Source organism: Zingiber officinale, chromosome 10A (genome assembly GCF_018446385.1).
Source record: "Zingiber officinale cultivar Zhangliang chromosome 10A, Zo_v1.1, whole genome shotgun sequence".
Lineage (NCBI taxonomy): Eukaryota > Viridiplantae > Streptophyta > Magnoliopsida > Zingiberales > Zingiberaceae > Zingiber > Zingiber officinale.
In genome coordinates, this window is record NC_056004.1 from 4,352,259 (window position 1) to 4,424,347 (window position 72,089).

Sequence of the window (72,089 nt, forward strand, 5' to 3'; positions counted from 1 at the left end):
TAATGTTAATCAATATGGTATACAATATCATACGCTTGAACGTGACTCTCAAACTTACTTTATGATAGTCTTTGTCAACAGATCTACTAGGTTTCTTTTAGTGGAAATCTTTTCGATTTATATTTCTTTCCTACTAATAATTCTCCAAATAAATGATAGAGATGAAACACATATTTAGATCGTGATGGGACCTGGATTCCTTCGCTTGCGCGATAGCTCCATTGGTGTCGCAGTAAATTGGTAATGCTTCAACAATGGTCGGAACCACTCCAAGTTTAGGGATGAACTTCTTGATCTAAACCGCTTCTTTTTGCTGCTTTAGAAACTGAAATGCATTCTTCCTCCGTGGTAGAATCAACAATGATGTCTTGGTTGGAACTCTTCCAACTTATCGCGCCTCCATTTAATGTGAATATGTATCTAAACCGAGACTTGGAGTCATCCTTGTTTTTCTGAAAATTGACATTTAAATACCCGCATATTACCATATCACTATCTTCATATATTAAGAATATATTTTAGTTCTTCTTAAGTACTTTAGGATTGTCTTGACAGTCATCCAATAATTTATATCTAGATCTGATAGGTATCTACTTGTGACACTCAGAATATATGATACATCGAGTCTTATACATAACATAACATAAATGATAGATCTTATCGCTAACGTATAGAGTATCTTACTCATGGAAATCATCTCATCTTCTGTGGATGGGCACTTGAACTTTGAAAGGTGAATCTCATGCCTCATGGATATAAAACATTTTTTGGATTCATCCATACTAAATCACTTTAGCACTTTGTCTATATATATAGATTGTAAAAGAACAAACAACCGTTTCGATCTATCCCTATAGATCTTAATCCCGAGGATATAGGTCACTTCTCCCATGTCTTTCGTAGACAACGTTTTGGACAACCAAACTTTGACTGACTATATAATTATCACGTTGTTCCTTATGAACAATATGTCATCAAGATACAACACTAGAAACACGACTGCACTCCTACTAATCTTTTTGTACATACAAGTTTATCAGGATTTTGTACACAAGATTCATCAGGATTTTGTGAGAAATCAACTCTTTAATTACCTCATCAAAACAGATATTTCAACTCCTGGATATTTGCTTCAGTTCATAAATAAATCGTTGAAACTTGCATACTTTATTCCTTTCAAGAGATGTAAAACCCTCAAGTTATATCATATATATATTCTTAAACAGTTTTTTGTTAAAAAATATCATTTTCACATTCATCTATTATATATCATAATCATAATGAGATGTTATGGTCAGATGTATCCAAATGAATTTAAGCATAGCTACCGGTGAGAAAGTTTTATCATAGTCAACACGTTGCCTTTGGCGATAGTCTTTCACCACTAATCTAGCTTCCTAGGCAATTCCATTACCATCCATATCGATTTTCTTCTTAAAAACCCACTTGCACCCAATAGGCGTAACACCTTTGAGTGAGTCTACCAAATTCTAAACTTAGTTTTCGTACATGGAATTCATTTTTTATTTTATGATTGTTATCAACTTATCCTTTTCTGAACTTTTAGAACTTCTTCATAATCAGTAGGTTCTTCATCCTCGATAAACAATAAATCATTCAATTCACTTATAAGAAATTCATATCTCTTAGAAATCCTATGTGTCTTACTTGACTTATGAAGAGGTTGTATGTCTATCTATAGGTTCAACCGATGGCTCATCATTATGAATTATTGATTGTGGTTCAAGACTAGGCATATCATATGTGTCTATTGGAGTCTCTCGAACTTCCTCAAGTTTAATCATAGTCTCACTATTTTCCCGTAAAAGAAACTTTCTCTAGGAATACAACATATCTTGAAATAAACACTTTTTATTCTAAGGGATAATAAAATTGGTAGCCCCTTATTTCCTTAGGTAACCAATAAATAAATACTTACCAGACTTGACATCCAGCTTATCTGATACTGTCCTCTTCACGTAAGCAGGACAACTCATTTCCATGTAAGATAGTTGAGGTTTCTTACTAGCCTATATTTCATATAAAGTAGTAGAGGCTATCTTAGTCGGGACTCTATTTAGCAAGTAAACAATTATCTCTAGTGTACAGTCCCAAAAGAATTTGGAAAGACTTGCATGATTCATCATTGACCTAACCATGTCCAACAAGGTTCGATTTTATATTTCTGAAACACCATTATGTTGTGGTGTATAAGGTGGAGATAATTGAGATAATATTTCATTGCCCCTCAGATAATCTTGAAACTTTTGACTTAAGTATTCTCTAGTTCATTTCTAATTTTTTTTAAAAACTTTTCAAAGACCTCAGACTTGTATCTCATCAAATACACATACCTAAATCATGAGTAATCATCCATAAAGGAAGGTAATGAAGTAAATATAATCTCCTCATGCATGAGTTGACATTGGTTTACATACATTAGTATGTATAAGGTCAAGCAACTCTCCCACTTGTTCACACTTTTTAGTAAAAGGTAACTTTGCCATTTTTCTTTTTAAGCATGAATCACATGTATCAAATGAATCCAATTTAAATGATTACATAATTACAAGTTTTTGTAATTTAGACATGCGTTTCTTACTTATATAACCAACGAACAATGTCATGAGTAGGAGGTTAATTGATCATCCTTTTGAGCACATTTTGAAGGATCGAAAAAAATTTAGATATCTTCACAATGGTATGATATTGTTCACTTTGGGTATAAGCCCTCATGATTTTACTCTTGGGCTCTACCCAAAAGGCCTCATGCCAATGAAGATATCTTTTCTCTTATAAACCAATGATCTTTCCCATGTGTTTTTCAATGTGAGACTATGTTTGAAACCTTGCAACTCCAACAATCTCCCCTCAAACAAAGGATCACAGGCTTCCCACCTTCGATCCTCGACCCACTAGGTTTTCCTGCCCCTCAGTCCACCAGACCTACTAGGACTTCCTTGCCTAGCCGCAACTAGGACCTCCTGCCTGGTATCTGATCCTCTTGATCCGAACATAGGAGCCCCCACTTTCTTTGCTCGATGTCAATATTGTACCCACATGGCTCAATCAGACCATAGCCCTTGTGTACAGTCGACGGTTAAACCTTATGGCAATCCGGGCTCTGATATCAATTGAAGGATCGAAAAGAATTTAGATATCTCCACAATGGTATGATATTGTTTACTTTGGACCTAAGCCCTCATGGTTTTGCTCTTGGGATCTACCCAAAATGCCTCATCCCAATAAAGATATCTTTTCTCTTATAAACCCATAATTTTTTTCATGTGTTTTTCAATGTGGGACTATGTTTACAACCTTGCAACTCCAACACATTTGTTGAATACAACCTTGCTTTGATATTGAATACATCAGTAGATATATTTAATGCTTAGATCCTATTGCATAATGTTCCAATTCTATAAAGGACGTTATTCAAAGTTATGTAACAACAATTATTACTAAATATCAAATGAAAACCCTTTCTATTTAAATAAGAAATAATGTTCTTTATTAATGTAGGAGCGAAATAACAATTATTCAATTCTAAGACAAGTCCACTAGGAAGTTTTAACAAATATGTTCCAATGGTCATAACTGCAACCTTCGTTCCATTGCTAACTTACAAATTTGATTCTCTCATGACAAGTCTTCTACTATTCCTTAGCCTCTATATACCATTAATATATATGAGTCACACCCTGTATTCAATATCTAGGTGTTTGAGGAAATAGAATGACAATTAATAACGAAGATACATGAAGTAGATGGGGCATAAGATGTTGACTTCTTCTTCAGTGACTCAAGATAGATCTTGGAGTTTCTTCGCTAGTGACACATCTTGCCACAATAGTGATATGGACCCTTTTGTGCTAGTTCTTGCTTCTTATTCTTTTTCTTCCCATTGGCCTGATGCATTGACCTTCTAATGTAGGCCCAACTCATAATGAAGCTGAATATGACCCTTCAAACTTTAAAAGAACATAATTTTTGACTTGAGACTCGGAATTAGACTCTGTCAGTAGCCATGCATGCAGAATTCAAAAACCTATGCTTGTTATAAGCGAAATTGTAATCACTAAATTTTGGCCCAAAATTTCACCATTTAAATATTTTTTTAGAGCCTTTTTATTATTTTTAGGGTATTTAGTATTGGTGCGGGAAGCATTCGACGATCGAAACTATGTTTTGATTATGTCAAAGGGTTCAAAGTTAAGTTGTTTTGTTATCTAACATGTGTGAATGAGTTTGTAGGAAAGTCCTAAGTATACTTAGGCAAAAGTCCTAGCTGCGGTTAGGCAGGCAGAAAAGTCTTAGGGGGTGGTAACCCTAGGCAGAAAGTCATAGCGGGTCGAGGTCTTCGGACAAAAAGTCCTAAAGTCGAAAACTCTAGGTGGAAAGTCCTGGTGTCGCGAACCAGATGGAAAGTCTGGACGGGTCATGGAACGACCGTCCAGCGGAAAGACATGAAGACTCGGGCGCTGAGCAAAAGTCTAGTCGATCTGGAGGACTGGACTGGCAACAGGTATACTCTCCTGAGTGGAGTAGGTGAGGACGCGTTCCCCGCTGAGGGAACATTAGGCGTCTGTTCGACTTAGGGTTTCCGATCAGAAATCCGAAGTCAGAACCAGACAGTCCGGTAACTGTCAAACATCTTTGTTTATATTCATGTTATTATGTGCTAACTTTGTATTGCAGGGTATTTTTGGGACTAACATATCTTGCAAGGACAAAGGAGCAAGCTTTGTCTTGGATGAACAGTACCCGAGATGCCCTCCATGGAGCTTGAAGGCGCCTTGGGTGCAAAGGCTGAGGAGTGCGCATAGCGAAGCTGGAGGCGCCCTCATGGAGTGCTGAGGCGCCTCAAACGGCGTTGAAGGCGCCCTCTAAGAGGTTAGAGGGGCCCTCAAATGGATAGACGAAGACTATTTCAGATCTGATCCACTCTACGAATCCGGCGGTGATGGAGGCGCCCTTAAGGGGCTTGAAGGCGCCCTCAACAGCCTTTATAAGGAAGTCTCGACCAGCAGCTTGAATCAACATGAACTGAGCAATCTTTCTTTAGCGCACTGCTAACGAGACGATCCGGTTGAGCTACAACAAGACACTGACGACCAAGATCTTCAGTTTTTTGATTCCCTTGTGTTGGTATAGTCTTTCAGTACAATTAAATTGTAATAATCTCTTATACTATTTCGCGATTATAGTTGTTGCCAAAAGTAAACGCTCAACGAGCATGAGCCTTGGAGTAGGAGACGCCCAAGGGGGGGGGGGGGGGGGGATCCTCTGGTCCGCAAAGGCTGGACCAATTCATGGTCCGCAAAGGCTAGACCAATTCATGGTCCAGCCTTTACATTGGTGGGGGGAAATGGCCCCTACCTATTACCAGGTGGGGGCCATTGCCTCCCACCAATCCCCTTATCCCGGTCCAGGAGCGGACTAGGACAAGGGGACCAGAGGATCCGCTCCCCGCCCAAGGCTCCGAACCAAGTAAAAACACTTGGGTCTTTCTATGTTGTGTTTTATATTTCTGCTGCATTTACTCGATAGTTTTTCGAATACGAAAAGTGAAAGTCACGAGCGTTATTCACCCCCCCCCTCTAGCGCGTCTCGATCCAACAATTGGTATCAGAGTTAGGCCGCTCTGAATTGGTGAAACCATCAATCGAGCAGGGGGATTCCTTTTTGAAAAATAAAATTAGATATCGTTATGTTTTTAAAAAATTCAGTTTCATCTTTTCACCATTGGTCAGTATTAGCGAAATATTGCTTTTTCAAAAATTTGTAATAATATTTTATTTTTTTAAAATTAGTGAATTGTTAGTTTTCTCTTTATCCCGCACTGCTAATCCAAGACCAAGTCTTGGAACAAAGTTTCTTATTTTTGTGTGTGCGAGATTGTCTTTCTAAAATGACCCATCAAGAAGGCTACAGCACAGCTCGCCCACCTCTCTTCTCCGATGAAGACTTCGGCTACTGGAAGGGTCGAATGGAGTCATACCTACAAACCCAGTTCGAGATGTGGATGATCATCAAGACTGGGATCACTCTTCCACTCAACGGCTCGGGAAAACACGTACCATGCGAGAACTGGGGTGCATGTTAAATAAAGAAGGTCAAGGCCAATGCCAAAGCGACGTATACTCTTCAATGTGGTCTAACAAAGGAGGAGCTGAACCGAGTCGGCCCATTCTCAAGCGCGAAAGAGCCATGGGAGAAGCTGATTGAGCTACACAAAGGTACTTCTGATACGCAAGTAGGTAAGCGTGATTTAATAGATGAATTATTTGAGTTACATGAGCAGACTAATACTACTCCGGCCGAGAAAGATATTGTGTTGGCTGCAGGTACAAGCAAGACAAAGGAGGCCAGAAAGAGGAAGGTGTTGAAGGCAACATGGTCTAAGTCATCAAACGAATCCAAATCTGACGAAGAAGAACAAGCAAGCTTCCTCGCTCTACCAGTACAAGCAAACATTGTCGAAACCGAGTCCGAATCCGAGTCTGAAATTGAGAGTGAATCAGAAATCGAGTCCGAGCGAAGCCACAGATCCGTATCTGTTTCCGAAGGACCCAAACCTACTGTATGCTCTTTAATTTCTAGTATTAACATAGATAATCTAGAAAATTTAGTTCCTTATTTGTTAAACAAATTGGCTAAATCCAACGTTCGGATCAAGTCACTCCAAAAGGAGGTAACCGCCCTTAAGGAAGCGACTAACTCGAGTTCTTTGACTGATCCAGTTCAAATTGGAAGTTCAACTCAAGTCCAACTGTTAAGTATTTGAAAAAAAAAAAAAAATCAAATCTATCCATGCCATCCACGTGTACAAGCCTCTCCCATACCCCCTCCTTTTTCTTCTCTTCCCCACCGACGCCTCAAACCCTTCCTCCTCTCTTCTTCTTCGTTTTTCTTCTCTAGCGGCGACGAACGGCAGATTTCTCTCCCGTTCTTCTCAAGCAACTCTCGTTTTCTCCTCCCGCACCTCTTCTCCTCCACCAACAAGGGCAAAGCACTGTTTTCTCCTTTGCTTCCTCTTCTCTGCTTCTCGGCAGCACTGTTAGAGCTCCTCGGAGTTCGCCGGAGCTCGCCAAACCACCGGGAAAAGAGGGGAAACAAAACCCTAGTTGCTCTCTCCTTTTTCCCCACCAACAGCAGCAGTTTTGCTACCTTTTGTTTCCTCCAACAGCAGCCCTAGCTGCTGTCCTTTTATTGGCAGCGTCGTCGTTGTTCGCCGGAGCTTGCCGCAGCCTGCCGGAGTTGCCGACAAAGAACCTTAATTGCTGCCCTAATTTCCAGCAGCCACACAAAACTCTTAGAAGGTATATTTTAGGTTGCTTTTGGTTAAATTGATGTGTAGTTAGAAGGGTTATCTAGATTAGAACAGATGTTGTATTTAGGAATGCGAAGTGGTACGAGGTATCGAGATCAAAATAATTCACTGATTTTGAATCAGAGTTAATGTGTAGATTTTAGGTCATTATTATTATTAGATAGTATTTTGATTATTTAAGTTATGTTTGATATTGTGTTTGTAGATCCGAGCTCGAGTGGAGCACGGTGACCTACCGGAGATTTTTTTGTATATAAGGTGGATACATCTACTCTTGTCTATTTCCTTGTGCATGAATAAATATATAAATTGGAATATGTATATGTTGTATTATTGTTTTCAAAATGGGGATTAAACTGATATTAGAAATAGCGAAATGGGTTAAAATATTAAAATTATTGGAGGGTAAATAATTGATATTATTTCTTGTTCATATGTGAGTTCATATTGGGATTGATATGGGGAGGGTTGTTTTTAAAATTAAAGAAATATTCTAAATTTATCTTCTGTTGATACCTTGTCTCTTTTGACTTGCTTGACCTTACATATTTCATGCTTTTGATACTCTATCTGTTGATACTTGTAGCTTTTTATCTGTGGACCCTATAATGATAAATTAATAGATTTGACACGAAAATATTACCTTGATTGACCAATCAATATGAAAAGAGAATAATCATGATAAATGGATGAATATAATCATAACGGCGAATTAATAAAGATAGTAAATGAAGAATTAAAAAGTGAAGACCATGAGCCTAGCTTTATACCAGAGCTCTATATTAGAGTACTGGACTGCCCACATGTTATTGTGGTAGCGCGGCGGCCGCGGTCCAGAGTATCTGACCGTACACCCGAGGCGTGTTGGCGTGATGTAGCCATCGGTCAGTGTTTATTATGTCTTCCACCGGTGAGGGCTGATAGCCCGTACGTCAGATGACGTATGCGACAGTTTTATACTCTTAGGAGGCTTTTAGCCTATCCATATGATATTTCACTCTGATGATATTGGCTCCAGTGATTCACTTTTTAGTTGATTTATCAGATTCAGACTATTGATATACATGTTGATCTTACCATGATAACTTATAATTGAGTGATTAAATAATAAGATTGAAAAATTGATTTTATTAATGATGACAAGTGATGATAAGGTGAAGATCCTAAACTCTAATCTAAAAATTTTACCTGATTATAGATAATGAGAAGATGATTATACATATATATGTATAAATGTAGAACTTTAAGAATAATCCTAAAGTTGTAACAAAAGATGATGATTTATTCTACTTCCTTGACTTCTTCAATAAGATTAAATTCATGCACATCTTTCTTGAGTATCCACTTAGTCATTTGGCTAATTTGCTACATTCCTTGGTCTCCAGTTTTGCAGACACAGGGATCCTTTTGATATTACTGTTGATTTTGGACTTTCATAGAGTTGCTCAGAGATCTCGACGTGCTGATTTTCTGGTTTGTTTTACTTTTGTTTCGCTGTATTTACATTTTGCACTTTTGTTACAGATGTCGTTTATCTATATAGTAATTGTAGTCTATGGATAGATATATATAATTGATACATTTCGTAGTTATGTTGTTTCTATTTTATGTATGTTCCAGCCGTGTGGACTGATGAATATGTTGTTTATGTTTATATATTGTGATGTATGTATGTATGCTTCATATTGTCACCGGTACAGGGGAGATGCTGTCGGATTTTTGTCTGGCAGGGACTCCTCTGGGGCGTGACACCAACAACTTGAGGAAGAAAATTCCAATTTGAAAACTCAAGTTAAAGAACTTAAGGGCACGTTGGAACGATTCATGTTGGGTTCCAAGAATCTTAATCTGATTCTTGGAAAACAAAGAGTCGTTTACAATAGATCTGGACTTGGATTTAAGTGTAAACAAAAATTATATTTGTCAATTTTGAACAAATCAAACAGAAGCAAAGTCAAAGCATGGGTCCCCAAGTCGAACTTGGTTAATCAAGTTGGACTTGGACTATATTGGGTCCCCAAGGATCAGATACATTATCTTGATAGAATATATCGAGGCTATAATCCAGGGGGAGCCAATAGAAAAACCATCGTTATAAATAAATAGAATTGTTTGATGATTGCTTTATTTCTTTTACTTTTATTAAATGCTTAGATTAGGATAGATTAAGGACCCAGACATAATTTACACTTAATTGGTTAGTCCTAGGAGTTTCAAAAAGAAAATTAAATATGCAATTTCTTTGAAAGACTTTGTCTAGAAGTGGTGGATGATCCCATACTCAAGAAGGCGTAGTGCCTTGCCACAGCCTGGAAGTCAATCTTTGAAATGTATATTTAATTGACTAATTGGAAAACTTAAGTCTAACTCAAATGTAAATTAATCCTTAGACATAATCTAAATTAAAGTTAACTATCTCACAACAACATACAAGGTTCCCTGATTAACAACTTAGAATCGGGTGAGATGGACTAAGGATGAACTTAGTCGAATTTATTTAACCTAATTTAATTTAATCTAATTAATCAACCTTAATTTAATTTAATCAATTTAATAAATTTAACTTAATTAATTTTAATCTTAATTTCAAAATTATAACTAATTTTTAAATCATAATTAATTTCAAAATCTCATTTACTATTATAATTAATTTTAAAATCATAATTAAATTATTTCTTAAATTATTTTCAAAAAGTTGATTATTATTAAGGTTCAAATCATAATTAATTCCATAACTATTTTAAAAATCATAATTAATTTCATAATTATTTTAAAAATCATAATTAATCTTATAATTAATTTTAAAATCATAATTAATTTCAAAAACTTACTTAATTTTTATAATTAATTTTAAAATCATAATTAAATTTAAAATCTTACTTAATTCTATAAATATTTTCAAATTATTTTTTAAAATAATCATTACTTTCAAATCATTATAATTATCATAACTAATTTCAAAAAGTTAATTATCTTTAATTAATTTAAAATCTCAATCATAGTAAAAGTTCAAAAATATTAATTATTATAATTAATTTTTTTTAAATGATTAATTCTTAGACTTTTAAAATTAATTTTTAACCCATGCTTAAGATTATCATTTCAAATATTTTTTAATATATTTTCAAAATCTTCAAAAATTTAAATGTTTACTCATTTTTTTTAAAATTCAAACTCATTGAAAATTTAAACTTATATTTTAAATCTCAATATTTTTCTTAAATATTGATTAAATTAAAATAAAGTTAACTCCGTCTCACACTCACTCATAAGCTGAACATACTTGATAACCTAGAATGGGTGAGATGGAAAATTAGGAAAATATAAAATTATTATTATTTTTAATTACATGCTTTGACTCTAGAATCTTAAAAATTATTAAGGCATTAATCAAGGGGGAGTGAAGGGAGTCGAGCTAAGTTCTTTTTTTAAAAAAAAAAAATTCAAAATTCTAATTTATTTTTTAAAAAATGAAAAATAAATTATCTACAAAACACTATGTATTTGCTCAAGTATTTTTCAAATCACTTACTTAGCTAAGTATTTTTATAAGAAAATATTTTTTTAAGTTAAGTTTTTAACTTTAAATCTAAGATTCTATCAAAATATTTTTTAAGCTAAAGTTTTTATCAAAATCTATTTTAAGTTGAGTACTTTTAAGTAAGTCCTTCTTCAAAACCTTTACGTTTGAAGCTAAGTATTAAAATTCTCAAAGTCTTTTTAAAGCATGTCTTTTTAAGGCTAAATACTTGACAAAACAATTATCTTCAAAAATTTAGCTAAGACTTTGATAAAAGTGTTTTCAAAGCAAAAATTTAACTAAGTTTTTTTTTCAAACCTAAGTGTTTATTAAACTCCCTTTTAGCTAAGTTTTTAACTAAGTAATTTTTAAAACTAAACATTAAATTTAATTAAAATATTTTCTAAACTTAGCTATTTAGCAAGGTGTTTTATCAACACAACAATTTTAAAGCTTAAAATTGAGCTAAGTTTGTTTTTCGAAAAAGATATAAAACTTATGTTTATCTAAGTTTTTGTTGAAAAAATTAAATATTTTTCAAAGCATTTCTAAATTAGCTAAGTATTTTCAAAGCTAAATTTAGCAAGTGTTACTCTTCAGGGGAGCTTAGAATTTCATAGAATATTTTTCTATTTTTTTCTCTCTATTCTTTCTTTTTGATTTATGTCAAAGGGGGAGAGAAAAGTCAAAGTTAAGTAAAAGTTAAGCAAATTAAGATTTAACAAAATGAAAAGGCAAATTAAGAATTTAAACAAAATGAAAGGGGGAGCATAGCATAAGTTTCATTACATTCATGCTCATGTTTAAAATTCCTTTATTTATTGTTTGTTATATTTTTACTTAACTTTGAACTGTGTTGTTATAATAAAAAAGGGGGAGATTATTGGTGCGGGAAGCATCCGACGATCGAACCTGTGCTTTGATTATCTCAAATGGTTCAAAGTTAAGTTGTCTTGTTATCTAATATATGTGAATGAGTTTGCAGGAAAGTCCTAAGTGTACTTAGATAAAAGTCCTAACTGTGGTTAGACAGGCAGAAAAGTTCTAGGGGTGGTAACCCTAGGCGAAAATCCTTGGCGGGTCGAGATCTTCGGGCAAAAAGTCCTAAAGTCGGAAACTCTAGGTGGAAAGTCCTGATGTTGCGAACCAGGTGGAAAGTCTAGATGGGTCGTGGAGTGGACGTCCAGTGAAAAGACCTGAAGACTCGGGCGCTGAGCAAAAGTCCAGTCGGTCTGGAGGACCGAACTAGCAATAGGTATACTCTCCTGAGTGGAGTAGGTGAGGACGCGTTCCCCGCTGAGGGAACATTAGGCATCAGTTCGACCTAGGGTTTCCGGTCGAAAATCCGAAGTCAGAACCGGACAGTCCGGTGACTATCAAACATCTTTGTTTATATTCATGTTATTATGTGCTAACTTTATGTTGCAGGGTATTTTTGGGACAAAGGAGCAAGCTTCGCCTCGGATGAACAGTACCCGAGGCACCCTCCATGGAGCTTGGAGGCGCCTCGGGTGCAAAGGCTGAGGAGTGCACGCAGCGAAGCTGGAGGCGCTCTCATGGAGTGCTGAGGCACCTCGAACGGCGTTGAAGGCGCCCTCTAAGAGGTTGGAGGGGCCCTCAAATGGATAGACGAAGACTGTTTCAGAGTTGATCCATGCTGCGAATCCGGCGGTGATGGAGGCACCCTCAAGGGGCTTGAAGGCTCCCTCAACAGCCTTTATAAGGCAGTCTCGACCAGCATCTTGAATCAACATAAACTGAGCAATTTTTCTTCAGCGCACTGCTAACGAGACGATCCGGTTGAGCTACAACAAGACACCGATGACCAAGATCTTCAGTTTTTTGATTCCCTTGTGTCGGTATAGTTTTTCAGTACAATTAAATTGTAATAATCTCTTGTACTATTTCACGATTATAGTTGTTGCCTAAAGTAAATGCTCAACGAGTGTGGGCCTTGGAGTAGGAGTCGCCTAAGGCTCTGAACCAAGTAAAAAATACTTGGGTCTTTCTGTGTTGTGTTTTATATTTCCGCTGCATTTACTCGATAGTTTTTCGAATATGAAAAGTGAAAGTCATGAGCCCCCCCCCCCCCCCCCTTTAGCGCGTCTTGATCCAACATTTAGGATAATTTTGAAGGATTTGTCTTGATTCACGTCCTGATTTGAGTTCAGATCGTTCAATTATATACTTTCCTTTTTGGATAAAAGATCTATTTTATTTTTCTTTACAAGATTGAAATTAAGATTTATTAATTATAATTTCTTTCCTTTATTTGGGTCTTATGTTGTGGTATATATAAGAGTCTTGTTTAGATGTTGAGAAATTATCCTTTATTCATTATAAAATTTCTTATTGTGGTATAAAACTCAAAGAACGATGGATTTCTCTTCATTTTAGAAGAATTTTCTTCTTATTTTCTCCTCAATCTTCCTTTCTTGATAGCCCGTAGGATAATTGCTATCTTGTCCGGTGTCATTTTCTCTTAGAACCTTTCTTAGAAGAGTCAACTAACATCATAGTCTTCTATTCTTTCTTAACTGAAGGTTCAATAGTCTTGAGTATGTTGATCATTTTGGGATCGATGGATTCAAGAATGTCCATCCGATGTTTGATCATAAACTGTGAATAAGTATTGGACAAACTATGGATAATTATGTCAATACTTAATCCATGATCCATCATAACACCAAGTGATCCCAACCGCTCAATGTAGCCATTCATCTTCAGTATAAATTGCACCGTAGATGAACCTTCTTGTATCTTTGAGCAAAACAAAAGTTTAGAGACCTCAAACCTTTCGGATCTAGTTTTCCCATCAAAAAGTTTACGAAGATGATAGATAATAGTATAAGTATTCATATGCTCATGCTACTTCTATAACTTAGGAGTCATCAAGGCTAGCATGATGCAACTAGCAAACTTAAAATCAGTCATATGCGTTTGATAGGCCAAAAATTGGTCTAAAGTTGTATCATCTCCTAAACTCTTGGGAAGAGGATCATCAAGGGCATACACAAACTTTTCAACCTTGAAAACAATTCTAAGGTTTCTAAGTCAATCCAAAAGGTTCAACCCAGTATTTTGTTCGAGTCCAAAATTGAACACAAATTCAAAGATGTCATCATCAAGTGATTAACTTAAAAAAAATACAAAATCGAGAATAATATGAGAGAGATGATTTTATAATGTATTTGTAAACAATTTATAACATTTTAGAATCTCATTCATTTATTGAATTCAAGCGTTCTTACTTTGAATTTGTGAGATCATAGTTTTATATCCATCATAGATAAGAACAACCTTGAAATGAATCCAACAAGTCATTCTTCTTAGCTATAGTAGTAGGTATCACATATACCGATTATGTATCATTAATACATAACTATCATATTATGTTATCAACTAATTGAATATTCATATAAAAATTGGGTTGTTAACACATTAACAAATATATATCATATGTAAATCATTCAACTTTACCTCTATCCATATTAACATTGGATTGAGTCCAACAAGCTAATGCTTCAAGTTAAAATTGACCCGTTAATCGTAAAATTGTATCTCAATGGTTTGAATATATCTAATTTTAGGTTAAGCTTGAAGTGAGTCCAATAACTCAAACAAGAAATCAGACTATGGTTCTTACCATATTAACAGAAGGTGTAGCTTTAATATTTAACGTAAGGGATTTAAGTCTCATCATCATCATATAAATGTACTATCTGCAAGATATCACACATATGACATAAATAATAACATGTCACATCGTACGCATGACATATATAATGATGGCAAAAGGCGAATATGCATACATAGCATATATAATGATATAACACATCGCACAAATGATAGGTGAGGGCATAGAAGGGATTAGGGAGAAAAGAGGGGGCAGAGGCGTCATTTGGAGGGGGGAGGGGGGTTCGTGATTTTTGCCGCCGCCAGCCATCAAGGAGACTCTCTCTCCTTCTCCAGCTCTCCGCCGGCGCCGACGAAGCCGCCGGCGCTCCCTTCTTCTCCTCCTCTCCTCCCTCGCCGGCAGCCTCCGCGCGCACAGCGCCTCCCTCGCCGGCAGCCTCCGCGCGCACAGTGCCTCCCTCGCCGGCAGCCTCCGCGCGCACAGCAGCCCTCCTCCGGCACTTACCGACAGTCCTGGTGCCGACTTTGCCTAGTGTTCCGGTCTACGCGCCGTTGTCACATTCCGGCCTGCGAGCCGATGTCATACGCCGGTCGTGTCGCCGTTGTATTCCGATTGTGTGTCACCTTTCAGATCCATGCCACATTCGGCTCCGCGTTGTCACCTCCGGACCCAGCTCCTCTTCGGTCGGTTCAGAGGCATCCACCCTTCCGGGTCACGACGACTCGGTCAGTTTCACGACCAGCTCACTCATCCATCCGAGGGCGCCCCCCTGGGCCAGGGTACGTTTTCGTACTCGATATCTGTTTATTTTACTACTATTCTGTTATTATCTGGATGCTCATACATTTGTGAGATTCGCCTCGAGCACCGAGGTACCAGAGACCGGGGGAACGCGGTCGCTGGATACAGGTACAGTTGACCGGAGGAGGACTTCTGACGATCTGGTCAACGCAGCGGACAGCTCACCCCCGGGTCATGAGGATGCGGTCCACATTCCAGACACGTCACACCCCGGCAGGTTCGTTTTCTCAGCTTCCAGACAGGATGAAAATGGCGCCGTCTGTGGGAACGCGCCTGATCTGGAACGTGAAGATGAACGACGCCGGATAGTTCTGCCATCCTCATGATCACGGTCAGTTTTTCTGGTATTTATCCTGTCAGTTATATGATCTGTATTAGTCCCGAAGGCCCCCGAGCCGATCGGCCGGGAGGTTTATAGCCGAGCCAAGGGCTCGAAGACGAAGGCCCCCGAGCCGTTCGGCCGGGAGGTTTATATACGAGCCAGGGGCTCGCCCCCGAGCCGATCGGCGGAGGTTTATATCCGAGCCGGGGCTCGGCCCCGAGCCGATCGGTAGGAGGTATATATCGAGCCGGGGCTCGGTAAACCCCGAGCCGATCGGTAGGAGGTTTATATCCGAGCCAGGGGCTCAAGCCGAAGGCCCCTCGGCTAGGAGGTTTATATCCGAGCCAGGGGCTCGGCCCCGAGCCGATCGGTAGGAGGTTTATATGCGAGCCGGGGCTCGGAAGCCCCGGCCGATCGGTAGGAGGTTTATATCCGAGCCAGGGCTCGAAGGCCCCCGAGCCGATCGGCCGGGAGGTTTATATACGAGCCCGTGGCTGCCACGGGCTCGATGGCGAAGACCCCGAGCCGATCGGCCGGGTTTGAATTAGCCCTCAGGGCCGTCGAGCTCCGACGTTAAATATCGAGAGTCGAACCGGCGACTATAAAAACCCCGGCTTGAAGACCGTCGAGCTCCGACGTTAAATATCGAGAGTCGAACCGGCGACTATAAAAACCCCGGCTTGAAGACCGTCGAGCTCCGACGTTAAATATCGAGAGTCGAACCGGCGACTATAAAAACCCCGGCTTGAAGACCGTCGAGCTCCGACGTTAAATATCGAGAGTTGAACCGGCGACTATAAAAACCCCGGCTTGAAGACCGTCGAGCTCCGACGTTAAATATCGAGAGTCGAACCGGCGACTATAAAACCCCGGCTTGAAGACCGCTGCATGGACTTGTTATCAGATATTCTATCTCCCCCGTTCGGGGTTGAGCGGCCTTCGCTGGTCACGGACCAGATTCATGATCATCTATCTCCCCCGTTCGGGGTCGAGCAGTCGTCGCGGCCAGGTATCTATTCTTCCGATCGACATTATTTCGGTCGCACGCGCGGTATCGTCCGCCCGGCATTTATCCGACCGATCGACATCATTCCGGCCGCACGCGCGGTATCGTCCGCCCCGCATCTATCCATCCGATCGGCATCATTTCGGTCGCTCGCACGACAGCGTGTCTAGCATCTATCCATCCGATCGGCATCATTTCGGTCGCTCGCACGACAGCGTTAGTCTAGCATCTATCCAGCCGATCGATAGCACTTCGATCGTCCGGTCGGTATCTTCGTGGCTGCGCACTCGGCATTGGACCGATTACAGACTTGGTCCGCTCTGTATCGTTACCATCTCCTACGACACTATCATTATAGCGACCGCCCGAGCTACATTATATTATTGGTTTAGCAATTTGGCTTTGACATCAAGAGTGGTTCAACTCTTTGCGATAGACTTGTCCAGTCAGTCGGACTCACGCCTCCTTCGACTAGACTTGAAGGGGAGGCTTGTGATCCGGATGATAGGTGAGGGCATAGAAGGGATCAGGGAGAAAAGAGGGGGCAGAGGCGTCATTTGGAGGGGGGAGGGGGGTTCGTGATTTTTGCCGCCGCCAGCCATCAAGGAGACTCTCTCTCCTTCTCCAGCTCTCCGCCGGCGCCGACGAAGCCGCGGGCGCTCCCTTCTTCTCCTCCTCTCCTCCTCTCCTCCCTCGCCGGCAGCCTCCGCGCGCACAGCGCCTCCCTCGCCGGCAGTCCTGGTGCCGACTTTGCCTAGTGTTCCGGTCTACGCGCCGTTGTCACATTCCGGCCTGCGAGCCGATGTCGTACGCCGGTCGTGTCGCCGTTGTATTCCGATTGTGTGTCACCTTTCAGATCCATGCCACATTCGGCTCCGCGTTGTCACCTCCGGACCCAGCTCCTCTTCGGTCGGTTCAGAGGCATCCACCCTTCCGGGTCACGACGACTCGGTCAGTTTCACGACCAGCTCACTCATCCATCCGAGGGCGCCCCCCTGGGCCAGGGTACGTTTTCGTACTCGATATCTGTTTATTTTACTACTATTATGTTATTATCTGGATGCTCATACATTTGTGGGATTCGCCTCGAGCACCGAGGTACCAGAGACCGGGGGAACGCAGTCGCTGGATACAGGTACAGTTGACCGGAGGAGGACTTCTGACGATCTGGTCAACGCAGCGGACAGCTCACCCCCGGGTCATGAGGATGCGGTCCACATTCCAGACACGTCACACCCCGGCAGGTTCGTTTTCTCAGCTTCCAGACAGGATCAGCATACATAGCATATATAATGATATAACACATCGCACAAATGACATACATAAATCTAATATATCTAGATATATATACATATATGATATGACATGACCTAAATAATGTCATAATTGACATAATTTAATTTGTAAATAAAATATGATTAAGAATATGTTTTACTTAAATTAAGATTTCATTAATTAAATTAGGAAATAAATTTTTAAATTTTAATTATATATTTTATCTAGGAAATAATTTTCAATCAAGAAAATCTAATTAATTAAAAGACAATTACCTAATTTTAAATCTCCTAACTAATTATAAAATATATAATTATAATTTCTTTATTAATTCAGAATCTCTTAAATTTGAAAATTTTCTAAATTATTTTAGAAACGGTCTAAAATTAGAATTTCCTAATTAATTAAGAAACTTTTCATAAATAAAATTTATTAATAAATTTCGAATCTTTCCAAATTTAAATTTATTAAATTATTACAAAATATTTCTAAATTATTACATAAATTTTCTAAAATTAGATTTTCTTAACTAATTAGTAAAATATCAAAAAATAAAATTTCTTAATAAAATTAGAAAATTTCCAAAAATTATTATATGACCAACTATGACTCGTAAAAAATTTTATGATCATGTCGAAGCATGATTAGGCTCTAGTACCACTGTTGGGGAGTCTTATGCTGCTGTGTTCTAAAACATATTTCGTAAACACGAGCAATGAAAATAAAAATAATTATAAACTATTTTATTATAATACACACCACATGCATACGAGGATACATCTCATATAGACATGATTATAAAATAAAATTTTAAAAAATAGTCATTATTTTAGGTGTACTTGACAGACGACACACAGTGGAAAGGGCATCAACCAAAGCGATGTTCTCAAGCCTCACCTCTATTTGTATTCATGCCAAGGGATCACCAAGACGACTTCACAAAGCCACGAGTCTCAATTTCATCTTTGGTACTAGCCGACGTATGGAGTAAATCCAAGAGAGTTCTGACCCTACTTTGTGCCAAGTGGCATAAGCAACCCGACAATACAAAGCGAGAGGCAAAAGCAACCAATAGAGGTTGTTGTTTGGTGAAACTAGTTGATGTCCGACAACTTTTCACTATTGACCGTCTGCTAGAAGATCAATAGGAGAGGGTTGTGACAGTCGAAATCTCACTTGTGACCAACATTTATAAGGCATTGGTGGCGCCTCGGTTCATCTAAGGAGCCTTGATGCATGTTGATTCGATCCGACAATGACATCGTTTATCCTCTCTCAGGCACCTCTAGTGTCCCTGAGCGCCTCTTATGCGCTAACGTCTATCCTTGTAGCTTATTCAGTGCAAGACGTCTCTGTTCACCTGCCTCCAATACTTCCTCTTCGAGGTGCCTCCAACTAACTGAGGTGCCTAGTGTATTGTTCATTCTAGCTTTACTTTTCACTTCAAGCTCCTACAAAACATGTTAATCTAATAGCAAAACTACCTATAAATATAGTCAACACAAATGCATGAATAATTACATATTTGTGAATTCAATCATGTCTAACCAAGACCATGATTTAGTCTTAGTCTCAATTTAGATTTCTAGGTTTGATCTAAGTTGGACCAACACCTAATGTCCCACTGGGACTCATCCTCATTGAAATCCTCTTTCTAGTTTCTTACCTCCACTTACCATTTATAGACTTATCTCCTTAACGTCTAATCTTTTGATTCACCAGGACTTCTTGCCATATACCCATCTGGACTTCAACCACCCGTCTAGTCCTATTGATCCCAATTGGACTTCCTACCAGAAATCTGATCCTCTCTGACCTATCTAGGCTCCCTGCCAATTATCTGATCCTCCTAACCTAATTAAACTTTAGTCTGGTGTCTAATCCTCTAGACTTATCAAATCTTTTAGTATGCACACCTAGTTAACACATTAAATGATAACAGAATTTAACTTTGAACCTTTAATAATATCTAAATATAGGTTTGATTCTGGAGCCCCTTGCATTGACATATTCATACCCTTAAATATAAATTTGACCTACTATATGTTAGTGTCATCCCTAAAGAGTCAATCATGAGTTGATTGATTTAGTATCATATTTATCAATAAAAGGTAATGTTCTGTTTATTATATTTACTTCATGTTTATGCTAGATATAATAATGTCCTAGAATAGTAGGTTCTAATATACATCATATTAATTAGTTGAATTGATTATGTGAGGCTATCGATATATATAGAATATTACTCTTAATTATTTCTAATCAAGTATTAATATATAAGGGCAATATTAATACATTGAGATTAGTATTTAGGTCAATTGATGGCGTATTCTTATAAGTTATGGATATGAGATATCAAGTTGACATATGGGTATATATTAAAAAAAGATAAAACTGCTACCTTAATAGCCCCTAGAGTCAGCCCCATGAATATGGAGGAAGGTAAATGTAAGTACACAGGTAGGAGGAGCATGATGAGGTGAATACTAGGTCATGAGTTCCTAAGACTCAACCTTGGTCATTATACAAGAGATGTCATGCACTCACCATTTGTGCTACGCCCTGGGGCACATGAGTATATATTAAAGAATTTATACTAAATTGACCCACCATGAGAAGTTTCATAGATCATTATATGAATGTCATAAACATTCCCATAGTGACTATTAATATAAATAATTCGTAGACCTGAAGTCACTATGATTCCTTACATAAGGAGTTGTATACTTTAGCATTGATAAATGTCACCTTAACAAGATGGACTATAAATTCATTCACCGATATATAATGAGCTATGCAGAGGGATGTGACTGATGTAGATGAGATTTATCCCTTTCATATAATGGAAGAGATATCTATAATAGAAGATATATCTGTAGGCTCCTTGATTGAGTAGGACTACTAAAATACATGGTCATGCTCAAATAAATCAATATGAAATACTAAACTTATTTAGTTCAGTGAGTCTACTTAGAGATCAAGAAACACATAGCCTCATGAATCATTAATCTAGATATTGTTAGTGCAATCGACCTCCAGAGATTTAATGATTTTTCAACAATATGTTCAATAGAGATTGGTCAATGTTGACTTAGTCAAGTGTGGAGTCTAATCAGGTTAATATTGACCAAATGACTGGCAAGTGATGAATAGTCTACTGAGTGACTAGCAATTCCAAGTAGGTCAAAGTGACATGATATTTGGCAAGAGGAAAATCCTAGAGGGAGGTAACCCTAGATACCTATGGGGAGATAACTCTAGGTAAAGAGGAAAATCCTAGGATAGTTAACCCTAGGTCTTGGAGGAGTAAACTCCAAGTGAAAGTTTTGGAGAATGAAGTCAGGTGGTGAAAATCCTAAGGGAGAGGGGGGGGAGGGTAACCTTAGGTAACAATAAATCTTAGAGGAGTGAATTCCAAGGAGGGTTAATCAAAAAAATCAACGAATCTTGGTAAATCTAAGTTTAGTTTTACCATAGCATTTTACATTACTATTATTATTGTTGGTTAATTTAGTATTGCAGAAAAGACTTACTAGTTCAGGTAATCAGACACTAAGCAGAGAAAGTCCAAACAAGTATGGAGCACTAAATGTTTAGTAAGTAGGTTAAGGTAAGCAACTGGAGTGGAGCGACGAGGAGGTCATCCCGAGAAGGGATAAACTCTAGATCACTGATCCAACTGAAGAAACTAGGAGGTTTCCAAGGTAGCAAAAGGTGACTATTGTCACGCTCCGAGGATATACTTGTCCTCCAAAGTAGATGGTGCCCTCTAGTGACAATATAGGAATTAATCGATATCAAATCACTTAAAGACAATACAACAAGCTAAAAATGATAGTAACGCCAAGTCACAAATAGCAATGCATGTATGTATGCATGAACATGTGATCATATTAAACTAACCAAAACAGTTATACCATTTTAATAAAACTTCATCGATTCGATAAAGTAAAAAAAACATAAATAGTGGTAGCAAAACAGAAGAATAAAACAACTTGAACAATTGAAACAGAAATCCAACTCGAGTGGGACCGACAACCAGGACCTCTGAGTGACACAACACCTCCTATATCTATAACCTGAAAGTCAAAGGAAAAGCAAGGGGGTAATGAGTACAACAACTCAGTGGGTAGAAGAAAATAGTACATAAATAATATACTATCAGGAGATCAAAATATACAATCTCAGGTAAAATGCTTACTAACCAACGTAAGTGCCCCAATATAATCACCAGATAACCAAACGTATAATCAATAATATAACACTTCACTAACCTGCTCAACCAAGTATAACCAACAAATCAAGAGTGCATACAGTACATCCAAACATGCACGAACAAATACATTATCAACATATAGCAAGTATATAATGAGCACTGACTGCAAGAGAACGCTCTAATACGGATGATCCCCTGGGCAGTCAGGGTAAACAAATAGTCTCTATTTGTAGGTGAACTCGCTACCACGAATGATCTCATTGGCAGACAGGATAAGTAAGTAGTCACTATCTGCGGGCTAACTCACTACCACGAATAGTCTCGTGAGCAGATAGGATATATACGTAGCTGTCTAACTACGAACTTCACTCGAACTCACACCCACGAATGGTTTCGTGGGTAGCCATATATATCATGATTTCTGACGACTTTCTCAACCATGAATGGTCGACAGGATATACTAGCGGCTGCTAATGACTCTCTAAACCACGAATGGGAGATAATAGTCAACAAAATATACTAACCAAGGGTCTAGTAGGATACTCGAAATACTATACCGTGGTATTAGCTTATTAATGTATAGGCATGAACCTATATAACAAGTAAGGGTCTACTTAGATACTCGGTATCTTATACTAAGACATAATCCTACTAATATATAGGCAAAAAATAGACAATCAGGTCTTCAACATACTAGTCAACCAATCTCATCAAGAGAATACTAGTCATCTAGTATTAATATCTCAACTAATTTCATGGTATCATCACACATATAATAAACAATGGGTCAAGATCAAGTAATCCTAGAGGTTGATTCGAAAGGAAAGGCTTAGAGGAATACGCTAACCTTCTGCTAGGGAGTGATTCCCATCAAGTATAGGTTAGCACCATCTCACTAATATAAATGCTCTCACTAGTATACAACTATACTACATATAACATTAATGTACTGCAGGCACGAGCCTAAGTATATAACCATATTATAATACAAATTCATGAACATAAGCTATTGGCCTAAATAATAACACAGGTCTATTAGGATACTTAATATCCTACACCACGGTATGAAATAACAAACTAAAGTTTAGGAAGATGCTCGATATCCTACACTACGATATGATAATCCCCAGAATAAACACAAACTCAAATCATCTACCAAGGAATCTAGCAGAATATCCAACGTCCTACATTATGGTATGGTAATATCATGCATATCTATAAACTCGATCATGAATATCAAACATGACTGCATAGCTATCAATAATAGATCAACATATAAGGACAAACAATAAGGTATCAAATTCAGGAGTGATATATGACAGACTTAAGGTAAGCGAGTAACTGCGACCTCATCAAAACATGCAGTAAATAATCATACACTATAATCAAAGCTATCAAGAAGATAAGCAGGATTTACCTACCTCAAATATAGAGTGTCATATCCATCTTCACATCCAAAGGTCACATCGAGCTTAAATCCTACAAACTAAATCTAAGATCTATTAATTAGTAAATCATCCTACTAATTAATTAATCAACCTATCCATTAATCATTATATCTTTTATTACTTAATCAATACATTAGTTAGTAAATCCATCTCACTGTAATCAACCAATTTACTAATTTATTAATCACTAACTAATTAATCAGTTAATTATCAACAAATAACTCAATGTTGACTACTAATCGTTACCCAAGTTTGTTGGGACCTTGATGTCTGCTAGAGGGGGGGTAAATATCGTCTCACCCAAATCGATCGTTTCCTATAATGTTAGTGCACAGCGGAAATACAAAAAATAAATCTAACAAATAGAATGCTAAACCTAGAGGTAATAACCAAGACAATCAAACCTCTAACACATTTATGTAACGTGGTTCGGAGATCACTTACTCCTACTCCATGGTTATCCGTAAGGTGGACTATCCCGATCCGTTGGTGGATGACCCCCCAGAAAACCTCCAGCTAGCTTAAGCTCCTTGTCAGTGGAGAAACCTCGCCACAAACACTTGAATACAAGCACACCGATCACACGAGGTCTTGGGAGACTCTAATAGGCTTTAACCAAGTCTATTTCGTCAACCTTAATCAGGCTTCCAATGTTTGGTTATATAGGTCACGAGTTGGAAAACCCCGCCTACCAGCCGACTGTCAAAACCATCAGTCGACTGTCCTCTGTGGAGATTCAACCGTTACAATCCAATGGCTCGATACCAGTCGACTGATACTTCCATCAGTCGACTACTCCATACTAACCGAACGAATAGAAGCATTCTGTTCGCTCCCAGTCAACTACCCGGTCGACCGCACCAGTCGACTGATGAAAACACCAGTTGACTGCTACAGTACTGCTACAATAATGCTGTAGTACTGCTACAGTAACACTATAATAAAACCCTAATCCTAGGATTTAACCCCCGAGTACATTGACTCAGCACTTGTCCTCGCCCGACCAACCTAGACCTAACTTTCTAGCCTCCTCCATCAGCCTTGCATCCCTCGAATGTCTCCCCATCCTTCACGTCTTGCCTTCTGGAGCTTCCATCGGCCTTGTCATTATTGTCGGGTCTTCCTTTGCCAAGAGGTCGCGCCTCCGGGACTTCATCCATTTCCAAGTCACACTTGGACTTACGTTGCCAAGACTACATGCTTAGACTTACACCGCCAAGACTCATCCTTGGACTTTCCTCCTTTTCCAAGATCACCCTTGGACTTTCCTTGTTGTACCTGTATCCTGTACACTCACAATGCATATCAAATACAACAATAAACTTAACTTAAACCTTTGCCAAACATCAAAACCTAGGGTACCCAGATTGCTCCAATAAAGTTTTCCTCTCCGATAGTGGTGGCTGCGGCTGGTAACATTCGAGGGCGGTACGTGAGGCAACAGTTGACATTGGGCTATAACAGAGACATGCACAACATCGATGACATGCCGTAGAGGCTCGCTACAGTGGTCGACGGTCAGGAAAGGAGACGGATGCGAGCCCTCGTCAGCCGATCGCATGGGCGGAGGAGTGGCGCTGGCAATTGGGCACATAAGAGTTACTATAGGCAGGATAACGACCAACAAAAGGAGTGCAGCAGCGTCGTCGTTACATGACGTTGTGGTGTCGGCTCACACTAGGGAACAACAGCGATGACGATTGATGCAGCGTCAGGCAGCTGCCAGTGTTCACAAGGCGGCAAGGATGCTCTCAGTGGCGGGAGAAATCGACGACGACGGTCCATCAATAGGATCGGGAGCTGCGATTTGGGTCGCACGTGGAGAGGAGTCGACGTCGAAGCATTTATGGAAGAGAAAAGTAAACTTAGGTTTGGAAATATTAACTTAGGTTGATATATATTATCAACTCCTTATTAAAATAGATATTTTAAACATGCTTTATCTTTTGCCCATTTATACCCCTTAAAATATAAAATAGTTCATTTAAAATCTAGAAAAATTCTAGTAAATTCTATAAATTCATATAAACTTATTTCTTGATAAATTATTCACTGAAATATATTTATTTTCCTTAAAATAATTTAATTATATCAACCTTTAATTATTTTAAATCGTTATCTATATTTTTGATATATTACAACTACACTTGCCCCGGCGCCTCCGCCAACCCATCCCAGGATCAACACAGAGGAGGTAAATTATGGGTGACTACTAGCCTTTAGAATAATGACTAATGCATGAGGAAGACATTTACCTCGGTTATGCCGATATTCGAATATCAGACCTCATGGTGGCAGCACCTCATGCGCTAGCCACTAGACCGTCCTGAGGGGACAACCAGAAGGTTTCCAAGTTGAGATCAAGATAGGTCTTACTATATTATCTTACTCCATTTTACAATATTATTATTATTATATCGAACTAACTATGTTTGTAGAAACTGAAGGGATGGGTCAATCGAACATAAGGTTCAATCGACCGAACCAAGCTGACATGGCATAGAGTTTAGGTCGCACATAATACATTTGGAATTCAGGTGGATCGGTTGACCGAACCTAGGTATTAGTCGACCGAACCTAATTTGGTAAACACAGTGGCAGATTCGATTTGGAAAAGTTGGAAAACATAGGGATCGGTCGATCGATTAAGGTGATCAATCGAACGAACAATAAATTCATTAATGACGTGAAATAAGATATCAACAAAGAAGGAAGGCTACTTGATCAGTCGACCAATAGGGAGATCGGTCGACCGAAAGGATCAGTCAACCAAATTACTTTTTCAATCGATCGAATGCTACCCATAAATAAAGTCCTCGTGCATCGAGTCAAGAATAACTTTTTTACTTTGGTTCAGTCCATCTATATTGTGATGCAACTGTTCATGCAAGTGATGATACATCTGCTCCGAAAAGCTCTCCAACAACTTTACTAAATCTTCATAGTTGTGTTGTTAGTAAATTCTTTTTATATTTGCATATTCATTGTATTCATACTTGTACGAACTTACTTCCTCTGGAAGAACTATTATTAGTAGATTTCTCAATGAGTGCGGTTAAGGATCACGGGCTTTGGAGTAGTAATCATGGGACTACAAACCAAGTAAAAATAAAGGGGTTCTTTATTTTCCGCTAGTATTTACTTTGATCTATTTTTACAAAAAGAAAAGATTGTTAATGAACGAGATTCATCCCCCCTCTCTTCTATCATGATCCAACAGATATCAATGACAAAAGGAATGAGTTATACGAGATAATGGTCACAGACAAGTTAGGCTGGATCTCGATATTCTCGTCACTTGGGTAACAATGATCATTGTTAAATGTCACTCATTGCTTATGTGTCTAAAATAGTTTTAGAAATGTTGCCAATGTTACAAGAACCTAATAGATCATACATAGAGGGCATATTGATTTAGAAATAGGTTTATTTTATAATTTTGAACCTTAAACTTATTGGATTAATAAGTTAATCTAATTAAATTTTTGACTTATTGGATTAATGAGTTAATCTAATTAGATCTTACAGGCTTATTGGTTTAATGAGTTAATCCAATATTCTTGTTCTTTCTTTTAAGCTCATCCCAACTAGAAAGCCCACTACAAGAAACCCTAATGGTTAGGTTTTCTTTTTGATCTTCACCTTAAATAGTCATCCCTTTAAAAAAAGGCAAGAAGGTGAAGAGTTAGCAAGAAGGTGAAGAGTTAGTTTCTTCTTTAATTGTCACCTTAAATAGTCATCTCTTTATTTCCACCTTAAATAATCATCTCTTTAAAAAGGGCAAGAAGGTAAAGAGTTAGGAAGAAGGTGAAGAGTTAGCTTCTTCTTATATTGTCACCTTAAATGATCATCTCTAGCAAGAAAGAAAAGGTGTGTGAGACTCTCCAAAATTTTGAGTTCGTGGGATAAACGAAGAACCACTACAAAAAAATATAGTTTTACTGACGGAATTACCGACGGGAAAAACTTTCCGTCGGTAAACTTTAATGTTACCAACGGAATAATTTATTCCGTCGGTAAACTCAGGATTTACCAACGAAATACTTTATTCCGTCGATAAAACCTAAGTTTACCGATGGAATACTTTATTCCATCGGTAACATTAAAAGTTACCGACGGAATGTTTTTCCGTCGGTAAACATGCCTAATTAACCCTACGGTGACCAACCCTTTCTTTCCACGCGCGCGGACGACGATGACGAGCTAGGTTTTCCTCCGATCAGCCGGTAAGTTGAATCTCACTGTTTCTTTCAGTTTTTCTTGTTCCCCTTCCCTCGGTGGCGGATTTGCCGACCGACAGCGGGCCGCTGGCCACTGTGGCGGCCGCCAGCGACCCGCTGGCCCCTGTGGCGGCCGCCAGCGGGTCGCTAGCCGCTGTGGCGGCCGCCAGCAACCCCCTGGCCGCTGTGGCGGCCGTTGTGCCGGTTGCTGGTGAGCCTGCTGTTCCAGACGCTGCCTTGGTGATCGTTGCTGCGTTGAACACTGCTGTGTTGGTCGGTAGTAATAGTTTATGCTTTGTACTTGTTAATTTTTAGTAAAATTTTGTACTAAGGTGTTTTTATTTTGTAAACAGATAGCATTTGTTGCTCTTCTCCGGTTGACCTACACATCTTCAGGTATATTTTAGTAAATTGTACTTGATATTATTTAGCATGGTTTAATTTAGATATATTCATATATTAATCTGTAACATAATATAGTTATTTCATTTGTAATGTGTTTGTACGTTAATATTTGTTAATTTTCAATTTATTAGTTTAAGGTCAAAATGTCTATGAACAAAGCTTGGATGTAGAATCGTTTGGAAAATGAGTTTATTAGAGATGATTTTATTGCTGAAGTTGAAAAATTTGTGAATTTTGCTGAGAGTCATCCAGAATGTATGAATGGTGATGAGTTATGGTGTCTATGTAATCTTAAGAAATGTAGGAATAGAGCTTTTCGTGATGAGGATATCGTGAAGGTTCACATATGCAGAAATGGTTTTGTACCAAATTACTATAATTGGTATTGTCATGGGGAGCCTTATGTGTATGAATCAATTGGACCTTCTGGTGGGACGTCATCTGCCACAACTTATACTGCTCCTGATATCTCAACTAATGATATTGCAATGCAGTCAATGGTTTACGATGCGATGAATGCTGCAGTTGATTATTCCAATATAGATGAAACACCAACACCTGAATATCAGCAACTACATGAAATGTTAAAAGCTAGTGAAAGAGAAGTGTGGGAAGGCATTCTCTCTGGTCATTCTCAGTTATCATCTACTGCTAGGTTATTGAATATGAAAGCAGAACATCATTTTTCAGAAAGATGCTATGATGACATATGTCAATTGATGTCAGAATTGCTTCCTACTGATAACATAATGACTGATAGTTTTTATAATACAAAGAAATTCGTCAGAGGTTTAGGCTTGCCTGTAGAGAAAATTGATTGTTGTATAAACAACTGCATGATATTTTGGAATGAAGACAATGATCTATGTGAATGCAAAATCTGTACATACCCTCGTTATAAGCATGGTACTCATATACCAGGGCAGAAGAAGAAAAAAATTATTTGGAAAGTGATGTATTATTTTCCGTTAACCGCTAGACTTCAACGTTTGTATGCATCTACTGCTACATCTTACCACATAATGTGGCATCATGAACATGAGCACGATGGAGCGCTGATGTGTCATCCTTGTGATTCCCCTACATGGAAACATCTTGATGCTTTATTTCCCTCGTTTGTAATTGAACAACATAATGTGAGATTGGGACTTTCCGCCGATGGATTTCAGCCATTTGGTCAATCAGGGCAACAATATTCATCTTGGCCAGTTATATTAACACCGTACAATTTTTTGCCATGGATGTGTATGAAGAATGAATTTATGTTCCTTACAGTACTTATTCTTGGTCCAACAAATCCAAAAGAGAAGATAGATGTTTTCTTGCAACCTCTGATTGCCGAGTTGAATGAATTATGGAATGTAGGGTCAGTGACTTACGATGTTGCAAGTAAAACTAATTTTAGATTGTATGCTGTATTATTATGGACAATCAGTGATCTTCCAGCATTCTCAATGTTGTCGGGATGGAGCACAGCTGGTAAATTAGCTTGTCCACACTGTATGACAGATTCTGATGCATTTTCATTACCTTACAGTGGGAAAGTATCTTGGTTTGATAATCACCATAAATTTTTACCAATTGATCACTCTTTTAGGCGAAATAAGAAATTCTTTTTAAAAAATGTTGTAGTGAAAAAATCTCCTCCAGCTCATGTTTCAGGTGAAGAAATCATTGAGCAAATAGATAGTTATGGATTTCTACCAGTATCTCAACCTGGTTCCGATGAGTTAAATAAATACATTGTTAGGGTGTGCAAGTGTGGTTGGAAGAAAAGAAGTATTTTTTTGGGAGCTACCGTATTGGAAGCATCTACTTATTAGACATAATTTGGATGTCATGCATATTGAGAAAAATTTCTTCGATAATATTTTCAACACTGTGATGAACGTGCTTGGAAGGACTAAAGACACTGCAAAATCACGTGAAGAATTAAAGGAACTAGTTAATAGACCAGAGTTGCATCAGGATGAAACAACCAACAGATTTTCGAAAGCTTGTTATACATTAGACAAAAATGGTAAGCAAGCTTTATGCAATTGGTTGAAAGAAATCAAATTTCCAGATGGGTATGCATCAAATATGGCTAGATGCGTGGATGTGAATAGATTAAAGATGTTTGGAATGAAAAGTCATGGTTGTCATGTATTCATGCAAAGACAGTAGCCTTCCATGACTTACTTCCTCAACATGTTTGGCAAGCACTCACTGAATTGAGTCTATTTTTTAGAGATTTGACAGCGAGATGTATTATGATGGATGATATGCTTTGGCTAGAAACAGACATTCCTCTTATATTATGTAAGCTGGAGCGTATATTTCCACCTAGTTTTTTTTATTCAATGGAACATCTACCAGTGCATTTACCATACGAGGCACAAATAGGAGGGTCTGTGTAGTACAGATGGATGTATCCATTTGAACGGTTTTTGAGGAAATTAAAAAATAATGTTCGTAACAAAGTAAGAGTTGAGGGTTCAATCTGTAATGCTTATCTGGTTGAAGAAGCATCTTCTTTCTGTTCATATTATTTTGCTGATAGTGTGCAAACAAGACACCGCAAATGTCCTAGAAATTCTAATGATGTTCAGACGATAGACCCATCGATGCTTTCTATTTTTAAATTTCCTGGTAAGTCAATGGGTGCATCACGTTCTAGATGGTTAACCGAAGATGAATATCATGCTGCAAGAACATACATACTATTAAACTATGAAGAGGTCAAGCCATACATAAAGTAAGTTAACTACTCTTAGTAAATAATTATTCATTCTTAAATATCTTTTTTGATATCCCAATATTTATATAATTACATTCTTTCCCAGCTTATACGAACAACAACTATATATACAAAATTCATCAATTGCTGCAAGTGAGGTAGCTGAAAAGTTAGAGACCGAATTTGCACTATGGTTTCAAATATATGTAAGTTACAAAATTTATAAAAAATTTTCCTTCAATCCTATTAATAGGTGTCCTAATTTATATGTGGACTATATTTTATAGGTGAAAGACCGTAGAATATCAATTGTGCAAGATGATAGGATAATGAATATTGCATCAGGCCCGCTCCGTAAAATTAAGGTGTACTCTAGTTACTATGTTAATGGCCTTAAATTTCACGTGGCACAAAGAGATTCACAGAGATTAACTTATAATTCTGGTGTTTGCGTCAAAGGATCTATGGACAACAACAATACTGAGTTTGATTACTATGGTAGACTTGAGGAAATCATAGAGATTGAATATCCTGCATTACCAATAAAGATGTGTGTGTTGTTCAAGTGTTCATGGTATGATCCGACACCAAGAATAGGTACTAGAATTCATACAAATTATAATTTAGTTGAGGTTAATGTAAACAAAAGATTCAACAAATTTGAGCCTTTCATTTTTGGGATACAAGCGGGTCAGGTTTTCTATCTTGAATACCCTACGAAGAGAAGAATATCTAGTGAATGGTTGTCTATTTTTCGAATCAAGTCTCGCTCAACCATAGAGATGCCGAACACAGTCACTCCTCAAAATCATGATGCATTTCAGAATGATGAAGTGGAGAGACATTTAGTTGATTTACAACTCTAATCTACTTCTCAATTACTTGTAGATGTTAATGTCACTTACGAAGAGATTGATGATGGAGAGATGTCCAACAGTGAGTATTAAGTTGAACTAAGCTCATCTAGCGAAGAGGACATAGAAACTGTACAGAGTTGATTAGTCAGATGGTAATGATGATTAAGTATTAAAATTAGTAATCATCAAGTAAGTTATGCTTTCGTATTAATTTTTAATTTTATTATCATGTTTTCATCACCTTATTATTATGTGTTGCAATGTTGTTTTACAGATATCATTATGGCAGAACAGCAGCCTGTAGCACCACGTGGCTACAAGGTCCTTAAAGTCGTCGGGGACTCGTACGTATTTTGCCTTATATTAATTCAAGTTAATATATAATTGATTTCTCTTAACTTAATATTATTTTGTGCAAGTTCACTCCAGATGGTCACCGAGTTGCCACATATATCACGGGAAAATTCAAATAATGAGTTAGCGCGTCTAGTACTACATGGAGGCATGTAGACCAGGAGATGAAGCTATTTTACTATAATGAATTTGTGGTAAGTAAATTTAATATATTTGGTATTATAGTTAATATAGTTATCACTTAACTTAAATGCTTAACTTATAATTGCAGAAAATGTATACATGGGAGGACGGGCATGACGAAGAATTTAAATCTACATGGAATACATACTGTGTCAAACTATACAGAGACCATATGTATTACATGAGAAAGAAGGGCGTTAGACCTGCGTATGTTTTCGAGGCGATATGGAGTGCATGGACAGCCACCTGGGCTGCAAAAAGATGGCAGGCAAATGTTGAAAAGACAAAAGCAAATAGAAATACAGAACCAGGTGGCCCGAGCACCGAAACCGCTCAGCATACATCAGGATTCAGATCTATTGTAGAGCATACCATGGATCTGGTGAGTAAAATTTAAAGTTATACATTGTAACAAATTATGTATTTATTAGCAAACTTGTATAATTTTATCCAAAAATTTTTTTATGTAGGAACGCAAGCTTGCCCAACAACCCACATGTATGAAGGTCTTTCTCAAGACCCATAAGAAGAAGGATGGATCATTTGTTGATTCTCGATCTCAGACTCTCCATGTAAGATTATTAACTTTATTACATTTGTTCATTTCTATCTTAATTAGTAGTCAGCAATACTGATTAAATTGGATATTATTTATTTGTTTACAGTAACAAATGACAAAAAGGGTGGCTCAGGCATCTCAGCCATCAATAGAGGGGGAAGATTCACAGTCTCTATCCACCAACGATCTAAATGAGATTTATTATGATGTTGTCGGTGGAAGGACAAAAAACTCTACCCTCTACGGCCTGGGCTCTCAAGCAAAAGTTGCATTTGATTGTCTGAGAAATCCGGCCGGCCGTGCTAGTTCCTCTTCATCTAGTGAGATGCAGTCCTTAAGACGTGAAAATCAAGAACTGCGCACTCAATTGAAATCAATGGATCAGAGGATGGCCGATATGGATCAGTGGAGAGCTGACGAGGAGAGCTAATGAGGAGAAGAGGAGAGCCGAACGTGACAAGAGTAATGATGATCTCATGGCCCAGATGCGCCAGATCGTGGCTAATTTCACCCAAGGGTCACATAGTTCTGAGTCACAGGAGACTCAAGATCCATCAGCCGGTGATGATTAGCATTTTCTGAGGTATGTTTAATTACACTTTATTAGTTTTTTATTTATCATAGATATACCGTGGTAATATATTTATTCCATTTTTATATTTGGTATAATATGTTCATTTAATTTCTAAATGTTTTATTAATATATGTTTCAGGAGTCACGTTCGGTTCTATTTACATACTGACTCTTCATATGATCATATGCTCATTTTTTGTTCAGGTATCATTTTATTATAAATAAAATTCGATATACATATATGCAAAAATGTTTATTTATACATCAACATAATCATTTGATATTTGTCTTTTGACAGGATTTCTAGCATTATCTTTCATTCTTGTATTATTTTGCGTACTCTACACTATGGTATGTATTCTGTAACTTTGCACTATGGTATGTATCATTTTGACAGGATTTATATATGCACTATGGTATATTATTCAGTTTAGTTTGTAATTTAGATGATTATAGTTGTTTCTAATAATATGAATGAATTGTTATGATATTGTGATTGTTTAAGTGTCGATTGTGTAAAAGTGATTGTATATATATATATATATATATATATGATGTAAGTGTGGATTATATGTTTGTATGAAGTTGTATCAATGAAGTGTTAGAATGTTATGATTGTTTAACTGTGGATTGTGTAAATGTGATGTTTTAATTTATGTGTGGATTATATATGTTTGTGTGGATTGATTGTAATGAATTATATCTGTGATGGTTTGTATATTTGTAATTTGTATATATGGAAATTGCCAAAACAAACAGAATCTGGATTTTTTTTTTTAATTTACCGACGGAATACCGACGGAAATCAGAATCCGTCGGTAAATATCAGAAAAATCTACCAACGGAAACACTTATTTCCGTCGGTAGATCGATATATTACCGACAGAAATAGGTGTTTCCGTCGGTAATTACCGACGGAACAGGTGTTTCCGTCGATAATTACCGACAGAAGGTGGCTTCCGTCGGTAGTTTATTCCCTGGCCAAAATCACTGTTCCGACAATATTTCCGACGGAATTATGGTCCGTCGGTATATTATAACCGACGGAAGGTCCTATTTCCGTCGGTAATGACCTTTCCGATAAATCGGTTACCGACAATTGTATTTCCGTCGATAATCCGTCGGGAACCTATTATACCGACGGATAATTCCGTCGGTAAAACTATTTTGTTTTTGTAGTGAACGTTCTCGTGTAGATACCGTAGAGGTGCGGACATTCTAATCGCACTCAGATTGCCTGGACTAGCATTCTTCTAAGGGTTGTTCATACATCAGAAGTGACAATCCCATTCGCTAAAGTAGTTGTAACGTATAGATCTTTAGAGGGATCAATTTTTACTGTGTTTTTAGTTTTATTTTTTGCTATAGATCTCTACATTATATTAAGAGTAGTAATTTTTTTCAACATGAAAGTTATTTTTTTAATCATAAAACATATAAATAATTTTAATCGATTGCTAGTAGTCATCGATTAAAGCATTTTTTAATGATTAAAAAAATTTGATTTGTATTAAAAAATTACTGCTCTCAATGTAATGTGTCAAATTCACATTTGAAGATATGAATATAAATAGGAGAAGTAGATGAATATATAAGACTTGATTCCATATTATTCCGAACTTTCTAGGTCCATCATCTGATTTTGACCAAATCCAAACCAAAACTGACTAATGAATCTAAAGAGCTTGGAATGTCATAGAATTAAATCCTATGTGTTTCTAGTTTTGCTGACTGTATTCATAATATCAATTTAACATATTATATTGAGAGTAATAATTTTTTAAATATGAATTAATTCGATTCGTGTTGAAAAAATCATTACTTTTACTATAGTGTGTCAAATTGATATTTAAGGGCATGAATATAATTAGAAGAACTAGACAAATATATATGACTTGATTTTATATTATTCTGAGCTCTCTAACTCTATCAATAGATTTTGACTTAATTTTAGTTGAAATTAGTTGATAGACTTAGAAAATTCGAAATAACATAAAACTAAATTTAATATATCTATCTAGTTCTCCTAATTATATTCATACTCTTAAATATTAATTGGACATACTATATTGAGAGTAGTTATTTTTTGAATATAAATTAAATTTTTTAATCATTAAATAGAAATAATGTTAATTAGGAATTGTTTATTTCATATTAAAAAAATCACGATTCTCAATCTAATGAATTAAATTAAAGTTTGAGTAAAAAAAATTATTTCATATTGAAGAAATCATGTTTCTCAATCTAATAGATTAAATTGATATTTGAGTATATGAATATAATCAAGAGAACTAAACAAGCATATAAGACATAATTTTATGATATTCCAAGTTTTTTAAATTCATCAGCTAATTTTTGTTTATTTAATTCTCCTAATTATATTCATATTTTCAAATATCAATTTGATCAATTATATTGTTCAACACAAAATAAATTTTTTAATCGCTGCATTAGGGACTTTATTGTGTTGATATATTATGCTGTGATAATTAATTGGTAATAATAATAGAGATAAAAAATAATATTGAGTATATGATTAGATAATTTTAAACTTAGGATATGTGATTTATCTTCTAGATAAGCCCCAAACTTAATTTACCAAATTTGAAAAGCTTCTGTTTCGGGAACAGTACTAGGATTAGGCTTACCAGTCCAATCGATCGACAATAAGATTAATTGTCGTCCGAATTCATATTTTTTTAAACAACTTATTTTGTTCCCGATTTTTTTTTTTTAAACAAATAATGCTTCTCTCATATTTATTTTTGGACGCAATGTAAATGTTGTCACAGTAGACGTAGCTCTCGTGCCGGGAAACTTCGACGAAGGTCCCTCGGTTTTGTCCAGCTTCCCCGCCCTCCTCCATCATCATCATCCACACCATTCTGCGGTGCCCTGAACCCACCTCCGCCGTCTATTTATAATCCCTTCCTCGTAGGGACGATCGGCAGCTGTTCGACCATTTGCCCCACTCAGCTTCTACTACAATAGGTAGCCATCACAAAAATAATGGCAAGCATCTACATGACAACTTAGTCCTTAACTCCGATGGCCGGAATGCTCCCCGGCGTCGAATGCGCCCGCCGCCGGCGCTTTGGCAACTCCACCGAATCCTTCTCCGGCTCCAGGAGATCATTCTTTTGTCTCTACACGACCTCGCATGAGATGCATCACGGCAGAACCTCCATGGTACAATATTAATTTAACCGTATATCAACCTTTCAGTTAGTTAACTCGGTCATCGCCCCCAAATTGCTAAACTATCAGCAGAGAAGTGTCTTGAGCAAGGAAAGCAGTCACGAAGCACTCGGAACCGTTGCCAGGGAGGCCAGGGAGAGATTGGATGCAAAACTTAAGACCCAAAGGTGTACAACTTAACTACAATTAATATATATCCTACTCGCAATTCTCATTCATGAGGTGGAATAATTAATTTAGTCAATGCCTTATTGCAGGCCAAATGGCTCAGGAAGCGTGAAGGTGAGGGAGCAGGAAGAACAATTAGTAGTGAAGAATCTGATGGACAGTGGTGTGCAGAGGGAGGTGTTCTGTGGAACGAAGAGCAGGAGGAGGTGGTTTAAGTGGAGCAAGTTGGGGTGGGAGGCAGCAGAGCCAGCGGATTGCGCCGTGTGCTTGGAAGATTTCAAGGCAGGGGATGTTCTGGTTCACTTGCTGTGCGATCACAGGTTCCACTGCGACTGCGTGCTGCCGTGGCTGGAAACCAGCTCCCAGTGTCCATGTTGCAGGACGTCAGTCTTCTGTGTTTGATAGTTAACTGGTTATGTGAGTCAGCTTGAGCATGGATGGTGAAACTGGTGAAGAAATTGAAGAATTGTTAAGATGTTTAATTGGTTATAATTATGAAAGAACTAACAGAATTAATGTGTGTTCGATGGTTGGGCAAAAGGATGGAAAACTGAAGAGAACTTGCAGTCTCTTTGAGGAATCCTACAATCTAGATGCTAAAGAATTAAGCAAAGTAATAGTTAATGTCTATTTTTGAATAGTCATGAGCTGAATGATTAATAGTTAATGATTATTTTAGAATAATTAATTGAATATTCATGCCGTTGTCCGATGTACAGAAACAAACAAGAAGATTATGATGGCACTCGGCTGTTCTTTCAGCCGCTAAATAGGTTTTGTGGCTGTCTATTTGTAACAGATATTTATTATTATTATTATTATTAATTGACATCAAATATTCAAGATTAATTTTAAAGAAGATCAATCAGTTTTATAGAAATTTTCTATCGATAATAAATCAAAAATAAAAAGTATTCACAGTGAACGATCCATCAATCCAGCGTTAGTAGATCAAACACTCATTAACAAAATTTATCTGTTATTTATTAAAATTAACATTCCATTCGATTGTTAGATGTCTAAAAAAACATTAAAAATATGAGCTGCCAAAACATTGTCCCGGAGCTATTTGTCACATACACTTAGGTGAGTGGGAGTGGCAGAGGTCTTCATTAGCTTCTAGTCAGACAAAATTGTTGCTGTTGCTAATTATTCATTTTGCAGATTTGTTAGTTTTTCGCTAAAGATTTTATCTCTTGTAAAATATCTTCAAGCCTTATCTCTTGTCAAACTGTTGAAGTTATACTAATTTAATTCAAAAACACTTTGCTAATTGTAATTCCAACAGATGGTTCGTGCCCTTATTTTATTTGTGAAGAGTTTTTTTTCCATTTTAAAATAAAAATTTAAAGAATTTATTTATCGTTAATCTTTTAATATTATTCACCTTTAGCAAATTTGACGGTGTCAAAAATAAATTAACGTTAAATATTATTATTATTATTATTTTAAAAAAGCTTTACATTTATTAATCTTTTAAAGAAGATAAAGATCGATTTAATAAAAGTCTCTATTAATTTATTTAATTACATTTCTTTTTTTTTAAATAATAATAAATTTTCTTATAAAATTAAATAGATATTCAACCCGGATAAAGGAGGAGGGTTGCGTTAGGTTGCCAGCCAGCGTCAAACTATGACAAATATTCAATGAATAAATCTATTAAACTATTGTGTTAATACTAAGTTGTTCCTTGGAAATAACGCGTTGCGGGGTCCGACTATAACGTCTCGGCAAGGACCGCTACATCTTCAAAACTCGGGTGTAGCGATAAATATGCAAGAGTTCACGTTACAGAATCCGACTGTAACGTCTCAGCAAGGACCGCTACATCTCCATGAGAACTTGGGTGTAGTGTTAAATAGGCAAGAGTTCTCACACCATAGGTTAGATAAGAACAAATATGATAGGAAAACTAATAATCTAAGATTTGGAACATAGAACATAGGAACTCTCACTGGTAAATCAATGGAGGTAGTAGATATGATGATTAGGAGAAAAATTAGCATTTTGTGTGTACAAGAGACAAAATGGACAGACGAGACGACAAAGATGATAGAGAACTCGGGTTTTAAGTTATGGTACACTGGAAAGAGTAAAGCAAGAAATGGAGTGGGTATTATTGTAGATAGTTTGTTAAAGGATGAAGTTGTAGAAGTAGTTAGAAAAGGGGATAGAATTATAACCCTTAAGATAATAGTGGCGAAAGAAACTATGAACATAATTAGCGTTTATGCACCACAAGTATGATTAGATGAAGCTACCAAATCAAGGTTTTGGGAGGACTTAGATGAAATATTACAAAATATTCCACCAAATGAAATGATTTTAATAGGAGGTGATCTAAATGGACATGTCGGAGTGAAAAATGAGAAATATAAGAGAGTACATGGGAGTTATGAGTTTGGAACGAGGAATGAGGAAGGGAAAACTATATTAGATTTTGCGACAGCATATGACCTTATATTAGCTAATACGTTTTTTAAGAAAAGAGAATAACACTTAGTCACATTCAAAAGTGGGAATAATAAATCGCAAATTGACTTTCTTATAGTTAGGAAGAAGGATAGAAAGATTTGTAAAGATTGTAAAGTCATCCATGGAGAAAGCTTAACTACCCAACATAGAGTAGTAGTGTTGGATATACACCTCAAACATAGTATCAATAGAAAAAAAATATATACAATTCCTAGAATTAAGTGATGGAAGTTAAAGGATGGGAAACACAATATATTTAAGGAGAAGGTAAAAGTACAAGCATTAGGTGAAATATACGATGACTCTAATACAACATGTGATAAGATGATATCAAAATTGAAAATAGTAGCTAAGAGTGTACTCGATGAGTCAAAGGGACATGCACCACGAGTGATATTGAAAACGAAATTGAGGATAAGTACTCGATGTTAACATAATATTGAAAACGAAAAAAATATCTGATCAATGGAGGATAAGTACTCTAGTTCCCTTATATAAGAACAAGGGAGACATACAAAATTGTGCAAACTATAAGGGTATTAAACTAATGAGTCATATTATGAAACTTTGGGAAAAAGTAATAGAAAAAAGATTAAGAAATGAGATCACAGTGATAGAAAATCAATTTGGGTTCATGCTTGGAAGGTCGACAATAGAAGCTATACATCTTTTTAGACAATTAATTGAAAAATATCGAGAGCAAAAACAAGATCTACACATGGTATTCATTAACTTAGAAAAAGCTTATGATAGAATCCCAAGAAAAATTATATGGAGAATTTTAGAAAAGATATGTGTTAGCGTAACATATATTGAACTAATTAAGGATATGTATAAGGATATAACGACCAGAGTAAAGACTTCAGGCGAAGTAACTGAAACATTTCCAATAAAGATAGGGTTACATCAAGGATCAACTCTAAGTCCCTATCTTTTTACACTAATTATGGATGAACTCACTGCGCATATTCAAGACACAGTACCGTGGTACATGTTATTTGTAGATGATATTATTTTGGTAGATGAGACACATGAAGGAGTAAATACCAAGTTAGAATCTTGAAGGGAAACACTAGAAGGGAAAGGTTTTAAGCTTAGTAGATTAAAGACAGAATATATAGAATTTAAATTTAATAATATTAGAAGTAATGAAACAATTGTTAAGATAGGAGGGGACGAGTTGCCCGGAACCGAGAGATTTAAATATTTAGGATCATTTTTACAAAATGATGGAGGGATTGAAAGAGATGTCTTACATAGAATACAAGCAGGATGGGTGAAATGGAGAGAAGTGTCGAGTGTTTTATGTGACCGTAAAGTACCTCTTAAACTTAAAGGTAAGTTCTATAAAACCGCAGTTAAACCTGCTATATTATATGGAGTTGAATGTTGGGTTATGACTCGAGCACATGAGCAAAAGATAAGAGTTACAGAGATGAGGATGTTAAGGTGGATGTGTGGACATACGAAGATGGACAAAATAAGAAATGAGAGCATTAGAGAGAAAATCAAAGTTACATCTATTGAGGAAAAACCCCGAGAGACACGTTTAAGATAGTACAGATTACAGATATGTACTTAGACGACCAATAAATGCTCCAGTTAGGCGATGTGAAATTATGATAAACATACATATCAAACGAGGAAGAGGAAAACTAAAAAAGACTTGGTTAGCAACAATAAAATAAGATAAAATTTATTTAAATATAGATGATAATATAATAGGAGATAGAACTTAATGGCGTAAAAAAATTCATATAACCGACCCCACCTAATGAGAAAAAATTTGATTGTTGTTGTACATTCAACTCCTATTTTTAAAACTTTTTAGTCATTTTTACCAACAAGCTTGACTAATTAAAATTATTAATTTTACATTTCAGTATGTCTTTAACAAAAATTATTTATAAAATTAAAATAAAATTTACCTTCTGTTTTTTTATAAAAAAAATAGACATTCAAGCTATTTTTCCCAAACAGAAAATAAGTTGTTTTCAAAAATAGTATTCTGATTTAGAGGAATCTTAACTTGGACATTGCCTTTGAAATATAGCACCTCTGATTATATTTCCTATCAACATTTGACCAATTGCTAAAAGAAAGTTAATAATATTTTAAAAATTAAAAAGCTACCACATATCTCGATGATTCTCAGGAACACAAACTCTATAATGGAAAGCTTTCCTGGACCATGACTAATTAATAAAACGTTGGTACTAAAGCTTGAGATAGGACGGCCAAACAAGATTTTTCATAGAAAATATTTTGAAGGTTCCTCAATAGAAAACCTAAAGGTCTTCTACACGAAGTTGCACAGGCTATTGAATACTGCAAACTATTATAATCTCTCGTCCTTCAAAATTTTGATTATTAGTAGCTGGACGGGCACAAAGGAATAATGGTGAGGCCTCTTGTTGTGGTATCCCAACGGAAGCAATAAAAGCCTATATCCCATTCTAAATTGACAAGCATAGACTTCAGAGTCCAAGGCTAATTATTGAGATTTTGAAACAAGTGTACTTAACCTAAATGACCAAATGATTACAGCAGGGCTGGATTCAACTTGCGTAAAGCATCCAAAGTGGTGTTGGAGACTGCAATCCCATGTATGCAGAAAATTAGCTTTGTGGCGAATAAAAACAAGAGGGTAAGTTTCTGGTTGCCACAATTACAGAAACCCTAAAACAAAAGAAAAAAAAAAGAGAAAAGAAAAGAAACGGCTTTGTGATGAATAAAAACAAGCTGGTAAGTTTCTGGTTGCCACAATTACAGGACACGAAATACAAGTTATTTTCTGATATAGTTCAGGGAGTAGAAATGTTTTATATTCGGCTAAGCAAGGTTGAGTAATGAAGCATGAACTTGTAGAGGATGACTCAATTAGTATCCTTCAAACTTATCCCAGAAATATTCTCCTTTTCTTTTTTCAGAGAAGGCACAAGGATGACCATTATGCTGATTTTGAAGAAATCAAGCAATGATGGGCGAGAGGAACAAACTGTGCAACAGAAAATATGGGACTAGAATATTTCAAGATATCCTACAGCACTGGCATATTCTACAACAATCACTTTATAGTTTTACCAAAAAAAAAAATACCTTCCCTTTTTCTAAGACGTGGACAATTCTCACCATATTATTCAACGAGTCACAGGTACCTGGCATATTGATACCTATCGTTGAACATGAGATTTTCACTGATTAGGGACTGAACTTGGAGAAACACCTTCACTGACATCTCTACGGCACAGAGGGCACACCCTGTAAGCACCAATAAAGTAGCTAAAAATTAAAACAAGAACACAAGGCCTATTCACAAATAGCAGGAAATAAATATACATACCGATGAATCTCTTTCAGCCACTTATCAACACAGATCATGTGATATTCATGGTGACAGGGAAGAATTCTTATGGCATCCCCATTCTCATAATCGGCCAGACAAATGTAGCATCTGAATGGAAGAGAATTTCCATAATAAATGCGTCTGACTAAAAGAAGTCCAATTAAGGATTAAAAAAAACAGCAATAAAAATTCCAATGGGAAATTTTTTGGGGGTTTCTGGAGAAGCGTGCTTTATTCTATATGAGTCTATTTTCTGATGGAAATGATAAATTTTAGTTTAATTTAGAGAGAAACAGCAATAAATTCTCTTTTGTTGCCATCCAAAGAACCACCTCTAAACCATATTGGTAAAAATTTCATGGAACAGTTAGCCTTGCAATACTAGTTTTACTAACGAAATGAATCTTTATTTGGAACATGATTGCCTAACACTCAAATGATATTTTATAATTATGACTTGACTAAAAGATAATACATATTTATTCAGTTCAACAAGCTATTTATTCGTAATTTTATTTTACAGCAGCCAAATTCATGAGAATAATCTGGGAAGAAACCTGACTAAAGTGCTTACTGTTCGACATTATCAATGCTTAATGCAGTTTCAACTTTTTTGTGAATCTTTGTTGGCAAAGAGCTCACAACAGATTCCGGAGCAGTGACCGAAGCAAATGAATGTGGAAGGGATCCGCGTTGGCGATGAATCTCATCCAATACCTGCACAGTAATAACATCCCCATGCATATAAATTCATTGAAAGAAGAGGCACTGAAGTAGTTAATCACTGTAGTTGTACCACATTTTTTTTATTTTATTAGTATAGTATTTTTATCTGTTAGTTACTTGGAGATCAAATATAGGTTGAGCATAACAATATGGTAAAAGAGCTTAAAGACAATGAACTATTCTCAAACTTGACTAGGAAGTACAAGCTGAACAGCAAGTTCCGGTGAGTTGAACTCAGTTTAGCCAGCTTTGACTGATAAGGGCAGGTTGAAATTAATTTTTGGCAAAAAGAATCATGGATTAATTTATTGTTGGGAAACTATTAGTAAACTTATCCCGCAGCCCATCCCAGCTTACCACACCACAAAAATGAAGAATTCGATTATCAGAATCTTCATCCAAGTAATTTCCCTACTCTTACATGTGTACTCATGCTCAAATCATCCTGGATGGGGAAAAAATGGATTCCACCAATCCTTGTGTTGATCAGATAGCTATACCAGACCATGAAAAAGTCAAGGAAAATTCACATAAAAATTGCCCCTGCTGGTCAGGTCCAGTGCGATTCATATGCATCAAATTAGCTCCCAATTAATAGAAAGGAGTGACAAATGATCCTGAAAGTGTAATATTCTTTTCTAATATAAATTCTAGCGGTCCATATATTCTATAGAGGCAGATTTTTCTAAAAAAATATTTATTCTTTATTGAAATGTGATAAAAGGAAAAACAATAGACAAGAAGAAAGCACCTAAATGACAACAAGGAACAGAGAAGAGAAGATTAGTTCATTAAAAATATTTGCTTAAGTATCTAAAACAATGCCAAAACAATTCTGATGAAATTGGAAATAACTATAATGGTTTACGAGCCTTAAATTAGCCACATGACCATTTCACCAAACACTACTGCATTAAATTGCTTATTTTCAGTCAAAAGTATAGCTATTTTTTCTCAGAGACATTGGTAAAAGTATTCTTCAAATCCAGAAAAAGAAACCGTTAAATGCAACTTCCAGCATATAGAATTAGCTAAGCATGCAAGCACAACTGCAGAAGATTCCTGCAACAAGCAATTGAGTATTGTGTGGAATTATCACACGAGTTTGCATCTTTATGAAGTATTATCAAACTACTACAATGTTTGACTCTATAAAAATTTACCATTGTTGATATGATATAACACTACAAGAAAACAGGGTTCAGAAACAGATGTCTGAAACAAAATTAAAATCTGTTTCAGATTTTGATAAATTAGAAACAAATTTGTTACGGAATTACTAATCCGTTTTAGTTAAATAAAATATAATATATGAAAAAAAATTAAGACATAATTTAAAATGAATCAGAATCGAATTTATAAATAAATTTTTATAAACAAAAATAAATACGGATTAGAAATAGAATCTAATATGAAGTTATATTTGTCAACAAATCTGTTTAAAAAATTTTAAAGGGAAAAAAAAATGGTTTTAAATTTCTCTAAATTAAAAAGATATTAAGACAATTATAAATTTATTTTATTTTAATAAAATAAAACATCTAAGATGATTTAAAATCCTATTCTAATTAATTCTCTCATTCATGTATATTTTTTTGAGGAGAGGGATAGCAACGAATATCAGGTAACCCTAATTTATTTTTCTCGTCCTTCCTTCTCCCTCCCTCGCCTCGAGGCCTTCATTTGCCTCCGCCATCGCCGCAATGCACTTCTCCTAGCTCACCGTCAGCGTTGGCTCCTCTATCTAGTAGGCGCATGCATGACATGGCCGACCTCCTCCTTGGGGCGAATTGGGGCCCTAACGGCCAATACTCTACAGGTAAAATCGTCACCTTTTACGCACCCTTGCTCTTTAATGTTTGACCATACCTTACTGAAGGTTGTCGTGCCCTTATGCCCAACCCCTTGATTGTGGAACTCGAGTTGCTTTAATTCACCATACTCATGATATGAGAAATTGAAGTTGAATATGTTAGTTAGGCAATATTTAATTTAGTTTTTTCTAATTCAAGTAGGTAATCCACTACTTTCCTTTCTTCCATGTATTATGGTCTCTTCAGCTTTGTTGTTTGATATTAAGAACTATTACAAAATAATCCATCCTGATTCAAGTAGCAGACGGAATTTTCTGACCATTTTACTAAGATTAGTTAAGTTCTTGTAGGGTAACTTGCGAAAACATGCTGATTCTAATTTGTTTGTTTCCTTTCTTTCCCTTTGGAGATTCCACCACCTAACTTGGTTCTGCTTATATGGCTGCAATTTGATATATTCATGCACCAACTATTTTCAGCAAAGTAATGGTGTTTATACAGTAGGTGATTTTATGACCAAAAAGGAATATCTTCATAATGTGAAGCCTAACACTTCGGTGGATAAAGGTACTAACAGTATCACTATTTTTTGTTTATTCATTTGTATGTTTATTTTTCTTGTTCTTCTTCTTGAGTCCTACACTAATTGCATAGTTTACCCATCTAATGTTAAAAGCGCTGCAGATGTTAATGGAGAACAGGTTTACAGGATTTTCTCTGATTAATGATGATTAGAAGTTGGTATGTTCTTTCTTCACCATATATAATTTCAATGCTTGTTGAAGCTGGTGCTTGTTTGCCATAGTTGTATGATAGTATCTCCAAGTCACCAAATCATCTTCCTAAGGGTACGGAAATATGCTAATTCTTTAGTTAATCTTTAATCCATAGTTTTTATGTGTTTCGAATAACTAGACATATTTATATAAATTTTGTTGATACTTCGTAGAAAGTGATATGCATTAATGATTTAGTTAGAGATTCTCTGTACTATGTGACCTTTTGAGATGGTAAAGTGATCATTTTAGTTCCTTTATTTAAATTTTCATGAAATAGCTGATATGCCTCCTCAGAATTTGGAGTTGCTTTAATTGCTCTCCAATAACAGCAAAGGAATAGTGGTTGGTCTTTGGTTCAATTTTTTTAAGGACTACTCTGCTATAGGAAAATTTTTCACGTGCTTAGCAACTTGCATATACGATTGAGTAGAAAATTTTAGGGCAAGAAATGGATGAATTAGAGGTTTTTGAACGAATGCATAAGGGGAAGCAAGATATCGAAGAGCTCATGGATAACAAATAGGCCTGAGTTAATGTAACTCAAAATAAATAATTGTTGATTAATTTTTTTATTATATCGTATTGACATCTCACTTGTTTGTTTTTATATTTATTAGACTAATATAAGATTATAATATGTACAGGAACAATATAGAGAGACAAAATGTTGATGATCACTCTACTCATCCTTCATTCAATCACAAATCATGGTGTGATATGGTAGGAAGGGGAGGGTGTCTGGATTTGGACGCAATCAACACTTTGAAAGATCATACAATGAAAGTTCCAACGAAATGTGCTCCGAGAAGAATAAAGAATTATCACAAGAAATTAAAGACATAAGTGCTACTAGCAAGAGGATGGAGGAAGAAATTATTGAAAGCCAAAACAATTGGAACTCTATCACAAAAATAGGCAGAGGGAAGAAAAGCCTATCAAGAAAGGTAGGTACAAAGAAAAAAATCTCAAGGAGATGATTTGTAAGATGATTAAAGAGCTGAGATATATAAATCATTTGTATCCAGGAAGATCTAATTCCCATGAGTGTTGTGATAGATGAAATAAAGATTAAAGTATTGTAGTTGGATCTAAAAATTTATCATTTTCTAACAATTTGATTAATGGTGAAATTTATTTGGATGATGTGAATATTTATTTATCTCAATATTAATTCTATGATACTTTTGGATTAGAAATTAGTTGTTTTAAATATTTTTAATTTATTTGAAATGTGTGGGTGTGTAAAGTAATTGTAAATAAGAATATGGAAATATAATATAATAACAAATTAGTGATAAATTTAAAAATGAAATCATATATGGATATATAAATAGAATTATAAACGGATTTATAAACAGATTAAAATTATATTTGATGTGTTATTTGAGACAGAATAATGATGGATTTAAAACAAAATTTAAAGACAGAATTTGTATTTGAAACTAATTTCATTTGGTCAATTTAAAAACCAATTTATAAACGGTTTTCTAATCCGTTTCTAAATTAGAGACAGAATATTTCCGTATCCTAAATTAGCAACGGGGCTTTCAATAATGGATTTTAGAGACAGAATTATCCGTTTCAAACTTTCTTTAGAGACGGAAAAATGGTTTTATATTTTTATCTCTAAAGCCTTGTTTTCTTGTAGTATATCAGCTTCTATAACTGGCAAAGAAGGGCTACCAAACTAAGAATATACACCTTATATGCTAAAACATAATCAAGGAAACTTTAGTTTTCATCATAGATGGCGAACTTTTAGTTGGACAGAATCTGTTCAATATCAAAGCATTCACCAACATGTATATAACTGATTTTGATCAAAGATTGTTAAATATATAATATAAGATGCAAATATTGAGGAAATTTCTTGTGGTATAAACTAATTAACTTATATCCTTAATCACATTTATAATATAGAACTCAATATTCTAATATATGTGTAATGTTTTGTAGATATCTATCTCTATCAAAGAACAGTTTGGTCAGTTCCAACAGTCTTGTCTTAAAGTAAATGGAAGAAGAGTCATTCACTTCTTAATCTTATCCTCTTCAAACTAAACCATAACTGTCCATTGCAGAAGAAAGTCTAACCAATTGAACAAAGTTTCAAAGTCTCACTTTTGTTTCAAGCTTTTGGATTGACCAGCAGATTTTCACACCTCTATATCTGAACTCAACCATATCACATGTTAATCCACTAACAATGATTTCAACCAAAAATTAAATACACATGGGGCTAGCTTATGAACAGATATGAGCATCAACAATAATAGCAAAAATACCCACCTCAAACAAGGCTTCAGCTAATACAAAAATTCTTGTTATGCTTGACACCTCAGTCACTAACAGTGTGCAAGAGCATGTCCCATCATTGTGCAAACCAGATGGGCATCTTTGTCCATCATTATTACTTAAGCCAAAGCGAAGCCGCTCCCTTATCTGTACCAAAATGAATGCAACATCAACAAGCAAAAATTTATCTACATGCTACGACTAATGCCAATGATATTTTGAGTAAGAAAAAAATGTATGATAGTATTTGAATGATATAAGGTATTGCATATGCATCATCCATCATAAATGTGCATGTTATTGCCAAACAAGTATAATAGCAAAAACAGAACAGTAAAAACAATATACTCAACAAATTTTAAAAAATAATAATAATAAACAATATTATTCATGTAATTCTCATAAAGCAGATGTTATCAATAATTTAATCAAACATGAGGTCATGCTATCATGGAAATAAAGGAGCTAGTGTGATGTCAAGAGCCATGAATAACAAAAATTACAATATGAAATTAAATTATTAATATATGAGAAAATAAAATAGATGGGAAAAAAGATCACCTCAGATCTTGAATGCCAACTAACTCCATTTAAACCATGGCGTCTACGGCGTAGGTATATTGAATCATCATCATCGCTATCTCTAAAAGCACGATCACCAATGTCTAGTAGCCACCTATCTTGATATCCTAGATCACTATTTTCTGGAGATGAAAATAATGGCGTCGAGTCAAGAGTTCTATAACTCTGTCTAGAGAAGGCATCCCAGAAAAGCCTTCTAGTGTTCCTTCGCGATTCACTACTGCTTCTCTCTCCAGGATTGCTGGAAACATCAGAGGAGAGGCTGACCAAATCAACCTGAAGGACACTTCCAGTTCTCTCCTCACTTGATCCTGTTGATGTTGGGGCATCTGAGCCGAGAGAAGATGCAACAAGTAAATCTTCAGCTGGAAAAATTGTTGTGGATACACTTGGAAGAGTAGGAACATGGTCTGTATCACTAGTAGGGATGCTCACAGACTCAGAAGGATTAGCTAAAATCTCATTTGCCCTCAAATCCAAAGGTTGGAGTTGATTTGTGCTACTTGCGAAGCTTAGCAAACTAAAGGAATCGTGTTGACTTGTGCAATTAGCAACCTTGCACAATGGAGATACAGTATCAGTACTCTCATGTTGGATAGAGGCACTTGGTAGATCAGAAACCGTCCTGGAATGATATATTTGCCCATAAAAGTTCTCCAAGTTATCTGAATTGGCACCATTATTAGTTTGATGAGACAAATTGTCAACACTAGTGGAGCTAGAAGAATTTGCACCATTATTGGTTTGACTAGACAAATTGTCAACACTGGTGGAGCTAGAAGACCTGTTTCCTTGGGTAATGTCTAGAGACGACTCCTTGACTGAGATTTGGATATTAGAAGATATCAGAGAACCACTGAGTGTTGCTTGGATGATTGATTTCTCTGTGGGTTTATGTTCAATCTGCCAACCACAATGCATAATCATAAAAAGAATTAATGTAAATACAGAATTTTTTTTTTTTTTAATTTAAAATTTCTAAGAGTTCTTAGGAAACACCAAAAATGGAACCAAAGCATTAGGCAAAAATAGAGAAATAAACCAATTTAGACTAAAACTCAAAGACACAAATATTATTAGGCAAAATTTTATACGAATGAGGGGAATCCTTTAGGGAATTCCAACACAAAAATGCAAATAAACTAAAATCAATCAAGGTAAGAGATAATTCTACGCCTAAAAGGGCTCTAACTAAGTTAGGAAAAAGACAAATTATACACTAGGAAATGAATTAAATTAACTCAAAATTCTACCAAATTTTTCCTGCAGATCAAAAGAATATAATTAACAGCTTTGGACCTTCCTTTAAGGGTTTCTTCTCCTAAAGAGATATTAATACAACTCTTAGAAATCTTACAACAAAATCAATTTCCTTTTTGTACTGCTGATTCCTCCTGGAAAAAAGGCGTTGGTACCTTCTAGGCATCAATATGGACAAAAATTGTTTATCTAGGATGAGGTGATGCACTTTGGGAAGTGATCTGACTGGAGAGAAGTATTATAAGACCAACAGAACAGGAATCAGGTGCTCTGCAAATAGGCATCGAACCTAGCATGGATGGAGTTTGTCAGAAATGCTGCAGCTCGCTGGTTTGCGGCGAAAGTTGTTGGTGCTGCAGTAGCATCAATCTGGGTTGGTGGGTATTTAATGGAGGCATTAAAATGACGTGGACATGTAGGGAAGGGGAGTGAGGGGCATAAAACAAATTGTACTTGTATAGAAAGCAATCTTCAATTCATGAGAATTAGAATGCCCCATCTAAATAATTCTTTTCACACATCTTCATCAATAATAAGATTACTTTGTGATTTTAAATGACAAGCATGATTTGCCAACAACCAACAACAAGCTCACTGGAGCCTCAAAGGAATTCTAGCAAAGTGTTCAAAGCAACCACTAAAAAATCTATAGCACAATGGCCTTGGTGGAACCATTATCGATTTACTAGTGGGTTTAGGCCGGAAATTGAAAGAGTAAGTAACTGTTTTCATCTACTTCAATACAAGGAGCCTATAATGCTCTAATAACCAAATATTATCTTGAGCAAAAGAAATTTTGTTACAAAGATGCATGAACTAAAGTTGAACAAAAATATCTAAAAATAGAATTGAATTTAACAACAATATTCAAAGTTTCTACTTCACCCAAAATGATTTTGTTACTGCTTGAAGGATATGTACCTCACAAAATTTCACCCAAGATGGTTCTCAATATAGGTATAAAAGATCCAGAGTTCATGCATAATTTTCCTACTTTAACAAATAAAGCAACTAAAGATGACAATGCAATTCTTTCACAATTCTCAGGCATAATCTATTTATAGAAGACTCCATAAACAAACGTGAATCAACAGATGTGTTTGACTAGGTGTTCTTGATTGTTTATAATATGCAAAACACATATCACATTCAAACAACCAATCCATTTAATGACAACATTCATAAGCATTTATATAAATCACTACATTAAAACCTCGAGATTGTTTCTAACTCATCCTAAAACATATATATTCCAAAGTAAGAACTCAAAAATGTGTCTATTCTTATGCAAATTTGATGTTTGTAGCTTAAGGAATTATTGATTATATTGTAGCTACACTAAAATTTGGAGGAAACCAAAATCCTAAAGCAATATCAAACATTTTTTATCTAGATCAAATAACTAGTTAAGTAAGGGTGCGTTTGGTTTGCACCATTTTCATTTTCATTTTCTGGAAAACGCGCGTTTTCTAGAAAACAGAAAACGACTTTTTGTCATTCTCTGTTTTTCTAGAAAACGATAGTCAATTTTTTAGAAAACGCACGCGGAAAACGCAAACCAAACACCGTTTTTCAGAAAACGCGCGTTTTCCAGAAAATGAAAATGGAAAACGCGCGTACCAAACGCCCCCTAAGTCTCTCTTTCATTTTCTCAAAAGATTAAATCGGATTGATAAATTGCGCAGAATGTCAAATTAAAAGGTTAACAAAGTTATAAGATCTTTTAATTACTGCATGGAAACTCCGATGTCCTCTGAATAATCGGACTGTACTTGGAAGTATATTGTATGTAACCACATAGCATCTGCAATTTCATGTGCTTCCTTGGATGATAAAATGTAACTCACAAGAGCCTCTTTTTCATTCCAAGACAACTGCTGTCATCAGATGCTCCAAATCGTATTCATCCAATTACATCTAAAAGGCTTTCATCATTCTGTACATTTCATCACCTTACACGGCATAGAAGCCCTTATTTAATAAAACTGAAGAACCTATAATCATGACGAAATCACAATATCATCGCGACGTAAGGTCCAATTTTGAGGCGCTAATCCATTAAACGGATCTAAATTGATTACCAATTTCACATCATTACGAAAATCAGAAAAACCCACTTGAGATAAAGGAAAAAAAAAATACATCATCTGAAAATGAACTAGAAAAGAGCGCGAAAAGCAAGCAACCTTACGCCAAACGCGAAAACAAGTCGTTCACCAGTAAATAGGCACCGTAACTGAAGAAAACGAAAAACAAGGGCTGAAGTCTTAGCCCGATCATCGATTTAGGACCTGAGGAGGGTCGGAGCAGGAGGCTGCCGCCGCGGCTCCGCCGCAGAGGAAAGCAGCAATTCCAACCCTCGGTTGGCCTTCCGGGCGGTGCCGCGTAAATCGAGAGTCCAGGCGACTGCTCCCGGAGCCCATTTCTCGATTCAAAGGTTGGGACGAGAGAAGACGACGGAATGAGAACAAGACGCCGGCGAGGTTTCGCCCCTTCTTATTGTTAACCTGAAAAGGGGGGAAATAAAATTAAATAGAGGAATAAAAGAACACCGCAATTTATAAATAATAAATACAAGTATGTATATTTTTGAGGCTGTGCCCCATTTTATCCGATAATTTGAAGAAATATTATACGCGGCTAGAAAATAATAATAATAATAATAATAATAATAATAAAAGTAGGGATGTGGATAGTGGAAGAAGGAATTAATAATTTTATTGAATATCATATGTATTTGTTAATATACATATTTTCTTGGTGTCCTGCTGCTTGAGAATCAAATCAAGTACCGGTCATGCACTGGCCATGCTTGAGCCACGCATTGAGCTGTTGGGTCATTCACTGGATCATGCACCTTTCCTTAGAGCTAAGCTAACCACATGCTACAAAGCATATGGACATATATGTCACTGCGTGTCTTTTTGCCTATACTGCTGCAAGCTGTTCCACTGTTGCGTATGTATAAAGGATAGGAGAACATATGTATAAAGGATATGAGAACATTTGAGAAGCCCTCTTCTGAATAAACCAATTCGATGATGACTACCACCGATAAACAAAATGTGATTGTGGCTTTAAACATGATCAGTATGTGAAAGTCTTACTGATGTTGAAAGCATAGCGCTGTTAAAGCATCGTTCCTTTGCTTTAAAGATTCTTTGCCCATACATGTTTGTTCGAGATAAGGTCTGTCTTTGCATTCTTTCACTCAATAATTTTATTGGGATGTCCCACGTTGTTGTGAATAACATGACCTTCTAGAAATGACAGTTTAGACATTTCTTCTCTCGATAAGGTTTGAGCAGTACTAAACGTGGAAACACAGTTTACTTCTAATTTAACCTTGAAAAAAAATTGAAAAAAAAAAAAATAGACACTGGCGAAGGAGATTGGTTGCTAAGTTAGCCCGGGAAGAAAAGAAAGGAAGATAGCCAGGGATTATAAGATTTCTAGCTCCGCCATTGGGTAGAGGGATTTTTTTTCTTTACAAAATTTTATGCGATATGTAGACTTAAATCAACCACTAAGAAAAACAGAAATGTGGCATACTTGAGACGCACTTTATGCTTCTTTTTGAGAACTTAGTGTTTCAGAGCATAATCTGACCAACTGTGTATGTTTTTGCTAATTATTTCTGATCATACAGGAAACACCTGCTCTGGAAGATGCTCTATGCAACTAAATGAAAAGGCAAACCACGTACATTTCTTGTTGACTGTGTTTGAGCTTCATTATCTTCGTCTATAATGCTCAAAATAAATTAAAGAGAAGTAATTTTTGTAAGAGGTCTCTTTTCGGTCATTAATTTTGCAGCAGTTTGTAGCTAAAGAATCTCTCAATTATAAAACTGTGACGAACATGTTACATGTATTCAATCATCTGTGGTCTTATAACTTGAAATTTCATGTATGGACGATTGATTTTGATCAATTAATGCAAAGGAAGAGAAATTTTTCTCAACGTGTTGATAATAGTAAGATTGGAGATGTGCTCTGCTAAGATTAAGACAAAAGGTGATGAACTTTATTCTGATGTCCGGATGTTCAAACAGCTCATTTAATTTCTCTCTTTCAGTTATTGTTTAGTTCATAATAACTGGACACGACTAAGTGGACAACCGGCCTCTCTATTAATTATCCTTTTTTTAAAAAAAAAAAAACTTTTCTTGTTTTACTTGATTAAAAATTTCGAGTCTGCTGTTCAATGCCAGGCGCCACAAGGCCACGTACAAATGGTGGCAGGTGACTTCTCCATAGCATTGATTTGGGTCTAGTAAGTGAAAGGCTTCTTCATGGTTCCATATGAACATTGACTCTTCCTCTTTGTAGATATCCAGACAAACGGATAACAATATCCTCAAACAAAATTAGAATGAAGATTAGATTTGCGTCGTCTACTGTGTAAATAATGCACCTGAACAGATTGAATGACATCATCTCTGTTATGGCACCATGGCCAGCCATTGTCCCCATTCCTCTTCCCAATTAAGAACACAGCTGATTAATTAGGTAACGGAAGAAACAAATTGGTTTAGCTAATAAAGTAGTCTTTTAGTGAAGGGGGCAGGAACTTTCTTTCATGAGCTTTTGGTCTGTATAAAAAAAAATATTTTACTCCTCATAATTAGGCTTTTTTTGTTCATTTTGTTTCTCTAATCGAATACTATATCTTATCCTCAATATATAATTTACAACATAAAAACAAAATATTCGTGTCTCTATCAATGATAACTAAGAGGAGCTATTTATAGATGTGCACGCATGAGATGATCAAAATAATTTACTTTAAATATGCATTTTGATACTAACAAATATTGAGTGTGATGATAAATGCATTAAATTTGAAGTTTTTTTTTTCTTTTGTTGTTGTTGTTAAAAGTTTAAGGGGGTGTTTGGTTCTTTCCTAGAAATAGGAATCGGAATGAGAATCATTGTATTGTGGAATGGGAATAGGTATGAGCATGGATATCACTCTTAAAAGCAATATTTGGTTAGTTGCATATTTTCTATCGGAATAAATCAAAATTTCCTTTTTTACCCTTAAAGAAAAATAAGAGAAATAATTAGATGTGAGAGAAAGATGAATGTGAAAAAAAAAATATGATGAAAGAGAATGATGAGAGAGAAAGTATGATGAAAGAGAAAGTGTGATGAGAAAAAATGAAGAGAGAGAAAGTGTGATGTGAAAGAATGAAGAGAGATAAAGTGTGATGAGAGAAAATGAGAAAAAAGAGTGTGATAGGAGAGAGCATGATGAGAGAAGATGAGAGAAAAAATATGATGTGAGAGAAAGTATGATAGGAGAGGATGAAAAGAGAGAAAATGTAATGATAAAAAAATGAAGAGAGAGAGTGTGATGAGAGAGATTGAGGAGAGAGAAAGTATGGTGAGAGATAAAGTATGATGAGAGAGAAAGTGTGATGAAAAAAAGAGAGCATTAAGTGTGATGGGAGAGATTGAGGAGAGAGAAAGTATGATGAGGGAGAAAGTATGATGAGAGAGAAAGTGTGTTGAGGAAAAAAAAAGAGGGAGTGTGACAATAGAGATTGAGGAGAGAGAAATTGTGATGAGAGCGAAAGTGTAATGAGAAAAAAGAGAAAAGAAAGTGTGATGGGAGAAATTGAGGAGAGAGAAAGTATGATGAGAAAAAAAAAGGAAGAGAGTACGATGGAAGAGATTGAAAAGAGAGAAAATATGATGAGAGATAAAGTGTAATAAGAAAAAAGGAAAGAGAGTGATAGGAGAGAGAAAGTGTGTGATAAAACGATGAGAGAGAAAATATGATGAGAGAGAACAAGGAGAGAGAAGTGATATGAAAGAAAAAATAAATAAATATATTTTGATATTTGATATTAAGGGAGAAAATTTTAGTTTTAGGTCAAGGGTATTTTTAGAATAAGAGAATATTTTAATTGATGAAAATAGGATAATGACTCATTGAAGGGGAGATACATGGGAATGAGTTATTATCCAATTTCAAATATTCATTTCCTTATTTGTATTTTTATTCCTATAATTCAAATATTAACAATGATAATCAATGATTCTCATTTTCATTCCCCACTCCTATTTTCCTAAATCAAACGCTCCCTAAATTTATATAACAGTGCATTTTGATCCTGCATGGATAGTGACAACAGACAAGAACCAAGTCGCTCGGCGACTGACATTTGGAAATTAGTGTTATATTTCCACAATTGTCTTTAAAAGGCACCTTTCTCTGCCGAATGTTGCGTTCATCGAGTGGTCACATAGCTCTGTGCTTCACACTGTCATGGCCACTGGCGCTCTGCTTTATGGCAATCTGATGACACCGAGTATGAATGCAAGGTCGCCAGCAGCTTGCAGAGCGAGCAAGAACTTGTACCAAGTGCTGGCGCTCGAGCCGGAGAACGTTGACGGGGTCGAGGCGGTCAAGAGAGCCTACCGGAGTATGGCGCGGCGCCACCACCCGGACGTGTGCCCGCTGACGGGGAAGGAGGAGGCGACGAGACTGTTCATTGAGATCAAGAAGGCGTACGACGTGCTGTCCAACCCCGTGCTGCGGGAGAAGTACGACCACCAGTTGGGGCTGATGGATCTTGCGGCGGATAGGGAGCAAGAGAAGAGGAGAGTGCTGTTTCCGAGGGAGGTGTGGATGGAGCAGGTTCAGGAACTGAAGGGGAGGTCGAGGAGACGAGCGAAGAAGAAGGAGATGGGTGCTTGTGAAAAATTCTGAAATTAAAAAAAAAACAAAAAACGTTTTTGTTTTTGAATGATTTTTAATAATTTACAGCTCAATGCATAAGCTAAGAGCTATATATAATAACTAAGATATGATTTTCAGTAACTTTCAGTTTTATATATCCTATAAACATGAAAATTTTTGTTTTGTAATTATGGGACTACATCTTGCAAGTGGATTGCAGACATCAATATGGTGAGCCTTTGTACGGTTAAAATTTTGAGAGACGTCGTTGATGTTTTTTTGTAAATATAGAAGATGCTTAATCCACCAGATTTTTTTTTTTTAAGTTCAACTGCACCAACCATGCCATGTAGGCTAAGTAGTATTGACCTCCCTCGTTAGTCAGAGCTCGTTCCAGTGAACCTGGGGATCTAAGTAAGTTCTGTTAGATATACGTGAATGGAAAAAGGTGACACGTAAAAGGTTCCACTTAAAGGAGATTTTAATGTCATGTTAGGAGTTCTAAGTATATCTAATTTATTAATACAAAGCATTGTAATTAGGAATAAATACATGAAAAAAGATTCTCTCATACACATGAGCTTGTAGGGATTGCAAATTTAGGACCTAAATTATACTGATCCAAAAATGATTCGCATGTGAACACGACTTATGCACATCAACAAAAGTTATCCAGATTAATTAATTTGTATTTTGTCATATGAATATTTTTGTTAGTTGCTCAAAGGTAACAGAATTCATATCTCTGGACATTTTCAATCGGAGAACTTAATGACAGTAAATGACATTAATTCATCCATTTGAATGCTACAAAAGTCTAAACTCTAATATAAGGAGGTTGTGACCAAGAACAAAAAGAAACCGAAAAAAGTAAGTAAAGATTTTCCTCCACTTTCCTTTTCTCGATTCTGCTCTCCATCATGCATTTTCGCTCAGTAGTTTATCCATGACAGTAATTCAGATATTTTTTAAGTTCACCACGAACAATCAGTACTTAGTTATGTACATATTTCTGTCATAGTATCCTGGGAAATAGACAACGTAACCATCATAACTTTGAAGTATAATTAAGAAGGACGAATTTGTTTTAAGGAAATTGCATCACACAAGCCTCGGCAACTCTTTCATCCAACCTCGCCAATCTGACTTGATAGTCAGCAACTTGACACTGAGCCAACTCGACACTCGGGTGGCTCGACAGCTTGGCCAACTCAATCACTCGATAGTTGGCTAACTCGGCAATTGACTAACTCAGTACTTGGCCAACTCGATACTCAAGTGACTCAGTAGCTCGGCCAACTTAGTGAATTGGTAGTCAGTTGACTCGACACTCAGTGAGTTGGCAACTCAACCAACTCAGTCACTCGACAATTGACTGACTTGACAATCGACAGTTGACAATCACAAATACAAGGTAGCCCAGTTTTCCAACTAGCTCAGTCATCTCAAATAGCTCTTCCTTCCTTGCTTAGTAGCATAAGATTATCATCTCAGGTTCATCTCAACAGGTATGAAGTTGATTTTTGAAGTAGATTTTGATTCAACAACTATTCCTGCAATCTCCGATAAACAATTTTCATTATGGAAGATTGTCCAACAATCTTAAAACAAACTCATTTCTGTTGAGATGACCATGAAGAGTGTTGAGGTGGAATCGCCCCGATTGGAAATATTCCAATCAATCACGGGAAAAAGCCAGAGAAGTATTCTGGGTTAAACTTCAAACGATGGTAACAAAAGATGCTCTTCTATCTATCAATGTTGAATTTGGTTTGGTTCATAGCCGAGGAACCTCCCAAGTACGCTGAGAATGCTACTGATATCTAAATCATCAGTATACTAGAGGCATTACCTCATTCTGAGTTCATATGCCAAAACTACATCCTCAACTTTTTTGTTGACTCATTGTATATTGTGTACATAACAAAGAGAACGACTAAAGAGCCATGGGAGTGCCTAGGTAAGAAATACAAGACAGGAGATGCGGGGGCTAAGAAGTTCATCATGGGTTGATTCTTAGACTACAAGATGGTTGACTCTAAGACTATGATCAACCAAGTCCATAAACTTCAGGTGTGTTAGATGTTAGGACCTTCGGATGGCTAGAGAAGGGGGTGTGAATAGCCTCCTCTAAAAACTCAATTAATCTCCTCACAAAAGTTTGTTAGCACAGCGGAAATAAGCAAAAGGAAAACTGATGCAAGGAAAAGAAACAACCCACCACTAACACAACAAGGATGTACGAGGTTCGGGGATAACTTGCCCCTACTCCTCGGCGTATCCGTAAGGTGGACGATCCCTTGATCTTTCGGTAGATCACACCCCGGACAGATTCCGGCTAAGTATTTCTCCTTCTCGGTGGAGTAACCTCTCCACAAAGTCTCAGGAAAGATTTGAAATGAAGCACAAGACTTACAGAGTTTAGTGGCTAAAAGGAATGAACAATAAACTTACAGCCACGATGAAAGCAAAGCGCAAAGACAGAAGAAGTTCCTCAGCCAAGAGCTCAAAAACACAGCACTCTTGCTTGATCGACAGAGAGTTTTTCCGAATCCTCTAGCAAACCTCTCTTCTTCCTTCTTCTTATTGCTCTGCTTTCTCACTGTCTTCAGCCAGAGCCGAATCACTGTCACCTGTATCGAATCACTGCGACCAACTCAGGCGTCGCCAATCACTCTTCCTCCTCATCTGGTTCTCTGAACTCACACCAATACCATCCATGGTCTTCACTGGTGTCTCTGAGCTCGAACCAATAAGCAAGAGTCAAGCTGTTGCCAACTGATCACAACCAGTGAACGTTGACGCTCCAATTGCACCATTTGCAGCGAAACACAGCAGAAAGAGCACTTGGTCTTATTCTTCTGATGGAGCTTAATTTGAATTTAAGCATTGGCACGACACCTGCAACCTGTAACTCAAAAAGCTTACAGCAGATGGTTAGATCAGATGAATCATAAATCGCAGAGAAACGCAGAAGACAAATGACATCATTGTGGATCGGTCAACAGACCGATCCATAACCCTCTGGACCGATCAGGACACATCCGATCGATGCGGATGATGTTGATCGGCCATGGACCGATCGGCCTATAGTGGATCGGTCCACGGCCGATCCCCTATTGATCCTGTTGTTACGAATCACGCCGCTTCTGCGATCGGTCACGGACCGATCGGATAACCTGAATTCTTGTGGTTCGATCGGTCACGAGACCGATCAGAATTCCATTCATTGGATCGATCGGCGGACCGATCCAGCCAATATTATCTGGATCGGTCAGCAGGCCGATCATGCCCTACGCTGATCGGTCCCCTAAACCCTAACGTCTTCTGGCCGGAGAACGAGCTATCGAGCCCTCTCGACCTAGTCCGGAGAACGAGCTACCGAGCCTCTCCGACTTCACGTGCCAAGAACCGAGCTACCGAGCCCTCTCGACCTAGTGCGGAGAGCAGTGCCGAGCCCTCTCCGGGCTTCGTGGGTCCGGAGAGCGAGCTACAGGCCCTCTCTGACCTAGTCCGGAGAACGAGCTACCGAGCCCTCTCCGACTTCGCATGCCAAGTATTCATACTTGGACTTTTCCTCTCCACATGATCAACCTTGATCATTAATCAGTCTGAGTTTAATTAATATCTGATACAAACTTAAAGCAGTGTCAACATCAAAACAACAGCCAGGTCAGACTGTATTAACAATCTCCCCCTTTTTGTTGTTTGACAACACGATTTAAGTTTAGATTAGAAATGTTCATATTTCCCTAATTTTAGGGGAATCAAGATCCTCCCTCTAAGACAGATACAACACCATGTAAGGATAGGGGAATCAAGATCCTCCCCCTAAAGCCAAACTTTCATTTATCTCTAAACTTAGTTTTCTTCTCCCCCTTTATCAAACACCGAAAAGGTGCGAATTAGGTAAGAAAACGTTAAAGAACTCCCCCTTAACCCATACTGTCTTTTTCTTAATCCACCTAGAATGCCCTCTAAGTGTATTATAAGACAGTGATAAAGAAATAAGAGACATACAAGACATGGCATATGAACAGCATATTAATAGCCAATAGGAAGTGAAACATAAAAAAAAACAAGAAAATGAGCAGCATAAATATATGACATCAGCAAGTATCCAGGTCAGACATAAGTATCCAACAAACAACATCCAAAACATAGATAATCAAAATGACAGCATAGAACAATGTGTATCAATCAACCTCCTCATCATGAGGAGCATCAACATCATCACCGGTGGAGTCCACGAGGTGGCATGCTCGAGGATGGATAGCCGGAAATACTACGGAGGTGGGTATCAGCCATCCATCCCATAATCGCGATGTGTCGCCATGCTGATTTGCGTAGATCATCGTGGCGGTCGATCAAAGCAGCGGCCGTGGAGCTCGGAACCAGCGACTCATCGTCTTGATCAATGCGACTCTCCGACTTGGCGATCGCCGGTAGCGGATCGGATCGCCTCTCCATCGTCGGCGGCGGCGGGAGGAGGCGGCAGCGGGAGCGCAACTGTCGTGGAGGTGCCCGTGGTAACTCACCTAGTGCTCTCCCATCCTTCCACCGAACCTCCCCATTCTGTCCTATGATGCCAGACTTGGAAAATGTCCGTTTCCCAAGTCTGCAGTCCTGCCTGACCATCTTGACTATTCTACCCTTGGAGACATCAATATGAAGGGTCTCGAGCCAATCTGTACTTATATACCCATAAGGCATATAAACAGTGAAGTTGTTTGGCTCACTATAGGAGATGATCGAAGAATAGATGCTAGACATGATGTCAAAGTCGAGACGCCGACGCAATCCATAAAGCATCAGGCAATGATATGGTCGGATCTCAGACAAGGGTTTAGATGTGATTGGCAGAAGGCAGTTTGTGACAATCTTAAAAAAAATGTAATCTGGGGCAAATAATCTCAAGGCTGCAAAAGTAGGAAAATCAACATCTAATTCATCTAGCCCACCCGGTCTAGGATGTCCGAAGAAATACTCATAAATGGAGTCAGATGAGACATCAAATGGTGAAGATAAGGGGTCTGGTAAGTCAGGATATATGGAAAAGACATTTCCTGAATACCTACGGCAAGCTAGATAATCAAAGAAGGCTGAGAAACTAAAATCAAAAGTCTGCTTAGCAACTTTTGTTTTATAACTTACATCATTAGTTTGATGAAGATTGTTATAAAACTCAGATACTAAGTCATAATTAATATCTCGTTCTAAGTAGACAAGTGAATCAAGTTTGTAATAGGCAATGATTTCTGACACAGATGGACAAAATTCGTCCATGAATTTTCGATCCACAGACCTACAAGGGAGCAATTTGAAGGTTCTTTGTTTAAAGGCTTGCTCAAAGTGATGATTTGGAAATCTCCCAGAAACAGATGGTTGAGGTCGGGAGGGAGCCTTAGATTTAGACTTCTCGGACGACTTAGAGGTTCTTTCACCCACTTGTTTCTTCCTAAGGTTTAACAATGTGATACAATGGGCAAATAAGTGAGCACCGGAGCCACCAACAACCGAAAGCCAAAACAAAATGCACAGATATGGTGAGAAATGAAACTGAAATGCCAAGGTGAGTAGTTCTAGGGAAGTATGGAGTTACCTTGGTGCCATTGAAGTATCTTTTGGCTAGGGCTTTGGCTAGGGCTTCGGCGTGCAAAGAGAAGAGAAGAGTTGAGGTGTAAGAAAGTGTCGGCTAGGGCTTCAGCGTGAAAGGAGAAGAGAAAGGATCGGGAAGATTTAAGAGAGATCGGCTAGGGTCCAGGTGTTGAAATGATCGGACGGCTGTCCGATCAGGAGATATCAGAAACTTCCTAATCGATCACCAGTCCGATCAGGGAACCTCCTGATCGATCTCTGGACCGATCAGGGAACCTCCTGATCGGCCTGTAGACCGATCAGAAAATGATCAGTAGCCCTCTCTGCGTACCAGACTGACCTGATCGGTCCCCGGACCGATCAGGGAACTCTTCCTGGCGTACAAAACGAACCTGATCGGTCCCTGGACCGATCAGATTACAAACAGAGGGTCTGGAGAGATTTTTGGATCGGTCTACAAACCGATCCACCTTCTCCTGATCGAGCTGTAGACCGATCAGTGTCTGATACTGAAGTTTCTCCAGTAATTTCAGTAACTGAAATTCGTAGAGGTGTTCGATAATTCGTAGAAGTTTCTCCAGTAAAACTCCCAAATTCAGTACCTAGAACCTGAAGAATCTACAAGCATAACTATTTCCTAAAGATTATGGTCTGAAATTGTTTATATCCCGAAAGTTTCAGACATTTGGAAAAACAAACAACTCAAGGCTTGAAAACTGAAATTTTCGACCTTGTTATGTTCAGTTTCAAGTTTGTCAAAATATAACCAAATTGCTATCATTATTTGAAGGACTTGTCCTAGTTTCAATCAAAATCATGAAAAGTATCGATCAAAGATATCAAACAGTCCATCAACCAAAGTTACATAATTTCTAGGTAAAGGTCCAACCAAGTTTCCTTGGTTGGAATATATGAGTAAGATCTAGGAACCAAATACACATGAATTATGTAATGGTCTTCCCCATACTCAATTTATGTCTCTTCAACCTAATTATTCAAGGGATGCATGATACATTTTGAATAATTCGGCTGATCCTAGCATCTCACCCCATTTAGCAAACAAAAATAATTTGTTAAACCTTATAATTTGTGTGAGATGTTCCCAAGTTGCCCAAATTAATTTCCCTTTTTTTTCTTATCGTTTTAATTGTCCTTATTGATCATGATGTGGTCCTAATGACCTATTGAGCCAAACACATTCTCAATTCTCTCCTCAAATGACTAAATTCATTTTCTGGAAGAGGTTTGGTCAAAATATCGGCTAGGTTTTACTTTGACTCAACATATGTGAGTGCAATGTCTCCCCTAGCTACGTGATCTCTAATGAAGTGATGACGCACTTCAATATGTTTGGTCCTTGAATGATGGACTGGATTTTTTGTTAGGTTTATTGTGCTGATGTTATCACACAACACTTGCACTCCCTTATATGAAAGCCCATAATCTTCTAAGGTGTGGATCATCCACAACAATTGTGATACACTCTCTCCCATGGCAATGTATTCAGCCTCGGTTGTGGAGAGAGCAACGCAATGTTGCTTCCGACTTGACCAACTAACCAATGATGAACCTAAAATTGGCAACCCCACTAGTGCTTTTCCGATCCAATTTGCCCAGCATAATCGAGTCGGTATAACCTATCAAATCAAAAGATTCAGACGAGGGTACCAGAGACCTACTCTAATTGTGCCCTTAAGATATCTCGAATTTTCTTAACTGCAATTAAATGAGATTCCTTGGCACATACTTGATATCTAGCGACCAACAAAAGTATGTCCGGTCGACTAGCTGTGAGATATAGAAGACTACCGATCATGCTTCTATATTGCGTTAGATCAACTGGTTTTCCATTCTCATCATTGTCAATGCGAGTGTTTGTCGCCATTGGAGTGGATACTTCCTTAGAGTCACTCATTTTGAATTTCTTGAGCATCTCTTGAGTGTATTTCGTCTGATGGACATAGATGCCATCTCGAGTTTGTTTGATTTCAACTCCAAGGAAGAATGTCAATTCTCCCACCAGACTCATCTCAAACTCACTTTCCATGTGAGTGATAAATTCATTCAAATAGCCCTTGTTATTTGAGCCACAAATTATGTCATCGACATACACCTGGGCTACAAATATGTTTTCACCATCTCTACGCAGAAATAGTGTTGGGTCTATTTGACCTCTTACAAAACCCTTTTCTAGTAAGTAAGTTGACAACCTTTCGTACCATGCTCGAGGTGTTTGTTTAAGCCCATAAAGAGCTTTCTTGAGCTTGTACACGTGGTTTGGAGCTTCGGTATTAATAAACCCCGGTGGTTGTTCAACATAGACTTCTTCTTTAATGAAACCATTTAAGAAGGCCGATTTAACGTCCATTTGATAGAGCTTGAAGCCTCTATGTGCAGCAAAAGCTAGCATTAAACGAATGGACTCTAATTGAGCCACGGGAGCATAAGTCTCATCATAATCGAGGCCTTCGACTTGACTATAGCCCTTGGCTACAAGTCTTGCCTTATTTCTTACGACTTCTCCCTTTTGGTTTAACTTATTTTTGAAGACCCATTTGGTTCCAATAATGGTGGTCTTCTTAGGTCTAGGAACTCAGTCCCACACTTGGCTCCTTTCAAATTGACCTAACTCATCTTGCATAGCTATGATCCAATCAGGATCGTGCAATGCCTCATCAACTAATTTTGGTTCAATTTCTGAGATCAAGGCGACCTCATTAGACTCATTTCTAAAGAATGATCTAGTCCTAACCCCTTGTTGAATGTCTCCCACAATCTGGTCTTGGGGATGACTAGAGACTATCCTAGATTGCCTTGGTGTTGGTGGTGCCTCATGAGTGGTCTCACTAGACACAGGCAAGGGCTCAGTATCAGGTAGAGGATCAGACTGAGCCCTCTCTTGCCTTTGCTCATCATCATCGGAGTCAATTTCGACTCTTCCTATGTTTTGATCATTTAAACTTAGATTTCTAAGTTCAAATTGAATTTCTCCTACATCCGCTGATTGATCATTTGATTTAGGAATTTCTTCAAATGCTACATCCAAGGACTCTTCAATCAATTTAGTCCTATTGTTGTAGACTCGATAGACTTTGCTGATGAGAGAGTACCCGACTAGTATCCCTTCGTCAGCCATAGCCGTGAACTTTCCAAGATGATCCTTGGTGTTCAAGATAAACACCTTACAACCAAACACCCTAAGATGTTTAATTGTAGGGGGTTTTCCAAACCAAAGTTCATGGGGGGTCTTTCCTAAAAACCTATGTATCAAGACTCGGTTTTGCACATAGCAAGCTATATTTACAACTTCAACCCATAAGTAACTCGGTAGTGAGCACTCATTGAGCATGCTTCGTGCAGCCTCTTGCAAGACTCGATTCTTTCTCTCCACAACCCCATTTTGTTGTGGGGTCCTTGGAGTAGAGAACTCATGCCTATATCCTTTTTCTTGACAAAATTCTAAAAATCTATGGTTTTGAAATTCTCCACCATGATCACTTCTAATTGTTTTAATTGTTGTTGATTTTTCATTTTTAGTTCTTCTACAAAAAGAAACAAAAACATCTATGGTTTGATCCTTATTTTTCAAAAAGAAAGTCCATGTATATCTAGTAAAATCATCAATGAACACTAAGCAGCATCTACTTCCATTCAATGAAATAACATTACTGCAATCAAACAAATCCATATGCAATAAATCTAAAGCAGTAGATGTACTTACAACGCTTTTACCTTTATGAGACGCTTTTGTTTGCTTACCCTTTTGACATGCATCACATAATTTTGTCTTTTGGTACTTGATGCTTGGTAAGTCTCGCACTAATCCTTTGTTGGCCAGCTTTCGAATATTCTTCATGTTTACGTGGGCCAACCTCCTATGCCACAACCATGATTCTTCTTCTTTTAACATGAAACACTTAGCAGAGGCATTAGTAGCACTTTTAAAAAATACTTGATAAATGTTATCTACCCTTGTGTCTACTAGTACCGTGTCAAGTGTGTCAATGTGTTTGACCAGACATTGACTTGAATGAAACTCAATTGTGTAACCCGTATCACACAATTGGCTGACACTTAAGAGATTAAAGGTCATCCCCTTGACTAGAAGGACATTTTTGATTTGGAGACATTCGGATATATGAATATCTCCAACTCCTATAACCTTAAGGCTACCATTATTACCAAAGGACACATTACCTCTATTCTTGTTTTGAAGGGTAGTAAAGAGTGACTTGTCCCCGGTCATGTGCTTGGAGCATCCACTATCAACAAACCAAGTTGATAGATGCTCCCCCTTGACAAATGCCTACAAGACACGAAAGATAGATGTTTTAGGTACCCAAATCTTGGGATCTAATGCATCTACAATGAAAGACCTAGGAACCCATGCCTTGGCCACACCCTTCCTAGTCTCATGAACCCTAGAAGCATGTGATCTATGAAATTGGGTTATAGACACTAGGGAAATGAAACTAGACTCCTTAGGTTGATATTGTCACGCCCCCAGGTAGTCCCTGTCCGAAGGAAATTTCGGCAGCATCTCCCCTGTACGGCGGACAATATGAAGCTCAGTATACATATATCTCCATACCTCGGCCACACACGGCCGGAATAATACAATACAAAAGAACAAGCCACGCAGTTTATATCAACATTCCACATAATTCAACATATAATCGATCACGCAGTTTAATAAGGGAAGACGATATAAAATCTCGAAAATATATGTACACATCCTACTCCACTACATCGAAGAAAACCAAATCCACGAAGTAATGAAAATATCTGCAGCGGAAAACAATAGTAGTAAACCCGAATGTTCAATGTCCACAATACAAGTATTTAAGATGCAAAGGCAGAACAAATCCGACAAAGAAAATCCTCATGACAAAGGGGCTAGCGACTGGAATGGCCTCAACCTGAAAAAATAGTAATAACGGGTGAGTTCAAAGAACTCAATTTGGTAAACCAATAGACATATAAAGTGATATATATCCACGGTAAAAACCTAAGTGCCTCTAAATCATAGGATCGGTGATGGGTTCTCTAACCATCTGATCATATAATGCGATCTCTAAGTATATGTACGCAAGACTAAATAAAGCTGCGGTAACAATGATAGCGGTGCAATACAATCTCTGCGAGAATATAAGAAGTGCATAACTGAAATAATACTCACTGCGAGGCTTGTCTGTTGTTGTGAACATACATGATAAAAATAGTCGAGAAGCATATAACATGCGTATCGATCGTATGCGATCACCAAATGCATCAATCATAAATAATGCGATACATGCGTATGATGAATGGCGTATCACAGTCACCTCTTGCCATGCTCGTCTCACACAATGGTGAGACCAGGGTGGTAAATTTGTGACAACCAACTCTGGTCACTACCCACGATGGTGGCCAGTGGACGGGATCTTTGCTCGAGTACACCTATCCTCCGCCTCAAGCATAGTGAGGAGCGTGAACGCTCTCGTCTCCGTCTGTGATGACGGGGAGGGACCCGGTGTCTACCACGCTCTGTCACGCTACCCCGAGGCGTCTGAGCACCTACGGCGATCTACCCTACACAGAGTCGTGCCACTACCCACGGTGAACACGTTGTGTGCGGGTCCGTCCGGCCGACGAGCTCAACAATAATGGGTCGTCGATCGCCCGTGCGATCATGCGATATGGTGCGTGCGGCTACGATGTCATACGAACATAGCCTCCTCCGTATATAGTGTGTGCCCAAAAGGTAAACGCATATATATAACCATGATATAAACAGCATAAATCCAAAGACATCACATATAACAATGATGTAAGTATCATGAATCCAAGAGCATGTATCACACATGTAAAGCAACTAATCCAGTAGAGTAAAGCACTATAGATATGCATCGCTATGAACATATATACACATGGCAAGAGATAAAATATCTAATCCTGAAGTAAAGCAACTAGCAGATGAAGCATGTGATAGGTATCAACTAGCTAAGACCAGGGAAGAAATAATCTACTATCTACCACTAGTAAATATATATAAGCTACACATATCATAAGACATTATCAAAAGATAAGTCAGAGGGTACCCGCCTCAAATAGAAGGTACAATCCCAAATCCGAAGTCAACGTCGAGACGCCTGTCTCGAATCAAAGTCCTGCGTCAAACAACATATATATATTTTATTTAGCTAAATCCCAAGAATAGCCAAATAAAATCCCTAAAATCAAATTAGGGCAAAACCCTAATCAGCATAACCACAACTTACCAATTTAAATCTAATGGTCGATTAGGTTAGTTACCTAATCCCTAATCACCAATTAGATTATAAATCCAACGGTTGACTAGGGTTAATTACCCTAACCCTAATCCGTTCCATTAGATTAACTCTAAGCAAATAAATCTAATCACGATATTCCAATCAACACAAAATCTACAACTAACATGGATAAAAATCCCTACACATACAACTAAATCATATCTAATACAACAAGTATCACTATCCCTACACGTACCTTAATTCCCAAGCTCTACTCTTGATCTGAAGCCAAAGAGATGCTGCTGGAACCAAAACAATCCCACAGCAATAGAACTTCGGATCCACAGAACCTCACAACCCTCATCCATTGATCCACAGTAGTCCGATGCTTCCTTTAATCAAGAACACCTCCACAGAACAGCAGCATGTTGAATTCCAGTACTCTCAATTGATCGGATCAAGATTGAAATCAAACAGGAAGACTACTGATCAAGCATCAACACATGTAATCTCTGCCCTACAGCCCAAGCACAACTCACTAATCCCCTCCGATCCGTGACCTAATTCAGCCGCCAAGAAGAGAAGGTGCGTCGGTGACCTAGGGCAAAGGTAAGAGAGGAAAGAAGAAAGGATTGGCGACAGTGTGAGTCGGAGAGAACCGAAAGAAATAGGATCGATTACTTACCACCGGAGCCCTAACTGCCTCCTCCACGCCGGCGATCGAGTGGATCTGGCTCGATCTAATGGCGTCGGCTATCGGCTAGAGGAGACGCGACGCCGTGTCTCCGACCCAGAGAGGAAGGGTGTCGGCCGGATCTGAGATCAATAGGCCTCGATGCCGGCGGAGAAGGATCGCCGGAGCTGGAGCCTTGCTCCCGTCGCCGTCGCCTTGCTCCCGTCGCCGTCGCCTGTCCGCGAGAGAGAACAGAGGAAGGGGAGAAGAAAAGATCGGGGAAAGAGGAGAGCTCGGGTAGTCGACGTTTTGGGAGAGAAAAGAAAAAGGAATTATAATTAAAACAATTCCTCACTTAAATGGGTATCCCAAATAGGTCTTATCTGTACCGGAATTAATCCCCTCAAAACATGTCGTACGAGCTCCGAAAAATTCCCAGAAAATTTCTAAAAATTCCGGAAAAATTCTATAAGGCTATTTCTGAAATAACCCTATTTATTTAAATTTTCCGAGATCTCACAGATATCCTAACCCAGCCTTGTTGTAGACCGCCCTTTGGGCATTTAGAATCATATCTAAGGTCTTCGAGCTAGTTGAGAATTTCTCAAGCATTTTCTTGAGTTTCTCAACTTCACTCTTTAAGGCTTTGTTTTCATCCTCAAGAAGCTCTTGATGTAGGTCATCAACCTCATCTTCCCTAAGAGTCTTCAAGTGTTCTACTTCATCTTTTAATGATTTGATTTCAGTTTTTGATTTCTTAAGCAAAGTAGATAAATGTGCAATAGTTTTATAGCATTTTTCTAAGTGAGGAGAAGTTACCTCTTCATCATCCGAAGATGATGAAGCCGCGGCTGATGTATCACTTCCGGAATCTGATTCCTCCCTTACCATGAGCGCTAATTGACGAGTGCTTTTCTCCTTCTTCTCTTCCTCCGATGAGCTTGAGGAGGATTCATCCCAAGTAGCTTTGAGAGCTTTCTTCTTCTTGGCCCTTTCCTCCTTCTTCTTGAGTTTTGGACACTCGCTCCGATAGTGTCCTTTCTTGCTACACTCATAACACGTAACATTAGTCTTATCAACATTTTGATCAATAGGCTTACCTTTCCCTTTGTATCGCCGGTTCCTTCTCATGATTCTCCTTACTAAGTTGGCCATCTCGCTTGATGATGATCCACCTTCATCATCGAACTCGGATGAGGATGAGGATGTAGGAATCTCTTTCTCCTTCTTCTTTTCTTTCTTCCTTCTTCCATCCTTGCTCTTTTCTCCTGCAACTAAGGCAATACCTTTCTCTTTTTGACCCTTGTTAGCAAGTTCATGAAGTTCCATTTCACAAAAGAATTCATCTAATTTAACAATTGAAAGGTCCTTGGAGACCTTGTAGGCATCTACCATAGATGACTGTTGGTTGCTACTCGGAAAACCTATAGGTTCCACTGTACAAAAATTTTGTACAAAGGTCTGAACTTTTTCCTAGATACCATGTGTTCTTTTAAATTAAATTTTGGATCGCCTGCGGAACTTAACACGTTTGATCCAAAACTTAATCTATTTGTTCTTTTAAGTTTTGACTTGGATCTCCTGCGGAACTTAACACGTTCGACCCAAGTCTCCTTAAGTTATTAATTCCATTAAATATTAATTTCCATAATTGGTTCCCAGTACTGACGTGGCGAGGCACATGACCTTCTTGGATATGGGAGCAACCACCACCGACTAGACAAAACCTTTTATAGAAAGATAATATTTAATTTCCTAAAATAACTTTAGGTTAACCAAAGAGAATAATCAAATCACAAGGAAAAGAAAAAAAAAACACAACATCGAAAAACATATTCGAAATTCTAGAACGTAAGCCTCTTGTATTTGGTATTATTTCCATAAATAACTAGCATGATGCGGAAAGAAAAATTACTAGTTATACCTTGTAGAAAAAATCTCTTGATCTTCTACCGTATTCCTCTTCTAACCTCGGACGTTGTGTGGGCAACGATCTTCCGAGACGAGAAACCACCAATCACCTTCTTCTCCTCCTAGCTAGGTTCGGCCAACAAAGAGGAAGCTTCACCAAGGAAGAAAATCAAAACACTAACCAACCTCCAAGAGATGCTAGCTTTCTCTCCTTCTTCTTCTTCTTCTCCGAGTAGTATCCGGCCATCACAAGAGCTCCAATGGAAGAGAAGGGTTCGGCCACCACAAGAGGAAGAGAGGGAGAGGATGGCCGGCCACACCAAGGAACAAAAGAGGGAGAGAAATAATAGATGTTGTGTCTCATGAAGGCACCCCTACCCCTCCTTTTATATTCCTTGGCCTAGGTAAATTAGGAAATTTAATTACAATAAAATTTCCTTAATTTCCTTGACATGATATAATTGAGAAAAATAAAATAAAATTTCCCAAATTAAAACCAATGGCCGGTCACATCAATGAAGGAAAAAATTAGACAAGTTTTAATCAACAATTAAAACTTCCTAATTTATTTCCGGAAATTTTAAAAATAAAATTTCTCTTTAAAAATCTCTTCATGGTTGATAAAAGAAAATTTCTATAATTTTAATTTTATCAACATGTGAATAATTTTAAAGAGAAAATAAAATATCTCACCAATCTACAAATAAGGAAAGAGATCTAATCTCTTTCTTTAATCTTTTGTAGATCTTTTACAAGAGAGATATTTTAATTTTAATTCTCTTTAATAAATTATTTCTTCCACATAATAAAAATTAAAATTAAAATCCCTTTTTAATTTAATTTGGCCGGCCCCCACTAGCTTGGGTTCAAGCTAGGGCCGACCACCCAATA

General features: G+C 37.3%; 3 protein-coding genes and 1 long non-coding RNA gene across 5 annotated transcripts; 2 read left to right on the top strand and 2 right to left on the bottom strand.

Annotated features, from left to right (window-relative positions):
* The first annotated feature begins 36,344 nt into the window (after nt 1-36,344).
* Nucleotides 36,345-37,311, top strand: LOC122028155 (RING-H2 finger protein ATL47-like). 2 transcript variants are annotated; one of them, XM_042587180.1, is made up of 3 exons: nt 36,345-36,618; nt 36,700-36,794; nt 36,885-37,311. In XM_042587180.1, the coding sequence occupies exons 1-3, from the start codon at nt 36,478-36,480 to the stop codon at nt 37,195-37,197; spliced, it is 549 nt and encodes a 182-aa protein (XP_042443114.1). In that variant the 5' UTR covers nt 36,345-36,477; the 3' UTR covers nt 37,198-37,311. The 2 variants fall into 2 exon arrangements, with proteins under 2 accessions (XP_042443114.1, XP_042443113.1); XM_042587179.1 differs by having other exon boundaries at nt 36,346-36,618; nt 36,697-36,794.
* A 4,961-nt stretch (nt 37,312-42,272) lies between these two features.
* Nucleotides 42,273-52,610, bottom strand: LOC122027161 (uncharacterized protein DDB_G0271670-like). Its single transcript, XM_042586052.1, has 6 exons — nt 52,367-52,610; nt 48,795-49,718; nt 48,228-48,380; nt 43,194-43,336; nt 42,617-42,727; nt 42,273-42,534 (listed from the first exon to the last, which is right to left on the bottom strand). Exons 1-6 carry the CDS (start codon nt 52,496-52,498, stop codon nt 42,468-42,470), a joined length of 1,530 nt encoding a protein of 509 aa, XP_042441986.1. The 5' UTR covers nt 52,499-52,610; the 3' UTR covers nt 42,273-42,467.
* Nucleotides 52,611-56,351: 3,741 nt separating this feature from the next.
* On the top strand, nt 56,352-56,795 carry LOC122028050 (chaperone protein dnaJ 20, chloroplastic-like). Its single transcript, XM_042587073.1, has one exon. It carries the CDS (start codon nt 56,352-56,354, stop codon nt 56,793-56,795), a length of 444 nt encoding a protein of 147 aa, XP_042443007.1.
* An 11,656-nt stretch (nt 56,796-68,451) lies between these two features.
* On the bottom strand, nt 68,452-69,592 carry LOC122027466. Its single transcript, XR_006124419.1, has 3 exons — nt 69,300-69,592; nt 68,871-69,212; nt 68,452-68,512 (listed from the first exon to the last, which is right to left on the bottom strand). It is a non-coding gene; the product is annotated as an uncharacterized LOC122027466 (long non-coding RNA).
* Nucleotides 69,593-72,089: the final 2,497 nt, after the last annotated feature.

Coding starts and splice junctions, on each gene's coding strand:
- LOC122028050 (XM_042587073.1), top strand. CDS start 56,352: ATGGCCACTGGCGCTCTGCTTTATGGCAATCTGATGACACCGAGTATG.
- LOC122027161 (XM_042586052.1), bottom strand. CDS start 52,498: ATGGGCTCCGGGAGCAGTCGCCTGGACTCTCGATTTACGCGGCACCGC. Junction 49,719..52,366: donor CCTGCTCCGACCCTCCTCAG/GTCCTAAATCGA, acceptor TGTGGTTGGCAG/ATTGAACATAAACCCACAGA. Junction 48,381..48,794: donor GTTGGCATTCAAGATCTGAG/GTGATCTTTTTT, acceptor ATTTTGGTACAG/ATAAGGGAGCGGCTTCGCTT.
- LOC122028155 (XM_042587179.1), top strand. CDS start 36,478: ATGGCCGGAATGCTCCCCGGCGTCGAATGCGCCCGCCGCCGGCGCTTT. Junction 36,619..36,696: donor ATCACGGCAGAACCTCCATG/GTACAATATTAA, acceptor CTAAACTATCAG/CAGAGAAGTGTCTTGAGCAA. Junction 36,795..36,884: donor GCAAAACTTAAGACCCAAAG/GTGTACAACTTA, acceptor GCCTTATTGCAG/GCCAAATGGCTCAGGAAGCG.